Raw genomic sequence first — 72089 nt, 5'->3', positions numbered from 1 at the left:
TCAACTTATGAAAACCTTAACTACTGAAGGAAAAGAAAGACATCATCTTTTCAAACAGATCATAGAGCACACACTGATGCACTTTTCCTAAATCGACATGCAAACTGTCAAAATGCACATGCACAATGCAAGTATTTCTTTTCTTCTTCCTTAATGTTGATGTATTACAAAAAGAAAGCTGTTGTATAATTTCGAATTCAATTTCAAGTGAAAGAAAACAAGTTTTTGTCCAATAATCAAAAGAACACCTTAAGATTCACTCGTTTCAACACAAGAAATACTGAAATTCGAACCATATAACGAAAGCAAATGCTCAAGCAGCTATGAACAGCAATAAACTAACTCTTAGAATCACAACGACACTTTCTCACAGGTCTAGATTCAAGAGGTCATAGCAAGACTAGTTCACTTTCGCTATGGGAAACTGTGAATGACAGCAAGAAATACCATAAGAACAATCACGGTTTCTTCATACAACTGAGGCGGAATGAAGGCAAAGAGAAGTGGTTTCAGCTGGGTATACAGGTTGACAACTGGCAGCAAAAACAATACTGAAAACTGGGCAACAGACAGTGGAGAATCCAAGTTGCACAAGGCAAAACTGGATCAGCGCAGGTGCTGCACTGTCAATTTGAGATGCAGCGCAGGTAGCCCCTTCGGGACCTGCGTTGCAGTGCAGGTAGCCTTTGTGGCAGCTGCACTGATGAGACAAGTCACGTCTCTCTCAGATTCCGGGTCACAGTTTGCTAAAAAATGAGCGGTTTTTGGCCAAATCAGAGGCTGTCAGTCAAGTATACACTAGAGGATGATTAAAGGAAGATGAACACTATCACAAAGAGCTAAAAAGAGTCCTTGTGGATCAGCTCTTCAAATCATAAACATGCCCAGCACTGGGCTAGAGTAGCTGCCCTCTACTTTGCATTCGAAGGACTCGAATGCAGTTCGATTCGGTACTCCCTTTGTTTAAGAAATGAATAGCAATAAACACAAGCTACCAACAAGACACGATCCCCAGTGGAGTCGCCAGTCTGTTGTGGGGGAAAGTATCCAACTCGGAATGACCCTAACCCACTCTAAGGGTGACAGTTCCTTAGCAACAGCTGAAAGCAAAGCTATCTAAAGTTTCTTCTTTATGACATGCAAGAGATCCACTTACCGATGTCTTGCGCAAATGGTCGATCCAATCTCCTTTGATTGCCGCTTGCTCCCAGCTCCAAGTCTTTTCACGGGCCCAGCTACACGAGATCCTGCAAACAAGACAAAGAAAGGAAACTACAAGAAGCATGCATTCATAATCGATTCAAGGATTAGCATAAATCAAAGACGCAAGTAAGACAATACACCATTGAAACACATGCGAATAGAAGAACCTCAAAAGCTTTATTAATATATGGAAGTAAGGTTCAGGCGGTGATACAACCATGAGAGGTCCAATCCAGCATCACCTTCCCGACGGAGAGAAATCTCTTCTTCACCTCCCTCAAGCAATCACCCAATGCTCACAACTGTAAACCAACAGCAATTCTTTGCACTAAATTCCGGCCTTCTAGATCCCATGGGATGAGATCCTTATATAGAGTTTTGGAGTGAAGATAAGTCAGCTTGATGTGTGACTTGTTGTCCTCTTCAACTCCAGTTGTTCTTCAGTTCTTCACTCGGAGTTTCTGTCTTCCACTTGGAGTTTTAGAAGCTCTTAACTCATCATTAGGCGAATCTTATCATCAAGTGTCTTTTTAGAAGCTTCCTGGGCACTGGCACTTTGAGAAAAAGATTCCTCCACATGTCCAAGTACGCCCAACGCAGGTAGCCTTTGTTCTACTTGCTATGCAAAGCAGGTAGCCTTTGTTGTACCTGCTATGCAGCGCAGATGCCTAGTGGAGCAGCTGCAATGATCCAAAACTGACCTGTTTTTGAGTGTTTTTCAGTGGAGAACTGACTTGCAGTGCTGTGGTTTGCTGACCTTGTTCCTCTAAGGGTAAGAACAACTTGTTTAGGGACTTTGGATCCCTTAGATTATTGACATTTCATGCTCTATGCTGTAAGGCACAAAAATGTCTATAACAGCAGGGGGGGCTTCTTAGTTTTGGTACAAAGAAAGGGGAGCACAACCAATCACTTCTTTCCACTTAGAATTGCCATCGTCATGCCATAATCATCCTTAGAATTGTCATCATCATAGTCCTTCTCATAATTGTCATCATTATTGTTGTCGTTATCATTTCCGCCATTATTTTTGGAGTTTTGATGTTTTTAAATCAATAATAAGTAAATAATTTTGTTGTTGTATGTTAAATATGTTAAATAATTTTGTTTTTGTATGTTAATCATTCTTTGCCATCGTCATGCCATAATCATCCTTAGAATTGTCATCATCATAGTCCTTCTCATAATTGTCATCATTATTGTTGTCGTTATCATTTCCGCCATTATTTTTGGAGTTTTGATGTTTTTAAATCAATAATAAGTAAATAATTTTGTTGTTGTATGTTAAATATGTTTTAGGTTTTCCTTTTAGTAAACGGAAATTCAAATTTTTTCATGAAATACATTCTTCTATATATAGAAAGGGTTTACATTCATCAACATTTAAGTTTAAATTATTTGCATTTAATATTAATAATTTTTATTTGAATTTATTTTAGAATGTTTTTTTTTTTTTTTTTTTTTTGAGGGGTGGTAGGAGCGGGAGGGGTTATTCTTTGCCTTCATGAAAAAATAGAGAGACAATATACTTGGATCTTGGATAACACAACAAATAGCCAAGTTGAATATCTTGCCTTTTGGAAAATATTAGAATTAGCAATAGCACGGAAAATCCCCAAAATCATGGCATTTGGTGACTCAGTGATTGTAATTTGTCAGGTGTGGGAAGAAAGGAGATTTAAAAATAATCCTCTCACCCATATTGGAAAGGATTGTTATATAGACCCAACAATTTGAAAAAAGTGAATTCTTTCATGTACTTAGGAAATTGAATTCTCAAGGCAATGCATTGGTTAACAAAGGGACTAAGTTGGCTCAGAGGTCCTTAGAACATGATAATAAGCTAATAATAAATTTCTCATTTCCATGAAACGAATCTATCATCCATATGGTATAAAAAGAATACTTAAAGGCATTCAAACCCAAACATTTGTAAAAATCCATGAGGAGAAAGATTTGCATGTGAAAATACCCACTCATAAGAGTCAAACCCACATAAAAACGATGATGATGAAGGAATGACGGTTTCCATCAAATCTATAGCCTCATAGTTCAACAAATTAGTACCCCTCTCCAAATCATTTTAAAAACTACACATGATTGATGCCCCGTGTGCACCGACGTGTTCTCAAATCTTATCAAATCATAATGGTAAGTGGAATACAAGGGTGGTGAGAGAAATGGTACTGATACCACATTCAATTCAATTCATAATGGAATTAATCCATCATCCCCTTCATATCAAATTTTGAAAATTTTGAATAAAATTAATACCATCGTAATTACCACCACCACCACTGTTGGAAACAATGTTAATACTGAGAGGGGGGATGAATCAATATTAAAGCTAATTTAAATTTTTATGAAATTTTTCTTTAACTCATTCAAACTTGGAATCCACTAAATGAGAGAAACCATTAATAAACCATAACAACAGCCATATGAATCAACACAAGCATACACATCATGAGTAGCACATATATTAAACATAGGTTTAACATCGAAACCCTTTCGGGAGAAAACCCACCAAAACTTTCTTTTGTTATTGATGTAAAAATGAGAGCACCAACTCTATTACATCAATCTGTTTGTGAGACAAAATGCACCAACTCCCTTTGATTATTTTCTAGCACCCACTAGAAGGAAGCACTAACCCTCTCCTTTTGTAGACACCTGATCAACCTACCAGAAGCACCATGTGAAGCACCAACTTCATGAATTTGTTGCAAGCACCAACTTGCAACTCGGATTTCTGCAAGCACCAACTTGTAGGAGGCACCAACCCCCAAGCTTTATTCAAACACCCACTAGAGATGGAAGCACCAACTTCATGGCTCCGACCCACACTTAACAAGGAGCTAGCTTTCTCTGTAGATGGTAACTACTCTTTCTGATATTAGCTATGTTCTCCTCAACAGCCTTTCCTCTACTCATGCCATGCTACACTCTCTCCTCTGCTCACTCTGTAGCAACACATTGTACTCATTCCTCTACTCTCAAGAGCATACTCTCAGATATCGGCCTTCTTCTTCTACTCTGGCACTTTTGGCCTCTTTCCTCTGCATAGGCACTCTCAGCCTCTTCTCTGTAGCACAGGTTTGCTCAGACTCACAAATCAACACCGACCCACTCAGCCTCTTCTCTGCAACACAAGCTCACTCAGACTCACAAATCGACACCGACCCACTCAACCTCTTGTCTTTGCAACATACGCACACACAACCTCTTTCTACATTCGAGACACACTCAGACTCTCCTTAGCAGCGCACTCACACCCAGAGCTATCCACATAGCTCTCTCAACAATATTGCATTCCCCCACAATTTCTCAACTACAATCCTAGGTTTGTTTCACTGAAACGCAATGATCTATGTTGTCTCAGTCAACCATCACTCTACCATTCACACTACCTGAGTGTACTCCTACTCTCAACACTCCTCTTGGTTGTTACGCCTAATACATAGGCATTGCAGCTTCATTAACCATTGAGAATGCGCTTCATTATCTCACACATTGTTTCTACATTAAACATGAGGATGGGCGTCTGAGTGTTCCCATGTTGAGACATAAATCCTCAGTCAACCTACACACTCCAATAAGGATCTTGTTCTTTCTATGAATAAATCTCATGTCCCTGAGGCTTTGATCTTCATTCAATTCCTCATAGAATGCAAGAAAGATCAAGGATGGCTTGTCTTAGCTCATGGAAGACTCCATTATTTCATCATGAGAAATCGTGGCCCTATATGTTCTTCGAGCTAGGAGTTTCTACAGTTTCCATTATTCCAACGACCAACTCTTTTGTGTGCATGGTAATCTTGACTACCGACTCATTCATCCTTCGGAAACCACTATGTTGCAATCTCGGAGATCCACATATCGTAACTTTATTAGCGACTATGTTTTAGGATATTACGAGATCCAGAGATTCTGAGCTTGACCTTTAGCCCCATTTTCTTTGCCTCTTATTGTTTTTCCACCATATGATCAAGTGATGTGACCAATGTGATGAACCCCATAAATGGGTAATTATATGGGCTCATTTTTCCTCCTAACATAGTTTAATCAACCATTCTCTTAGCTTATTGCATGTTTTTTTATTATATTTATGCTTATGGAGTGAGTTGGGTTGGTTATGTTGCCATGGAGTCTAATATGTGTTTAATGCAGATTTTTGTTGAATTTTGAAGACAAAGTCAAAGATTTAATGGACAATTGGTAGCAATAATTCGAAGTGGACAAAGGAGAGGATTTATAGGAGGGTATCCCCCTCATTTATGACTCCCCACTTTGAATTCTCCTTCATGCAGCTCGGAGCACAAATAGCCAAATCAATGCACTAGGAGGCAGCCGAGCAAGTGGAGGATAACTTATGTTTATCTTGAGTTTTGGGAGCCAAGCCTCCCTGATTTTAAAGAAGTTGTTGGGATCTTCAGTTGTATAAGTATAAAGGCCTAGGGCCTCATTAGGAAGTTAGTCAAATTTTGGACTTTTTGTTGCAGCATTGCTCTGCTCAACTTCAATCTTACTTTTGTTGACAATTTCATGTAATCCTATTATTATTTTGATAATAAAGATGAGATCCTTTTTGAGCTAGCATTGAGTTACCTCAAAGGATTGAAGCTCTTGGGTTAGGGCCCAATCCAAGCAGCCAAGCTCCTCTTGTTTGTATTTATATGCTTTGTTTCATTTTATGGATTAGTTGTTGTTAGATAAATTTCTTTCTTGGTTAAGAATAGGTTTCTTTTGGTAATTTAGAAGGTTGTTTCCATTTGATTTTTCTATAGCAGGTTGAACAGTGATAGAAATAAGATACAAAAAGGCCATCAACAGAGCCTTGGCCTCATTTCCTCCCTTTGGGACCACGAACTGAGGCCAAGACCCTCTTGCTGCCACAAAAAAACACGGATTTGCCTTCTCCATAGGATTTCTAGTGTTGCAGTTTGTTAGAAGGTTAATGCTTTGCTTTAGATCTCTTTCAACATGCTCATTTCTATCTTGCAATAAGTTTTCTTCCATGTTTTCTCTCATTATAGAATTTTTTAGCATTTCTTTCCATAGCTCATAATCTAGATTAGCCTGATGAAAAATTCTGTTTTTTTATGTACCTAGTTTCCTTGCTTGCTTGATCTCCTTGTTTGATTTTCAAGTCCTTTTTCAACAAATCTCTCCTCACAGCAATTCAAACTACCAGCCATCACATTCTCTCCCTGATCTATTCCCTACAAGTTGCCCAAAGTTCACCTCAAATTTTCCTTAGTTTTCTGCATTTTTCCATAGGATTTCTTCCTCTCTCCCGACTATCGTTTCCTCTCCTAGAAATCCTTGGTGACCCCTAGGTGCCTTAACACATAATCCCAGCCTTCATCTACCCTTTCCACCCACTCTCACACCTTCAAAACCTTCAAAAATGCTCTCGGCATCCTCCTGTAGACCTCCTGTAGACCTCCTGTAGATCCCCTGCAGCCTCCTGTAAATTTTCCTGTAGGCTTCTTTTTGAAGTCTGATTGCAGGAAAAGCCTCCAAAAGGCCACCTGAGACCTCCTAGGACCCATCCACACCATCCTCCATCTTCTCAAGTCCCAAAACCTCCCTCCATCGCCACCTAACCACTGTCACATTCACAATCAAATAAATTACATGCACGACAATTTCACATAAAAATACATAAAAACCCAAAAAGATGTTTTTTTGCTCATTTACTTCTAGAAATAGCTTGAGTAGATGTTGTTTACTTACTAAGTAGGTAAAGGCATTCATTTCATGGTTTTTCATCTCTCTTTCTACAAAAGTAGGATTAGTTGGTTAAGAAGGGTTTGCTAGGTTTACTTTACATTTCAGTCTTCTTTTCCTTTCTGCAAGTAGAGTAGCCTCTGTAGAGTAATTTTTCCTTTCTTTCATCACATATAGAGCTTCTTCTGGAATCCATAGAAGTTGTCTTGAGCTCCTAGTGATCTTGCGCCAGCTGACCAAGTGACAGCCTATAGTAAGAATTAGTACTTGTGCATACAGCACCGTCGCTTCCAAGTTTGTTACGAACTACTGGGTTGATAAAAGTAAAGTAGGAAGCCGAGGAGTTGCAGCATTATTGCTACAATACTAGTGCTCACCACTTTTTTGGCGTCGTTGCTGGGGAAGCGTCAGAGTATTTTGTGATTACTGCTTTCTTCTATTTTCTATAGCAACATTCTGCTAAGTAGTTTATTTCAGCAAAAGTAGAGCAGTTGTTTCTTTCAGTTTCTACATTTCCCTGCTTTCATTTTCAATTCTGCAAATTTCATTTCAGCAAGATTAGAATAGTTGTTTCTTTCAGTTTCTGCATTTCCCCGCTTTCATTTTCAATTCTACAAATTTCATTTCAGCAAAAATAGAATATTTGTTTCTTTCAGTTTCTGCATTTCCTTGCTTTCCTTTTCAATTCTGTGATTTCCATTTCAGCAAAAGTAGATTAGTCATTTCCTTGCTTTTAATTCTGCATTTCATTTGCTTTCCTTTACAGTTCTAAAATTTCATTTCAGCAAGTTCATTTCAATTAGTTGAATTTGTTTGTTCAATAATTTTTAGTTTTGCAGGTACAAGCAGGAAAAAAAAAACAAAAACCAACCAAAAAGATTTCCTTTCATGCCTCGTAGGAATAGAGATAATTCGGGAAAATTCTTGCCCAACACCGCCACTACATCATATAGCCAACCCTCTCTCTTCTTCGGTGGCAGTGATCAAGAAGAACATTTAGGTGAACAACAAAGATATTTGAAGAACCTATAGGGGAAGAAGAAGAAGAAAACATCCCTCCTGAGACAATGGCTGAGAACAGAAATGTTAGGGGGAATGGAGAAAGAATAGAGGGTACCTTTCCCATCCAGGAGACCAATGGGGACACCAAAATGAAGAATATAAGTCCCTCATCCCTACCTCACTTACATGGTTTGACCACAGAAGATCTTGACACCTTCTTGTTTGAGTTTGTTGTCATCTGTCGAACCTGTGACTATGTAGAAGATGAGAAAAAGTTGAAACTATTCCCTTCTACTCTTAAGGATGCAGCATTGCACTGGTTCATGGGGTTACCTAGCAATAGCATCACAACTTGGGCTCAGATGCAATAGGCCTTTAATAACAAATATCGAGACTACTGTAGGTCAAAAGATACCAAGGAATAAATCTTCTGAATGACCATGGGAAGTGATGAATCCTTGGAAGATTATGAAGAGATGTTCCAGCTTAGTTATAAAAGGGCCAGGTGCACACTTGACCCTGAATCTATGAAGTTGGTCCTACTTAGGGGAATTCCGAAAGACCTTCTAGACACCCTCCATTTACTAGCTGGGGGAGACATCTACCAACTACCTTATGAGGACATAAAGACTATCTTTAGAAACCATTCTAGAGCAGCCAGAAAGAGAGGTAGGGGGAGTCAACCCATAGCCAGTACCTCCTCATCCAATTCATCCATCAAAGGTGAACTTGGAAACATGCTGGAAGACTTCAAGAGTGAGATGTTGTAGACTCTTGCCATGCAAATGGATACCTTGCATATCAAAAGGAAACAAGAGGAAGCAGAGAGGGCTTTGGCCATTTTTTGTCCTAGGTGCACCAGGAGGCATCCTAGGAATGAATGCCCATTGAACTCTATAGAGGTTTGTTCAGTCTGTGAAGAAGATCATTCTACAGACAAGTGCCCTTCCTTGCCCGGACTTAAAGTTGTATACCAAGGGGCCAAAGGAGCCACTGAACCACTCTATTTCATGAACCAAAGGAGACCACATGGACCTAGACCATACCAGCAAGGGATGCAAGGGACATCTCAGGCATACTACAACCCCAACCAAGTCACTTCCATACCTTCTTGGGGCCCTCCTACTCATCCTTCCTAGTCCACGCCTCCTCCTTGGTCCTTTCCATCTCAATACCATGCCCAACCAGCTGCTCATTCATTTCAAACCAATAGTCAGCCACAACCTCGGTGGAATGCATCTCCTTAGGGGTAGAGGCCCCAGTACAACTCTCCTCCCACTCTTTCACCTCCACCACCTGCTCAACCACAACCATTGCCTTCTACTCACCAAGGCAACCCCAAATGCCTGCCCAGCCAAACCCAAACCTGAACAAAAGACAAGCTCAACAAGTATATAGTGGGGAATCATCATGCCCAACATATGCTGTGGAGATTTAGGAGATTAACCTGAGATTTGGGAAGGTTCTCCCAGATAGCCAGCCTCCACCTAGGGAGGTTGAGGAAGATAAAGAGGAAAGTGAACCTAAATCAATTCCACCCTTTCCTGAGAAACTATCCAGGACAACACAACCCACCCCAGAAGAGACTGAACTTATGGGAGAATTGAAATAGTTATATGTGAAGATACCACTTCTCCAAGCCATAAAAGATGTGTTTATATACAATAGGATGATCAAAGAGAAGTGCTTTAGCCATCCAGGCAGGTGCAAGAGAGATGCCCCAACCATCAATGTCATAGGACAACTGTCCGACCTGATGTTGGGGCAGGTAATCTATCTGAAATATCTGGACCATGGAAGCCCAGTAGTTGATGTCCACATCAATGGCACCATGATCCCACATACATTGATTGATCTGGGAGCTGCCATTAATGTGATGAAAAAGGACACCATGCTCAAACTTAACCTCTAGGCCTCCCTGAGGAAGACCACGACAGTACTGTAGTTAGCAGACCGCTCCACCGTGACCCCTAAAGGGATTGTGGAAGATGTGATGGTCTCCATTGATTCTTAGGAGTACCCTGCTGATTTCTTAGTTCTCCAGCCGAAGGCAAAGCTCACTAGGTATCCTCTCATCTTGGGAAGACCCTGGTTGGCTACTGTCGATGCCTATATCAGTTGTCGGGCTGGGAACATGACCATCAAGAATGGGCATATGTCCAAATAGTTAGTCCTATACCCTCCTACCCAACCCTTGCTAGAACATGATCTACCTCTCTGGTTGGAGGAGGAGGATGAGGATGAAGTCTATTCTGCACCACTTTGTGCATTAGAAACCGCCATGGGGGGCGGACAACAAGATGAGGATGATATCATTGAAAATTTAATTCAGAATCCACCCCCCAGTACCTTTCCATTAGAGGACATGGTGAAAGAAACCAAAAACGATCCATTAATTGATCTCTGTGTGGCCAACCCGACCTCTTTCCATGTTAAGAATATAGAGTTCAGCCCAAAAAGAACCTTGAAAATCAATCCATCCCTATCCACTTCCCAGGAGAAGGCGATGTGCAGCTTATTGAGAAAAAATTTAGATGCCTTTGCCTGGAGTTATAAGGAGATGAAGGGAGTGCACCCTTCAGTATGTACTCATCATATATACATTAAGGAAGATTTCAAACCAGTCAGGCAGCCTCAAAGGAGGATGAATCCAGCCCTTAAAGACATTGTTAAGGAAGAATTGCAAAAATTACTTGATGCAGGATTCATCTACCCCATCTCTGATAGTGAATGGGTCTCTCCTTTGGTGCTAGTGCCAAAGAAAAATGGTAAGTGGAGAATTTGTGTCGATTATCGGGAATTGAACAAAGCCACTAAAAAGGATTGTTTTCCTTTGCCTTTCATAGATCAAGTGTTAGATGGTCTTGGGGGGGGGGGGGAAGTTTTTCTCCTTCCTAGATGGGTTTAGCGGGTACAATCAGATTCAAATCAGCCCGAAAGACCAAGATAAGACCACTTTCACTTGTCCTTGGGGTACCTTTGCATATCGGGTCCTTCCTTTTGGTTTGTGCAATGCTCCAGCCACTTTCCAGAGAGCAGTATTGAGTATATTTTCTGAACTGGTTCATGATGCAGTGGAAATATATATGGATGATTTTACTCCTTATGATTCTGACTTTCAGGAAGCTTTATCTAACCTAGGAAAAGTTTTAGACAAGTGTATTGAGATGAACATATCCCTCAGTCCGGAAAAATGTGAGTTTTTTATGACTGAAGGGATCGTGCTAGGTCATGCAATATCTCAACAAGGATTACAGGTGGACCCCAACAAAATTGCCATCATCCAAAGGGTCCCAACTCCTGAAAAGGTGAGAGATGTTAGAATTTTCCTAGGTTTAGCTGGGTATTACCAAAGATTCATTAAAATTTCAGTAAGCTAGCCTCTCCGTTGTTTGGTCTTCTAGGAAAAGATGTTGAGTTCATATGGTCCAAAAACTGTCAAGAAGCCCTAGATACCTTGAAAAGCAAACTTGTGACTGCCCCAATTTTGAGAGGCCCAAACTAGGCCCTACCTTTCCACTTTCACGCAGATGCCTCGAACAAAGCAATAGGAGCAGCCTTAGGAAAAGTTGATGAAAAGTTACCTTATGCCATATACTTTATAAGCAAAAATTTGTCAAAGGTAGAGTTAAACTACATAGTAATCGAGAAGGAACTCCTAGCTGTAGTGCATTCCTTAGACAAATTCAGACATTATATCACAGGCTATCAAACCTTCATGCACACTGATCATGTTGCAATTAGATATTTAATGAAAAAACCAAATGTAAATGCTCACATTATTAAGTGGTTGCTTTTACTGCAGTAGTTTGATTTGACCATTGTTGATAAGCATGGTAAAGAAAATGTTGTTGTTGACTTTTTATCTAGAGTAAATTTGCCTGCAGATGAAGAAGGAATGGTGGATGATCAAATTCCAAATGAACACCTGTTTGCTATCTCAATACTCTTTCCATGGCTTGCTGATATAGCAAACTACTTGGTTTCAGCACAGTTTCCACCACACCTGTCCTCAAAGGAGAAGAGCGAGATCGTGAGGAAAAGTGCCCCTTTCACTTGGATTGGGGGCAATCTCTTCAAACTTGGCCCAGATCAAATCTTGAGAAGATGTGTCAGGGAGGAGGAAGTTTTTGACATTCTCCTGACCTATCATGATGAGCCTTGTGGAGGCAATTTTGCAGCAAAGAGGACTGCCTTCAAAATATTTCAAGTAGGCTACTATTGGCCCACTCTTCATCAAGATGTGAGGAGATACACCAGCCAATGTGATTGGTGTCAAAGGATGGAGAAACCTACTCCAAAGGATGAGATGCCCATGCAACCTCAAGTGACCTTCGAGCCATTTGAGAAGTGGGGCATGGACTTTGTGGGTCTTATCAACCCTCCTTCAAAATAGAAGCAATACATCATTGTGTGCACTTTTTATCTGACAAAGTGGGAAGAAACAAAAGCAATCAAAGCAACAATAGAGGAAAAAGTAGCTGAGTTTTTGATAGAAAACATATTCTATAAGTTTGGGTATCCAAGAGAACTGGTCACAGATCAGGGTAGTCAGTTCACTTCCAAATTGATTGAAGACCTTCTCACACATCATAAAATCAAGCACAGGATTTCCACCCCTTACCATCCACAAGCCAATGGGCAGGTGGAAGTCACTAACAGATCTTTGGAAGGAATTCTGACCAAGGTAGTGAGCAGCAACAGAAAATATTGGGCAAATAGATTAGTTGAGGCCACCTGAGCCTACAACACAACATGGAAGACCACCACAGGGTTCACACCCTATGAACTAGTCTATGGGAAGAAGACTTTGTTGTCAATAGAATTTGAATACAATACACTAAGGATGGCAGGTCAGCTAAACCTAGACCTCATCCATGTACAGAAGGAAAGACTACTCTAGCTCAATGGATTAGATGAACAAAAATTGCAGGCCCTTTTCCACACAGAGGTAGTTCAACTTCAGAGAAAAATATGGCATGACAAAAATATCAAGGAGAAGCAGTTCCAACAGGGAGACTGGGCACTGCTCTAAGATTCAAGGTATAAAGACTTCAAGGGCAAGCTGAGGACAAAATGGTTGGGACCCTACACTGTGGAAAAATGCAATGACAATGGTTCAGTTCTAATCAGAACCATTGATTAGGAAGCCATCCCCATGCTTGTCAATGGACATAGGTTGAAAATTTACAACAAGCCCCTCTCCAAGTGAGAGTTCATTGAAGATCTGAATAAAACAGTGATGGTAGTGGGGCATGTCTCAGCCTCCACACACTAAAGAAAAAATAATAATAATAATAATAAGGACTCAAGTGAAAACCTCCATGAGGCACTTGAGTCCCATCATTGGGTTGAAAACCTCTTCTGAGGCGGCCCAGTGATGCAAAAAAAAAGAGAGAAAAGAAAAAGAGAATAATATCCCTGGGTGAAAACCTCCCTTAGAGGCGCCCAAGGTAGGCAATTAGGGTGAAAACCTCCTTGAGGCACCCTAGTTGTCTTTCAAATAAAATAAAAAAACAGAGAAAAGAAGAAAAAGAAAATTGAATTTTAATGTGCATTGCAAGTTGCAGGAGGACCACAGGGAGCAAGGGAAGATGCCACAAAGCCTATTTCATCTCTTCCACACTCTTCAAAATCGTTTTTGACCTTTCTTTCACCCCACTGTGTTCTTTTTTTCGGGAACTGTGTGTTCAACAGGAGGCCCTGTGTTTTATACAGGAGGCTCCTATAGAAATCACAAAGAGCCAGAAATGGTTATAGTAAGAAGTGTGAGGGGCTGGGAAGTTTCATGAAGAGCATGTAGAGCCTCCTATAGCTATCCACCCTCCTTGCCATCCATCCCAACCTTGCACCACCTCATCATCATCATTTTTTCCCTTCCTGTCGAAAAAACACAGAAACCAATTTTTAGAAAAAAAAAACAAAAAATAAAGGGAGCAGCACCTCAAATCTCACCTGCAGCTTACCAAGTACCTCTCCATCTCCATTAGCATATTTGGCATCATCCTCACCACTCCTAGAACAAAAATCAGTTAAAATTTTAAAGGGAGAAGCAGCTACAGGATCTCCTATAGGAATTCCTGTAGCAGTTGATCCCATTAAAATCAAGCCACAGCAGCAAAAGAAGTGCGACCATGGGATTGAAGGAGACGTATGAAGTTGGAACCAGCCAGAGGATACCTTCACAAAACAACTAGCCACACATCATAAATCAGAAAGCATGCAGCAAACGAAATACAGGTATGCAGCAAAAGAAATACAAGCATGCAGCAGCAAAAGGAGACAAAATGCCTCATAGCACATACATTCGACTCACAGGTAAGTGACTAACCCACTCCTCTGTTTCATTGGTGTAATTTAAAAATATGCATAAGAGAATGAGATGGTTAGGGTTGAATGAGAAAAGGTGGCTAGTTAACTAGCCACCCTCATCCAGTTGATTGCGCTCATCCGGAGTTGCCACCACACGTGCATGTAGTCAAACTCAGAGAAAAATCCCAAGGACAGGTAGTGGAGGGTTTGCAAACTCCAATGCAATGATGGGAGGTGATTGTGGGAAGAAAACATGATGACAAGGCAAGTGGGGACCAATGGTCCAAATATGGCAACATACATTTTTTTCCAGCTCACCCCCTCACCGGAAATATCTAAAAGAAGAAATAAGTACTCCTCCTTGAAACTCCTTCACCACCTTTTCTTTCATTTCATCCTCGTCCACTTAGCTGCAACAAGCTCTTTGTCACCCCCATAGCCTCAAAACCATTGTTCTCCATCGGTTTCATCCATCCCCCTACTATCAGCATTCTACAGGAGCACCTACAAGCAGTTCTACAGGAGGGGCAGTAAGTTGTTTTTAAGGAGAAAACACGAGGTTTTTTCTCAATTTTTGGCTTGAGGAGGTAGGTTCTGTGCATACCCACCTTGATTATCAATATGTGCAAGGAATGATATAATTTTAAGGAGGAATTGAGTCCATAGAAGAAGAGGAATTACATAAAAAAATTCTGCCTATTTTCTTAAAAAAAAAAAAAAACACAGTTTTTCTCTGTTTTCCTGTTTTCTACAAAATTCTTGTCTCCATCATTTGGTGTTCAAAAGGGGTATAAGAAAAATGACAGGGGGATTCATGAGGAAGGAGCCCACAAATTCAACCAGGCTCCATGAACATCCCCAGGTAGTAGCCATATTCACCAGAGCAAATTGGATGCCATTTTTTGAGAAATTCTGAGGGTTTGATGAAGAAGTTGCTCAGGAATTTTCCCTTTCTTTAGTCCCTCACTCAAGGACCCATGCCATTGTTACTTTTAGAGGTCTCTCCATGGAAATCACCCCAGAATTTATCAATAGGGTTACCACCCTTCCTCTTGGATTACCTTGGAGCAAAGATGAAAAGCCAATTGGACAGTCTGCCAAGAAAAACTTCTTCCAAAACAATGAACATCCTATAGAAGACAAAAATGGCATTAGAAGGACAAGCATACCCTACCCTTGGGATGAGGTCAGTTACCAAATCATCAAATATATTTCCTGTGAAGGGAGGTATAGCATAGTCTATGGCTACCATTTTAGACTTCTCCATGAGCTGAGATATGGCATGGACACTCCAACACCCTAGAAACTCAGCATCCCCTATTTTCTCCTACAACCCCTCATAGACTCTAGCATTAAGTTGAAGGCAGGAGGTCCAGATCAGCTGGCTCACCATGGGTTAATTAAAATGTTAGTGGAAGAAGCCCTCCATACCTTCACAATCCCCATAGCATGGGAGATTTTCTGAAACATGATAGCAGAAGATGACATAAAGGCCCTCACATATGATATCAGTCCTTCTGACAGTGGGGAGGAGAAGCAGAAAGGGGGAAAAGGGGAAGAAACTAAGGAACAAAAAGGGGAGAAGGAAGAAACCAAAACAGAGGAGGAAGAAACCAAAACATAACAGGAGGAAACAAAACCAACAGAGACAGAGAAAAAGACAGAAGGAGGAGAAAAAGGGGAAAAAACGACAAAGTTTTCCCTTGAGACCCTAGAAACAGAGGCAACAGCTACTCTCACTGCCCTCAGCACCCCAATTAAACCAAAACAAAAGAGGAAGAGGCAGACTTCAATGTATTTCAGGGCTAGAAATAGCACAAGGATCAAACAAGGGAAACCCCGGCCTTCTTCTAAAGTGCCCATTGTTATTGAAGATTCACCCTCTGCCCAAGGGAAGGAATCCCCTTCCAAGGTAGTTATCACTTATGAAAGGGGGACTCCTAGATCTCCCACATGGAAGGAAAAAGTAGAACTACAGGACTCAAAAACAGTCCTACAGGAGGCACAGACTATTCTATAGGAGACCCTGTCAAGACTACAGGAGACAGAAAAACTTGAAAAAATACTAGAAGGATAGTCACACGAGAAGGAGGAAGCAACCAAGGCTCAAGAACCTGACCCCCAGCCTAGTTTGGGCTCTTACTATAATCTTCTTGAGGGGGGAATAATCATTCCACAGAAATTTGCAATCCCACTTTTCATTGAGTTGGAGAAAGAAAGAATAAGAAGCCATAGGTGGATGCAAATCGCCAAATCCAAGGGAGTTGAGTATATTGGCCATATGGAGAATCAACTCAGAGAAATGGGCAGAGAACTAAGTGTTGTCAGACATAGAGAAGCAATCACAAGAACTCACCTTCAAACAGAAAATGAATTGCTAAAAAGACAGCTGCAAGAAAAAGAGACACAATTAGCATGCATGGCCAGCTGGTCCACGAAGACACTACAATTCAGAACACCAGCAAAATCATATGGATTATACCTCAAGGACCAATGGCTATTGTTTCAGATAAAGACTTTGGCACATAGAGGCACAATGCCTTTCCAAGATTACAGACAATTTCTGGACCTATGTAACCAAATTTCATCAAAAGACAAGGAAAAAATAGCAGAATTCTATTTGACATGGCCCTCACAAACATGAATGTGTGGGACCCCAATGCTAGGCTAGGGGACCTGCAACTAATGGCCATGGCATCATGGATGAATCATGAGGAGTTAAGGGTAGCAGAAATAAGAAAGTTGATGATAAAGGAATGAGCCCTTAATGATCAGATCTGAGCCATCAGACCCCATGGCTCTCATTAGCACACACCTGTTGCTTGCAAATAATCCCCAAATTGCCCCTAAGTATATCAATGATCAGGCTCAAGCCATTGCACATTTTGAGGATATTGAAAGATTACTTGGGGATGATTGTATTCATGCTTGTATGAGGAGATGGAGCACACTACCACACAGTTTGCAGATCAGGGAGTATCACTCCCCAACAAGGATGAAAGAAGCATTAAGGAGAGTGCCAATGTACAAGCGCTCCATGCAGAGCTTGAAGGTCAATTGGATTGGCCTCAAATTGAGTCCCCCACTGCTGCTAGGCATGCTACAAGGCAGAAAAGAGGAAGAAGAGCAACAACAGTGGGAAGAGGTAGACACACAGGCAGGATTCCATGACAAAGAAGAGGAGATCACATCAGAAGCATGGGATGTTAGGGAGGCCACCAAGGTCATCAAAGATGAGGAGATGGACTAAGTGCTCAGAGGATGAGCAACACCTTCAGTAGGGGGGTGATGATAAGCACCATAAATGGGTAATTATATGGGCTCATTTTGCCTCCTAACATAGTTTAATCAACCATTCTCTTAACTTATTGCATGTTTTTTTATTATATTTATGCTTATGGAGTGAGTTGGGTTGGTTATGTTTCCATGGAATCTAATATGTGCTTAATTCAGATTTTTGTTGAATTTTGAAGGCAAAGTCAAAGATTTAATGGATAATTGGCAGCAATAATTCGAAGTGGACAAAGGAGAGGATTTATAGGAGGGTATCCGCCTCATTTATGACTCCCCACTTCGAATTCTCCTTCATGCATCTCGGAGCACAAACAGCCAAATCAATGCACTAGGAGGCAGCCGAGCAAGTGGAGGATAACTTATGTTTATCTCGAGTTTTGGAAGCCAAGCCTCCTTGATTTTAAGGAAATTGTTGGGAGCTTTAGTGGTATAAGTAGAAAGTCTTAGGGCCCCATTAGGAAGTTAGTCAAATTTTGGACTTTTTGTTGCAGCATTGCTCTGCTCAACTTCGAGCTTACTTTTGTTGACAGTTTCATGTAATCCTATTATTATTTTGACAATAAAGATGAGATCCTTTTTGAGCTAGCACTGAGTTACCTCATATGGCTGAAGCTCTTGGGTTAGGGCCCAATCCAAGCAGCCAAGCTCCTCTTGTTTGTATTTAAATGTTTTGTTTCAGTTTATGGATTAGTTGTTGTTAGGTAAATTTCTTTCTTGGTTAAGAATAGGTTGTTTTTGGTAATTTAGAAGGTTGTTTCCATTTGAGTTTTCTATAGCAGGTTTAACAGTGATAGAAAGAAGATACAAAAAGGCCATCAATAGAGCCTTGGCCTCCTTTCCTCCCTTTGGGACCATGAACTGAGGCCAAGACCCTCTTGCTGCCACAAAAAAACAAAGATTTACCTTCTCCATAGGATTTCTAGTGTTGCAGTTTGTTAGAAGGTTAATGATTTGCTTTATATCTCTTTCACCATGCTCATTTCTATCTTGCAATATGTTTCCTTCCACGATTTCTCTCATTATAGCATTTTTTAGCATTTCTTTCCATAGCTCATAATCTAGATTAGCTTGATGAAAATTTCTGTTTTTTTATGTACTTAGTTTCCTTGCTTGCTTGATCTCCTTGTTTGATTTTCAGGTCCTTTTTTAGAAAATCTCTTCTCACAGCAAGTCAGCCTACCAGCCATCACATTCTCTCCCTAATCTATGCCCTATAGGTCGCCCAGAGTTCACCTCAAATCTGCCTTAGTTTTCTGCATTTTTCCATAGGATTTCTTCCTCTCTCCCGACCATCTTTTCCTCTCCTAGAAATCCTTGGTGACCCCTAGGCACCTTAACACATCATCCCAGCCTTCAACTACCCTTTCCACCCACTCTGACACCTTCAAAACCTTCAAAACTGCTCTTGGCATCCTCCTGTAGACCCCCTGCAGCCTCCTGTAGATTTTCCTGTAGGCTTCTTTTTAAAGTCTGATTGCAAGAAAAGCCTCCAAAAGGACACCTGAGACCTCCTAGGACCCATCCACACCATCCTACATCTTATCAAGTCCCAAAACCGCCCTCCATCACCACCTAACCACTGTCACATTCACAATCAAATAAATTACATGCATGACAATTTCACATAAAAATCCAAAAAGATGTTTTTTTGCTCATTTACTTCTAGAAATAGCTTGAGTAGATGTAGTTTACTTCCTGAGTAGGTAATGGCATTCATTTCATGGTTTTTCATCTCTCTTTCTGCAAAAGTAGAATTAGTTGGTTAAGTAGGGTTTGCTAGGTTTACTTTACATTTACGTCTTCTTTTCCTTTTTGCAAGTAGAGTAGCCTCTGTAGAGTAAGCTTTCCTTTATTTCATCACATATAGAGCTTCTTATAGAATCCATAGAAGTTGGCTTGAGCTCCTAGTGGTCTTGTGCCAGCTAACCAAGTGACAGCCTACAGTAAGAACTAGTACTTGTGCATACAGCACCGTCCCTTCCAAGTTTGTTACGAACTACCAAGTTGATAAAAGTAAAGTAGGAAGCCTAGGAGTTGCAGCATTATTGCTGCAATATTGGTGCTCACTACAATGGCATAGAACTTAGGTGCTAAGCCCTTCAGGATCCTATCAGGGGCCTATCTACGCCCTTGGTTCTTTGGGTTCCACGAACAAACGCCAACAACATCGAAAGCTCCCTGGTATCAAAATTTTCTCAAAATGCAATTATAAAGGAGTTACAAAATCTCCAACCTCTAAAATATAATTCCATGATGACATCATGTTCTTGTCATCAAACCCACGTGGCGTCTCCATAACACTTAGGTGTTAATTCCTTTAGGATCATGTCAAGGGCATATCTCCTTATTTTTTTTCTCTACACCCTTGGTTATTTGGGCTCCATGACCGAACACCAACAACATCGAAAGCTCCCTAGTATCGAAACTTTCTCAAAATGAAATTATAGAGGAGTTACGAAATATATGACCTCTAAAATATACTTCCAAGGTGACATCATACTCTTGTCATCAACCCCACGTGGCATCTCCTTACTAGTGACACGTGTCACCAGGATTTTCCCCATTAGGCCACTCAATAAGGTTGAATCTGAGTGTCACGTGTCCTCTGTACAACCATTTCATGTTGATGCCATCTACCACCGTCATCTCCTAAGGGCCAATCAACTATTGCCATGTGTGATGCAGGAAAGTGTTCCCTCTACAGACAGAGGCAACCCCTCTAGCCCTAGAGTGGGTCTAGTCACAAACAAGGACAAATCAACAATAGCTTTCCTTAAATAGTCATAGTTGGAGGCCTACCTCAATCAGTGGTCGATGGAGTTCCGTTGCGCTGCTCCAGCTTCCACTTCCTTCTCCTAATGAGTAATCAACCTTAAACGATGCAAAGGAAATACAACAAAGCACGTAACCGGAACAACAATGATCTATTTACTCACAAACTAAAGAATTCATGAGCTATCAAGTACATCACATACAAGACATAGGAAAACATCATTGATTGCATTAATTATGAAATAAGAGTAAGCTTACAACCAAAGTCTTGACGTCACAAGCCTTCTCCAGAGGGATCCAGCTAGCATGTTCTCCAAGCATTCACTCTTTGAAGATGGATCTCCCAACACACAAGTCTCTCTCACTCACAAGTTTTACACAAGATTAAGGGCACTTCACAACCTTCCTCAAGCTATCAACAATCCCACACTTGTCACACTCACACCAGCTATCTAACAAGCTCACAAGTACTAACAGCTCTATCAGCAACCACTCCAAAGACTAAGAATTCCCAAACTAGCAGCACATAGCAATGGTGTGAGTTTAAATAGGAGAAGGAGTCTCCATGAAAGGTGGGAGGATGAGCTTATCTCCAAGGAAGGTAGCACAAATGACGGAACAGACATGCCAGAGAAAGGAGGGCGGCATAAACTAGGCCAACAACCAGGTCTGGAGTCATCTGGAAGGCCGACTGTTGGAACAAATTTGCCCAATTTGGATCATCACGGGAACATAACTGGTCTGCTGCGCTGACATCGCCATTGCATAACAGAGATAGTCAAGTCATCACGGAAAACTACAAGCAACAGTTGTGCTGGCATATGAAATTCGACCATCACGGGAATCAGGTGTACTTCCGTGATGGCAGCGCTTCCAGGCTGTTTTGGAGCGCCCTTCAGCGCATTTATTTAGCCAACAGAAGCGATGAGGGAGAAGCCTTTAGAAAAGTGGGTCATTTGGCAACATCAGAGAGCATTTGTCTAACATGAGCATGAATGACTCTGGACACATGACACAGTAGGAAGACTGGAGTGAAGACAGTGACAAATTACTGTGTAACAGATGCCCCCTAAAGCATGAAACCCGAGAGAGAGGGAGGGGTGAAATGCTTTACGAAACTGATTGAACTGGAACACCATCTGGAAGAACCTGCACGCAAGTACAACTGATATCTCTGATAATGAAGTACATGTAGTCTAGGCATGGGTGCAGCCATCCAAAAGACATACGAAATAGGTCTGTGGTATGGACACAGCCATCCAGCTAATAAGACCATGATGATGATAAAGGTATGGTCGCAGCCATCCATCAATGAGTCATGTAATCATAAAACCAATCCACGCAGCCCAAACATGTGTAATCTGAGTTCGAGGTCTTCAACCCATCCGATCATAGTACAAATTCTAACATGCGAATAGATGTGCTGAGGTCGAGCATGATAGAAAATCGCTTGATTACCGGTCAATGATGAAAACCATTAACAAGCGCGAGAGAAACCACCAATAATGCCAATGGCTCTCAAGGTACTGTCTAGCACAATCCACGAAGTGTGAAAAAGGAGCTGAAGTCGAACACTCGTGGAATCACCCAATCGACGACCAATGATGAAAGTTGACCGTTAGGTGCGAAGAACTTGCCATTGAGGCATGCAAGCTCTAAGGTACCAAAGGGGATCTCTAGATCAATCTCCTGGATAATGAGCTGATGTCGACAGGAGACGACCCGTCGCAGGAGGGCCATAATGTTTCCCCCATCAACGACACGAGATAAGGAACAAGAGGCAGATGGTGAAATAGAGTATCAAAGGAGAAGACGAAGGTGTAAACTGTAGAAGGATTATACTCTTGAACATGTCGGCGACACGACTCCGGACGGGGGGGTGGCAGCATTCAGGCATCAAAGGATCAGACGTTCGATGGAGATGGCATGAATCAGATGGAATGAGGCTAGAATGATGACCCAAACATGCGGAAGGCCAAATGATGATGTATGGATGTCCCAACCTAACAAGAAGCAAAAGTGTCAATGTTCAAGAGTGACTAGCTGCCATAGACAATCAATGATAAACCTGTTGTTGAGTCCAACCTAGTAATAATTTAATGAGCCCTAGGAAGGAGAAGCTCGAATCTCGTCATGGTGACGAGTCCAATGTTGTCAAGGTTTAACGAGTCCGACATAGGTAAAACTCAGAGTCTTTTTCATGTTTAGAGAGTTTGAAAAAGACACGGAAAAGAAAACTCCAGAGGGGGTCCTTTTTCGTAGAGTTGTGTCTCTCAAACCCGAAAAAGTATAAAACGATACTCGAAAGAACCGCCCGACCATTATGATGGAGGAGTACTTTTCGTAACTAGTGACTTCGACCCGAAAAAGTAGAAAAGCGGTCGGAAGCACGTCGTTTCCCAACCAATAACGAGCCTGAAACGACAAAAGCTCGGCAATCTTTTTGTGTTTAAACAGTCGGAAAATAGCTTAAAGGCGATCGCCTCTCGTTTCTTTTAACGAGCCAAGAGGAAAACTCAGCTATATTTTCGTCTTTAAACGGTTGGAAAAGAGCTGAAAGTAGACCTCCATTTTTATTTTCTTATCGAGTCAAAAAGGGAAAAATATTCGGCAATCTTTTCATCTTTTACGAGTCAGAAAAGAGCTTAAAGGAGACTCGTCCTAGAGGAACAAGTGGTATACAGGGTAGCAACTAGTTCCGATAATGGTGGAACTGCTGAAAACATGTAATGGTTAAGAGGCTTGGCTAATAAAACCACTCATCACTGCGATTCCTCAGGAAAGGAAAGCAACCAAGTGAAAGCATATGATCGGCAAAAGAGATGGTGGCAATGGAATGAAACAACCAAGGCTCATCTAGCAGAATTTAGCGGATAAACGGCAATCACGAGATGTAAATCAGGTATGGGCTCATTTTTACACAAGCTTGAACCATGGAGAACTCTACTTGGATTTGGTTTCATGTTTACACAAGCTTGAAATGAAAAACTATGCTTGTTATAAGTTCGCATGCCCCCAGCATAATGACGCAAATCGAGGTACATGCCCCCAAAGCTTCATTGCATTCAATGAGGTGGATGGAATGAAGGTTCACTTTCGAGATCTTGGAAAGACTCGACTTGGATTTTACGAGATCTTAATCAAAGACTCGATTTGGAAAGGGAGTTGTTTCATTTTTTAATGAGGTTGACACAGTAAAAGAAATATAGTCATAACCCTTGTTTCATTTTTTAAAGAGGTTGACACAAGATCAAAACTATCCTCGAGCACCTTGTTTCATTTTTTAACGAGGTCGACACAAGAAAAGAACTATCCTCGGTACTCCTTGTTTCATTTGTTAACAAGCTTGACACAAGATCGAGAACTATGCTCGTAACCCTGTTCATGGGCCATCCAAGAACGTGGCTCCCAAGAGGTCTTCACGAGATGGAAGAAACGCACTCTGGGAGGAACCCATGGTAGGATGGACCAATGATAGATTAGGTTCCAATGCCCCAGTACATCTTGTACTAGACCAGCTGCATGGTCATCAGCAGAGGTAGAAATGGAACGGGTAGCCAAATAATTAACCTGTGGCAAGGAAGGTACTGCTGGCGAGAAAGAGCCAATAAGGGGTGATGGCTGCACAGGAGGCACCAGGGGATGAACGAATGATAATTGATCGATGGTCACCATTCTTCCATTGCGCGGGAAACAAGCCACACGGAAAAGTGAAGAGACGAGGGCCCCCATGGCATAAACATAGTCACGGCCAAGGAGAAGACTAAAATTCACACCTTGGACAACCATGATGTCTATATAGACGGTTTTGCCCCCCAAAGTAATAGGAAACTTTGGGAGGATCCTTAACGGCTGACTGGTTCCTCCATCAAACGCTAACAGATTTTGTGCAATCGGCACAAGCTGTGGGGAACCCAAAGCTTGCCAAGTAGTGGAAGGAATAAGACTGACAGATGCACCCTTGTCCAAGACAGTGCCAAGTACTACCTTATCATAGGCATGTACTGTAATCTGGAAAGGCACATGGGATGGAAGGCAGAATGTAGTTAAATGACTCCAGTCGAAGGAAACGACTGAACTACTTGGTGGGGGAATCGTATGGTTTCCCCCCTTCTCTACAGGAACCGAAGAAGGACTCTCGTGATTAGCAGGGATAGGAGGGTCATTCACGGACTTAGGAGAATCTGATGAGATGAGAAGAACATGAGCATGACACTCTTCCAAAACAGAGTGATCAACAGGTGGTGAACCTAAGTTGACACTCTCTCCGACCAATGGTTGGTCTGGAACAGGCTGAGCACAGCCAGGCTCGGAAGGAGAACGGAAAAGAGAAGAATCTAAGTCAATCTCTTTGTCAATGGAGGGAGGGTCTGAAGAAATCCGCTGATAACCAACGGGAAGTTGGGGTGAAGAAGCTGTAAGAATTTCCAAAATGGCGGAAGCTTTATCCATGAGCGGACAAAAGTGAAGGGGATGGATGCCTTCACATAGCCTACAGGGGAATCGAATCTTCCCGTCCTTCTTACTATTGCCAGTTGCTAGGATGGCATTGCCTTGAGCTTCAGAGGACGATGAGGGATGAACCAGATTGTGAGACCATACTTCTAGGATCCTCGGAATACCAGGACAATCACGAAGAAGATGGTCACCCTTGCACAATTTACAAGGAAACTTAACCTTCCGCGGAGGAGCAGAAGGTGGTTCGACCTGAGATGTACTCGGAGTAGTAACTGCACAAGTGGCCTTGCATTTATCAAACTTCTTCTTCTTCTTTGTCTTCTTCTTCTTCTTCTTAGTCTCCTGGTTACTAGATGTGAAAATTTCACCAAGCGAAGGAGGAGAGGAGGAGGAAGAAACAGGGGAAGAAGGCGTAGGCTCAACCTTGGAATCATCGTGTCGTGGTTCAGACAAAGGAGATGGTGGAGTAGGAGTCATGATGCTCAGGACCACCGAGGTTGAAAACAACCATACGGGAAAACCGATGGTTAACCCAGGCAAAGACAATGTTGCCATATACAAAGCACCGACATTTCCAAAAGGAGGAAACGGACCAGGGTTCCCATCTGGGGGAAGACCTTGGCTGGTAGAATCTGGGAAACAAAAGTGACTAGGTTTAACGACGCCGAAGCACGTCTCTAGCCTAGACCTCTAAATGGTGTGCGTTATGCTCCAATGCGTTGTTAGATTTATTCAGTTCATTTTAAAGTTGATCTTGAATTATGTTTCAGTTTCCAGGCCCTACCGTATGTATACCAAAAACCTAGGATGTAGCTAGAATGAGTAAAGCATCTTTCATTTCGATGAACACCTACTTACAGAAAGGTAGAGAGCTCATTCCCAAACCAAGACAAGCGGATGCAAACACTAATAAACACAATGCATCAATACACTAATCTCACGATCCATCGATACTACTAATGAAATATTTAAAATTTGCTTTCCAATTTCTCAAACATGTAATGCAAATGTACTTTCACTTTCGTATGCTAAATGAATTCAAGCTTTTAAATTTTTATTTTTTTTGTGAATTCAAAGATACAAACAAGCAAGTGTGAACTGATCGATCCAAACAATTGTGATCTATGCTTGGTAGTGACGAAATCGAATCAACATAAAAGATTGGTTCAATAATCGACACTAAAAATCAACCAGCAAGAAAAAAAGCAGTGAAAAAACCTCAAGCAAATCATTAAGAGGGTTGTGGATGAACCTTGAACAAACAAGTAACCCAAGCAAACGGTTTCTCGATGAAACTTCTAAAGGGCTAGGTCACATGGTCTAAAAAACACAAGACTCACTCAAATGAAATCAAAGAGACAGTACCCTAACCAAAATCATTTAAAACAAGCTAATGAAAGACAAGAAACAACAGGGGATAAGCAAGATTGATGAATTCAGGAGGTAAAGTTATAAAAACAACTTTTCAAGAATCATCGCAAGTTGTACACTGACAAATAGAGATGTCATCGCTAGTTTAGATACCATCACCAGTGATGGACAGACAACTAGAGATGTCATCGCAAATTTTACACAGACAACCTGAGATGATCACGGAAAAACACCTATTTTCCGCGATGGTACGATTTCAAGAGTCGTCGCGGGAATTAAGCTAGCAACCCAAGATCATCGCGGGTAAAAAGCTACAAAGTGGCGATGACATCGCGACTGTTAGGCTTTTTTCCACGATGATGTAAAAAACAATGACAAATGAACAAAAACTCCGGAACCAAAACCAGTCAACCCTTCAATCAAATAGAGGTATTTCCCAGATCAACCCAGGAAACCCAGAAGACTGATAATTAATCCCAAAACTTCAAGAGAGGCCAAAATAAAAATCAAAACAAGAGCAAACAAGAGAAGAACAAAGGCCACATTCCTAGTGGAGTCGCCAATTTGTGATGCAGGAAAGTGTTCCCTCTACGGACAGAGGCAACCCCTCTAGCCCTAGAGTGGGTCTAGTCACAAACAAGGACAAATCAACAATAGCTTTCCTCAAACAGTCATAGTTGGAGGCCTACCTCAACCGGTGGTCGATGGAGTTCCATTGCGCTACTCCAACTTCCGCTTCCTTCTCCTAATGAATAATAAACCTGAAACAATGCAAAGGAAATACAACAAAGCACGTAACCGGAACAACAATGATCTATTTACTCACAAATTCAAGAAGTCATGAGCTATCAAATACATCACATACAAGACATAGGAAAACATCATTGATTGCATTAATTATGAAATAAGAGTAAGCTTACAACCAAAGTCTTGACGTCACAAGCCTTCTCAGAGGGATCCAGCCAGCATGTTCTCCAAGCATTCACTCTTTGAAGATGGATCTCCCAACACACAAGTCTCTCTCACTCACAAGTTTTACACAAGATTAAGGGCACTTCACAACCTTCCTCAAGCTATCAACAATCCCACACTTGTCACACTCACACCAGCTATCTAACAAGCTCACAAGTACTAACAGCTCTATCAGCAACCACTCCAAAAACTAAGAATTCCCAAACTAGCAGCACGTAGCAATGGTGATAGTTTAAATAGGAGAAGGAGTCTCCATGAAAGGTGGGAGGATGAGCTTATCTCCAAGGAAGGTAGCACAAATGATGGAACAGCCATGCCAGAGAAAGGAGGGCGACATAAACTAGGCCAACAACCAGGTCTGGAGTCATCTGGAAGGCTGACTGTTGGAACAAATTCGCCCAATCTGGATCATCGCGGGAACATAACTGGTCTGTCGCACTGACATCGCCATTGCATAATGGAGATAGTCAGGTCATCGCGGGAAACTACAAGCGACAGTTGCACTGGCATATGAAATTCGACCATCGCGGGAATCAGGTGTACTTTCGCAATGGCAGCGCTTCCAGGATGTTTTGGAGCACCCTTCAGTGCATTTATTTAGCCAACAGATGCGATGAGGAAGAAGCCTTTATAAAAGTGGGTCATTTGGCAACATCAGAGAGCATTTGTCTAAGATGATCATGAATGACTCTGGACACATGGCACAGTAGGAAGACTGGAGTGAAGACAGTGACAAATTACTATGTAACAGATGCCCCCTAAAGCATGAAGCCCGAGAGAGAGGGAGGGTTGAAATGCTTTACGAAACTGACTGAACTGGAACACCATCTGGAAGAACCTACATGCAAGTACAACTGATATCTCTGATAATGAAGTACATGTAGTTTAGGCATGGGTGGAGCCATCCAAAAGACATATGAATTAGGTATGTGGTATGGACACAGCCATCGAGCTAATAAGACCATGATGATGATAAAGGTATGGTCCCAGCCATCCATGAAGACTCAAGTATGGTCGCAGGCATCCATCAATGAGTCATGTAATCATAAAACCAATCCACGCAGCCCGAACATGTGTAATCTGAGTTTGAGGTCTTCAACCCATCCGATCATAGTACAAATTCTAACATGCGAATAGATGTGCTGAGGTCAAGCATGATAAAGAATCACTTGATTACTGGTCAATGATGAAAACCGTTAACAAGCGCGAGAGAAACCACCAATAATGCCAATGGCTCTCAAGGTACTATCTAGCACAATCCACGAAGTGTGAAAAAGGAGTTGAAGTCGAACACTCGTCGAATCACCCAATTGACGACCAATGATGAAAGTCGACCGTCAGGTGCGAAGAACTTGCCATTGAGGCATGCAAGCTCTAAGGTACCAAAGGGGATCTCTAGATCAATCTCCTAGATAATGAGATGATGTTGACAGGAGACGACCCGTCGCAGGAGGGCCATAATGTTTCCCCCATCAATGACATGAGATAAGGAACAAGAGGCAGATGGCGAAACAGAGTATCAGAGGAGAAGACGAAGGTGTAAACTGCAGAAGGATTATACTCTTGAACATGTCGGCGACACGACTCCGGAGGGGGGGATGGCAGCATTCAGGCATCAAAGGATCAGAGGCTCGAAGGAGATGGCATGAATCAGATGGAATGAGGCTAGAATGATGACCCAAACCTGCGGAAGGCCAAATGACGATGTATGGATGTCCCAACCTGACAAGAAGCAAAAGTGTCGATGTTCAAGAGTGACTAGCTGCCATAGAAAATCAATGATAAACCTGTTGTTGAGTCCAACCTAGTAATAATTTAATGAGCGTTAGGAAGGAGAAGCTCAAGTCTCGTCATGGTGACAAGTCCAATGTCGTCAAGGTTTAACGAGTTCGACATAGGTAAAACTTGGAGTCTTTTTCATGTTTAGAGAGTTTGAAAAAGACACGGAAAAGAAAACTCCAGGGGGGTCCTTTTTCGTAGAGTTGTGTCTCTCGAGCCCGAAAGAGTATAAAACCATACTCGAAAGAATCGCCCGACCATTACAATCGAGGAGTACTTTTCGTAACTAGTGACTTCGACCCGAAAAAGTAGAAAAGCGGTCAGAATCACGTCTTTTCGCAACCAATAACGAGCCTTAAACGACAAAACCCTGGCAATCTTTCTATGTTTAAACGGTCGGAAAAGAGCTTAAAGGCGACCACCTCTCGTTTCTTTTAATGAGCCAAGAGTAAAACTCAGCTATCCTTTCGTCTTTAAACGGTCGGAAAAGAGCTGAAAGTAGACCTCCATTTTTATTTTCTTTAACGAGTCAAAAAGGGAAAAATATTTGGCAATCTTTTCATCTTTTACGAGTCAGAAAAGAGCTTAAAGGAGACTCGTCCTAGAGGAACGAGTGGTATACTGGGTAGCAACTAGTTCCGGTAATGGTGGAACTGCTCAAAACATGTAATGGTTAAGAGGCTTGGCTAATAAAACCACTCATTGTTGCAGTTCCTCAGGAAAGGAAAACAACCAAGTGAAAGCATATGATCGGCCAAAGAGATGGTGGCAATGGAATGAAACAACCAAGGCTCATCTAGTAGAAATTAGCGGATAAATGGCAATCACGAGATGTAAATCAAGTATGGGCTCATTTTTATACAAGCTTGAACCATGGAGAGCTCTACTTGGATTTGGTTTCATGTTTACACAAGCTTGAAATGAAAAACTATGCTTGTTATAAGTTCGTATGCCCCCAACATAATGACGCAAATCGAGGTACATGCCCCCCAAGCTTCATTGCATTCAACGAGGTGGATGGAATGAAGGTTCACTTTCGAGATCTTGGAAAGACTCGACTTGGATTTTACGAGATCTTAATCAAAGACTCGATTTGGAAAGGGATTTGTTTCATTTTTTAATGAGGTTGACACAGTAAAAGAACTATCCTCATAACCCTTGTTTCATTTTTTAACGAGGTCGACACAAGATCAAAACTATCCTCGGGCACCTTGTTTCATTTTTTAATGAGGTCGACACAAGAAAATAACTATCCTCGGTACTCCTTGTTTCATTTGTTAAGGAGCTTGACACAAGATCGGGAACTATGCTCGTAACCATGTTCATGGGCCATCCAAGAACGTGGCTCCCAAGAGGTCTTCACGGGATGGAAGAAACGCACTCTGGGAGGAACCCATGGCAGGATGGACCAATGACAGATCAGGTTCCAATGCCCCCAGTACATCTTGTACTAGACCAGCTGCATGGTCATCAGCAGAGGCAGAAATGGAACGGGTAGCCACATAACTAACCTGTGGCAAGAAAGGTACTACTGGCGAGCAAGAGCCAATAAGGGGTGATGGCTGCGCAGGAGGCACTGAGGGACGAATGAATGATAATTGATCGATGGTCACCATTCTTCCATCGTGTGGAAAACAAGCCACACGGAAAAGTGAAGAGACGAGGGCCCCCATGGCATAAACATAGTCACGGCCAAGGAGAGGACTAAAATTCACACCTTGGACAACCATGATGTCTATATAGACGGTTTTGCCCCCCAAAGTAACAGGAAAATTTCGGAGGATCCCTAACAGCTGACTAGTTCCTCCGTCAAACGCTAACAGATTTTGTGCAATCGGGACAAGTTGTGGGGAACCCAAAGCTTGCCAAGTAATGGAAGGCATAAGACTGACATATGCACCCTCGTCCAAGACAGTGCCAAGTACTGCCTTATCATAGGCATGTACTGTAATCTGGAAAGGCACATGGGATGGAAGGCACAATGTAGTCAAATGACTCCGGTTGAAGGAAACGACTAAACTACTTGGTGGGGGAATTGTATGATTGCCCCCCTGCTCTACAGGAACCCAAGAAGGACTCTCGTGATCAGTAGGGATAGGAGGGTCATTCGCAGAATCAGGAGAATCTAACGAGACGAGAAGAACATGAGCATGACACTCTTCCGAAACAGAGTGATCAACAGGTGGTGAACCTAAGTTGACACTCTCTCCGACCAATGGTTGGTCTCGAACAGGCTGAGCACAGCCAGGCTCGGAAGAAGGAGGATGGACAAGAGAAGAATCTAAGTCAATCTCTTTGTCAATGGAAGGAGGGTCTGAAGAAAGATGCTGACAACCAACGGGAAGTTGGGGTGAATAAGCTGTAAGAATTTCCAAAACGGCAGAAGCTTTATCCATGAGCGACAAAGGTGAAGGGGATGGATGCCTTCACATAGCCTACAGGGGAATCGAATCTTCCTGCCCTTCTTACTATTGCTAGTTGCTAGGATAGCATCACCTTGAGCTTCAGAGGACGATGAAGGATGAACCGGATTGTGAGACCACACTTCTAGGATCCATGGAATACCAGGGCAATCACAAAGAATATGGTCACCCTTGCACAATTTACAAGGAAACTTAACCTTCCGCGGAGGAGCAGAAGGTGGTTCGACCTGAGATGTACTCGGAGCAGTAACTGCACAGGTGGCCTTGCATTTATCGGACTTCTTCTTCTTCTTCGTCTTCTTCTTCTTCTTCTTAATCTCCTGGTTACTAGATGTGAAAATTTCACCAGGTGAAGGAGGAGAGGAGGAGGAAGAAACAGGGGAAGAAGGCATAGGCTCAACCTTGGATTCATCGTGTCATGGTTCAGACGAAGGAGACGGTGGAGTAGGAGTCATGATGCTCGGGACCACTGAGGTTGAAAACAACCCTACGGGCAAACTGATGGTTAACCCAGCAAAGACAATGTTGCCATATACGGAGCACCGACATTTCCAAAAGGAGGAAACGGACCAGGGTTCCCATCTGGGGGAAGACCTTGGCTAGTAGACTCGGGGATTGTTACCATCAGGAATGAGCTTGAAAACACTCAAGCTGTAATGAAGAACTCTAACTGTTACCAGGAATATTTCGTGGGCAAATAAATTTTATGACACAGGAACAAAACTAGACCTTTTCATGTTTCAAGAGTCGAGAAAAGGAGGAAAAGGTGACTCTATCTCTTTCGAGGTTTAATGAGCCTGAAATGACAAGTCCTCAGATGGACCTTTTCTTTTAGGGAGTCTAAAAAGGAACGAAAGTGACTACTCTGGAGAACTAGGAAAAAGGTTTACCAAACAAATCCGTAAAACTGCATATACACCTTGGCAGTCATATGAAAACCAAGGACTTTCCGTACGGCAGTCAATCTTCCCGAATGTTGCGTTCAGTGTGTTACGGCTTGTAAGGTGGCAGACACTGCTTCCTATGGATAAAGGATGATAACCTAGTGGGGTCTCCCAGCATATACTCGACGGTACATGGGAGCACAATTCCGTGCTAGACCACTATTGAGTCACAGAAGGAGGAATCACCCAACCTTGAGTGGAAACAAAAGTGACTAGGTTTAACGATGTCGGAGCACGTCTCTAGCCTAGACCTCTAAATGGTGTGCGTTATGCTCCAATGCGTTGTTAGATTTATTCAGTTCATTTTAAAGTTGATCTTGAATTATGCTTCAGTTTCCAGGCCCTACTGTATGTATACCAAAAACCTAGGATGCAGCTAGAATAATTAAAGCATCTTTCATTTCGATGAACACCTACTTACAGAAAGGTAGAGAGTTCATTCCCAAACCAATACAAGTGGATGCAAACACTAATAAACACAATGCATCAATACACTAATCTCACGATGCATCGATACTAGTAAGGAAATATTTAAAATTTGCTTTCCAATTTCTCAAACATGTAATGCAAATGTACTTTCACTTTCGTATGCTAAATGAATGCAAACTTTTAATTTTTCATTTTTTTTTGTGAACTCAAAGAGACAAAAAAGCAAGTGTGAATTGATCGATCCAAACAATTGTGATCTATCCTTGGTAGTGAAGAAATCGAATCAACATAAAAAATTGGTTCAATAATCGACACTAAAAATCAACCAGCAAGAAAACAAGCAGTGAAAAAGCCTCAAGCAAATCAATAAGAAGGTTGTGGATGAACCTTGAACAGACAAGTAACCCAAGAAAATGTTTTCTCGACGAAACTTCTAAAGGGCTAGGTCACATGGTTTAAAAAACACAAGACTCACTCAAATGAAATCAAAGAGACAATACCTTAACCAAAAGCATTTAAAAAAAGCTAATGAGAGACAAGAAACAACAAGGGATAAGCATGATTGATGAATTCATGAGGTAAAGTTATAAAAACAACTTTTCAAGAATCATCGCAAATTGTACACTGACAACTAGAGATGTCATTGCTAGTTTAGATACCATCGCCAGTGATGGATAGACAACTAGATCTGTCATCGCAAATTTTACACAGACAACCCGAGATGATCGCGGAAAAACACCTATTTTCCGCGATGATGCGATTTCAAGAGTCGTCGCGGGAATTAAGCGAGCAACCCAAGATCATCGCGGGTAAAAAGCTACAAAGTGGCGATGACATCGCGACTGTTAAGCTTTTTTCTGCGATGATGTGTAAAACAATTACAAATGAACAAAAACTCCGGAACCAAAACCAGTCAACCCTTTAATCAAATAGACGTATTTCCCAGATCAACCCAGGAAACTCAGAAGACTGATAATTAATCCCCAAACTTCAAGAGAGGCCAAAATAAAAATCAAGACAAGAGCAAACAAGAGAAGAACAAAGGCCACATTCCCCAGTGGAGTCGCCAATTTGTGATGCAAGAAAGTGTTCCCTCTACGGACAGAGGCAACCCCTCTAGCCCTAGAGTGGGTCTAGTCACAAACAAGGACAAATCAACAATAGCTTTCCTTAAACAGTCATAGTTGGAGGCCTACCTCAACCGGTGGTCGATGGAGTTCCATTGCACTGCTCTAGTTTCCACTTCCTTCTCCTAATGAGTAATCAACTTGAAAAAATGCAAAGGAAATACAACAAAGAATGTAACCGGAACAACAATGATCTATTTACTCACAAATTCAAGAAGTCATGAGATATCAAGTACATCACATACAAGACATAGGGAAACATCATGGATTGCATTAATTATGAAATAAGAGTAAGATTACAACCAAAGTCTTGACGTCACAAGCCTTCTCAGAGGGATCCAGCCAGCATGTTCTCCAAGCATTCACTCTTTGAAGATGGATCTCCCAACACACAAGTCTCTCTCACTCACAAGTTTTACACAAGATTAAGGGCACTTCACAACCTTCCTCAAGCTATCAACAATCCCACACTTGTCACACTCACACCAGCTATCTAACAAGCTCACAAGTACTAACAGCTCTATCAGCAACCACTCCAAAGACTAAGAATTCCCAAACTAGCAGCACATAGCAATGGTGAGAGTTTAAATAGGAGAAGGAGTCTCCATGAAAGGTGGGACGATGAGCTTATCTCCAAGGAAGGTAGCACAAATGATGGAAAAACCATGCCAAAGAAAGAAGGGCAACATAAACTAGGCCAACAACCAGGTTTGGAGTCATCTGGAAGGCCGACTGTTGGAACAAATTTTCCCAATCTGGATCATCACGGGAACATCACTGGTCTATAGCGCTGACATCGCCATTGCATAACGGAGATAGTCAGGTCATCACAGGAAACTACAAGCAACCGTTGTGTTGGCATATGAAATTCGACCATCACAGGAATCAGGGGTACTTCCGCGATGGCAGCGCTTCCACGCTGTTTTGGAGCACCCTTCAGCGCGTTTATTTAGCCAACAGATGCGATGACGCAGAAGCCTTTAGAAACATGGGTCATTTGGCAACATCAGAGAGCATTTGTCTAACATGAGCATGAATGACTCTGGACACATGACACAGTAGGAAGACTAGAGTGAAGACAGTGACAAATTACTGTGTAACACCATGTGTCTTTTCTAAGGATAGAGAAAGGATCCCTCAATCCTTTGTTTTTCAAACAATTTCCTTTGTAAAGGCCATCTCCCCACAGCCCTCGGCACTTTTAAACGAATTCATTTATAATAAGTTATGAGGTTTCGAGGTTATAAAATTTGGGGTTCCAATATTTCGACGTCCCAAGATTCTGACCCTCTGAGGTCCTGAGACTCTAACCCTCTGAAGTTCCTATGTTCTGAAATTCGAGGTTCTAATATTCATCTTTCTTCCAATATTATACCTTCCCTAGTTCTGAGGATCTGAGGTTCCGAAATTTAGGGTTTCAATATTCTGACCTTCCAACGTCCCAATATTCTGACCCTCCAAGGTCTCAACACTCTGACCCTCCAAAGTTTCAAGACTTTGACCCTCTGAAGTTCTGAAGTTTTGAAATTTGAGGTTCCAATATTTGGCATGCTTCCCTAGTTTTAAGGTTCCGAAATTCGACCTGCTCCTAAGGATTTCATGATTCCTACTTCAGCTATCAATAACTTTTGATCCCAAGATACATTTATGGACTTCCATATACCATTGGAAATATTTTTCAAATCACTTTCCATTGGAGAAGGTCCAATGCAGTCCTTGAGCTCATTTTCTACCTGAAATATGGTTGCAAACTCTCCGCCATTCTTTGCACATTGACTCTTCTTCTTGTTCCTAGAATCCTAGAATCCTTGGCCAACACGGTCATATTTTTATGGATTTTCCAATATGCTTGCTACTATGATGATTCTCTACTAGAGACGACAACAACCATGAGACTACCCCAGAACAAACATGCTCACATCAATGCTAGTCTGGTTGACATAAATTCCAACATACTTGCTAGTTGTCAGGTAATACCAACTTCCCAACACATCTCCTAGCATGGGTGTTGACATCAATGCCAACACACTTACAGCTACTAGCCATCCATACAATGCCAACTATCCAACAATCTTCCCCTTTGGCATTGATGGCAACACCTCTTCACTTCTCCACGTTGATGGCCAATCCTCATATTGCTTCCACACATCTCCTTGCATGAGCCACCAATTGGGTTCTTTCCTCTGCTTGGGCCATCACAACTTGTTCTCCAATAATATTCTCTGTCATTTTGACATCAGTGGAAAAGGGCTACATGCTTCTTCTTCTTCCTTATGTAATCATTGATTTTCAATGACTGAGGGTCGGGTTGTTGATGTGCATTCTACTATGTTGACTTCTCTTCAAGGGTTAATAGCTTCTACTACTCTATAAATTGGACCTGTGTGATATGATCCCCCTGAACATATACTTCCTCCATGCCAATAAACCTCCAGTTTTGGACACCTTATGGTTTCAAACTGAATACTTTTTCTGCCAATGCATATTTTGTACCAATTAAAATTTCTCATGGTACTATTGTTGAATGCAGATACCACCCATAAGTGATGCATTGAGCTTTCTCTTCACTGATTCTATCGCTTCATCCTCTATTCTCACTTCTCTTGAGCATCTACATTAACCAACTTTGCTCCTCTTGAGATCAGGCTACTCCAAATATGGATTTCTTCTTAAATAATACCAATTGCACCAAAAAGGATGATACAAATTGGATATTATACCAAGAAAACTCTAATACTTCCTTTCAGAAAGAAATGCCCATTTTCACAAAAGGTTGCTCCATACAAACCCAGACCACCAATTGACATAGTGATACCAATTGAAAGCTAAGGGAGAGTCAAATCTTGTACCTATTGTGTTTCATGAACACAAGACTGCTAGGCAAAATCAAATTCACAACTTAAATGAAATAAGGGTATTTCACCCAAGATGTAAACCTTTCATTTCCTATGTAATATTTATTTCTAAGGTTGACATTTGTTGCCTGCTACTACTTAATAAAACAACTCCCCCATAGTAAATTCTCTCTAATCTCCTGCATCCACTCCTTTGTATCTGTGTGAGGAAAGATCCTATGGAACTGACTTAACTGTGGACCTTTTGTCATTCCACACTTTTATTGCATCTCATCCTCTTCTTCCCAAAACATAAGATGTTGTTGTATACTCCCCCTAAAACCTTGTTGGCTACACTCCTCCTCTCTCTTTCAATGCTGATAAATTTGAAATAAACAAATACATTACTGTAATCAACAAGGGAACTCAACCATACCTTCAACAATCAGATGCATCTTTATGTCTATTCTTTCTAGCTTCCTGCATCTGACTTATTCGACCTCCTTGAGGAAGTTCTCTTCCTTTACTAAAGAGAAATAGAGGATCTACTCCCCTTGAGTAGATCATCTTCCTTATTTCTTCCAAACCTTCAATGGTCGAGTCTTGACAGGAGCATTACTTTTCAGATTCTTATTTTCCCATGTTTGGGTTTTCTCTTGGTTGCACATGGCTAGAGGAAAATTCTCCTTCAATTCCTCTTTCTTAACCCAAGTCTTCTTTATCCCTTTTTTCCTTATAGAGGGGTCTACTTCAAGAGTAAGAGGATCATTTTTCCCTGTTTTCTGCTAATTTCTTCCTCCTCTTTTAATCTTGCTCTTTTGATACTGAGCACTCAAGACAAACTTGTATTCCTCTTCTCCACTATTTCTTCTTGCCCTTAAATCCTGAGCTGCTACATTTTCATGTATGTGCTTAGATTCATTCTTTTTCTCCCCATATCTGCAATGTGTTGCCTCATGCCTAAAGTTGCCACAATCATAGCATTTGATTTGGCTTAAGAATGGGGCAAAGGAGTTATTATTCTTGACATCACTATTTTCAAGCCTTATATCACTGTCAACATGCCTTCTCCTAACCTCTTTATGCATTCTTAGGTTTCTACTACCCAATGCATCTCATTTTCTTCCATGCCATCTTCAGTCTATGGCCTTATGCCCAAAATTATTGCAATAGAAACAATAACCATGAAAGGGCTTATGATAATTAATAATACTTTCTCTTTGAAGGTGTTGTCCTTGAGAGGGAAAGGATATTTGTTGGTTCTTCGTGTGCCTTCCATGGAAGATTGTGCTACTGCCTTGCATTGTTCCTTGTTGTTTCTTGGCTCTCTTCTAATACTCTCCTTTTTTGTTCTTCTTAACATATTGTTGTCATATTTTTTTCTCCTACTGTTGACACTTCCCTTTCTGCTCTCGAAGTTCAACAACTTCTTTTCCTTTGTTGTTGTTACATCCTTGAACTTCCTTCACTTGGGAAGATGACCCTTCAGCCTTCATAATCTTGGAGCTTGGCTTTTCTTTGAAACCCAAACCCGCTTTGATGAGAGGGGATCCCTTCTTAACAAGTATCTCATTCAAATCATTTTTACTCTCCTCAAGCTTATGATATTAAGACAACTCTTCACTTTCCCTTTCTAGGTCATGTCTCAATGAGACTACTTCATTTTGTAGTCTCTCATAGTAAGCTTCTGCATCATTTAGCTGAATGGATAACCTCCCATTCAATCTACTAGCCTCTTCTTATTGAGAATTTACATCAACTATTTTTTTGCTCAACTTCTCATTCTGAAGCTCATACTCGTGCAACTACTCCTTTTGCTTGAGATTTTCTTCTAAAAGCTCCTTGATCTCTTTTAAAGAAAATATCAACTTCTCCCTCAAACATATCCTTTCATCTAGATCATTTTCTTCGCTATCAGAGGTGTTGGATGAGCCACCACAGAGCTCTAAATCCATCTTTGTGTCCATAGAATATTCCATAGGTCTGAGGAGTATTCCATCTTCATCACACCTAGTGATATCCCTATTCTCTTTACGGGATATACTCTCTTCTTCTTGTGAAGATCCCTTGTTTTCTATTGCTACTAAAGTAGGTCTATATTCATTGATACTACTAGATGCATGGCTATCTCTATCCTCAAGTGATTCAAATGAAAATCTATATAACGAGTGACCTATTTATTTACATTTATCGCAAAGCAATAGCTTACCTTCTGAGTCGCATGGCCTCTCATCCAGTTCTTATTTTTCACCATCCTTGGAGTGAAGATCAGCGGTTTGTTCACAAGAAGAAATATCTTAAACCTTTTGAGCATCTTTCCTTTTAGATACCTTCTCCTTTTTCTTTCTTTTCTTCTTATCACTAGCAGCTACATTTTTTGTATCATTACTTGAGCAACAAGGTTCTTTGGCCTTCTCTTAAACCACATTGCAATCTTCTCCACACATAAATTACAATCTATTTATAATTTCCTTTGTTGTCTCATAGTGCCTTAATTCCTTAGCATCTTGTTTAGATAACCCTTTCATGATGATTTCCTTGGATTCTTCATTCTACTCATTCTTTTCTCCATTCAATATGGATCACCATACATCAACATCCAATGCCATTAAATATGCTTCCATTGTAACCTTCTAGAGTACATACTTTGATCCATTTAGAAACGGAACTCCTTCTGATGTAAGCCAAGTTTGATTAGTCATTTTTCCCTTTTATCTACCTTTGAGCGGTTAACTTGTTCCTAAAGGAACTTAGCTCTGATACCAATAGTTGGAAACCATGTTAATACTGAGAGGGGGGGTGAACCAATATTAAGGCTAATTTAAACTTTTATGCAAATTTTATTTTACTCATTCATACTTTGTTGAGGGAATACGTCCCCTAGGGCTTTGGGTCAGAACCCTAGCAGAGCAGGAGTAATCTACAACAAGAAACAAGCATTCAACTCAGGCAACATGCTTAAACAAACTAACTATGCGAGGATGAACATACCCAGATGTCCTTCATTTGGGTAGTTCTAGCCAGGGTTCAAACCCTCTGCAACTCCTGATGATCTTCGAACCTGCAAATCAACCAATTCGAATACACATAGCAGCATATAGATAAAGCATTGTAGTGAAATCAACTTTATATCATATAAGTAGATGGTTAGTTATACATTGAAATAGTCATTCATATATAAACCATAACAATAACATCAGAAGCATGAAAAAAGTCGATATCAGGAACAAGACAGCGTTTCTTTTTGTTGTAGAAAACTATAATAAAACATGGAAAGAGTTCACCTGAGTCTTCCTCTTCCGGCTCTAAGTGGAACCGTTCTCCAAGTTTGTCTAGTCCCAGTCTTCAACAGCCTCCTTCCATAACCAATACCATGATATCTCCAAGCATGTGAGAGAATATCAACACTCAAGGAAACAAGGGTTTCCTGAACTTGGGGAAGTGCTTGAAGCACAGGGATTCTTCAAACTTGATCAGGGGATAATCTCAGTATAGTAATTCTATCATTTCTCTCCTCCCTAAGGCCTTCCGATTGAAGTCTTTTTATACTTATCCCAAATTAGTTTTTTAGTTGGGAAACAGTTGGGAACAGTTGGGCCACAGGCACTAGTAGGTAATCAATACGTAAAACTCGTGATCTCTGCCCATAGTTAAGGAAATTTAATTTTATTAAGTGTTTTAACACATATATGCGGGTTGGGTATAGACTCACTCACGTGTACATGCTTTTAACATAAGGAAAAGTAGCATACAGGGAGTAAAACGCTATTTTAAAAATATTTGGACCAAGTCTGGAAGGAGGGGTTGCCCTAGGCCATAAAGCAAGCATCACAAATACAAAGGGTGACATTTGGAGCTATAACAAATGCACCCTAATATATGAGGTCAGAAGGGGTACATGATGGCCGAAATGTGTTAAGTATATGGAAAGGAAACCTGTCAAAAACTAAGAAGGACTTCACCATATTTTAGCCTGCCAAGCCAACAAAAGACGATCAGAAAGAAACAACTATCTGAGGTGGGCATACCCATGCTCAGAGAAAGTAAAGCATGTCCACATATCAAGTACAAGCGAATCCACTATGTATACAAGTATAAGGAACTGAAAGTACATAATGGATCATTTGATCATGATCGAACAAGTACATGTCTAAATATCACATATAAGAAGATGATCAATGAAGTTGAAAGATGAAGTTGATCACTGATGTCAAAAATTGATCCCAATAGTACCAAATGAACATGATGGAATAAGATGATACTACATCGCAACTCAGATGCCAGCATATAGGTTGTCGCTGTGAATGGTGTCAACTAGGAGCAACTGACAAGTGAACCAAAGAATGTTGATGCAACCCGAGGTCTTCACCGACTGTCGTGGTACATTTCTACACAATGGGAATAAATGATCTGAAGCCGACCATGTGAGAAATCGTTTGATTACCAGTCATTGATGTATACCATTAACAAACACGAGACTACTCATCGATAATGATAATGAGAGTCAAGGTACCTAGTACAATCTAACAAGTGCGAATAAATGAGCTAAGGTCGAACACCTAGAAGAATCTATCAATCAAGAAACAATGATTGTTTCCCATTGTCGATAGCGAAGGATCTGCCACTGATGACTACAAACCCCAATGTACTACTAAATGGACTCTAGACCTTTGCCCCAGAGCAATGAGTCGTAGTCGATAGGGAAAGATCTGCTAGAAGGAAGGCATTAAGGTATCCTTCATCAATCTAGTGCGAGTGTAACCCATAGGCCAATAATGTGGAAGGAATCGGATGAAAAAATTTGTAGTAACCCGACCGAAGCACGTTTCTGGCATACACAAAATGTAGCTAGCACACGATAGAAACCCTTTGAACCAACCAATAATGAAAGCTGACACAGAGGCGAGGAATCCACCAATAGGGTCAAAAGGAAACCAAGGCACTTCATGAATCCTAATGTGTGATAATGAAAGCTAATGTCGAACACAAGGGAAACCACTCAGTCAAAGACTCATGATACTAATCGATGCTGAGCACAAGGTGACCTATCAATAATGAAAATAGGGCCAGGGTGCAACTATAGGCCTACCCTCAGAGTAATATGTCGTCATCGATAAGGACAAGACCCGCCAGCAAGAAGTCAATGGAGACCCTCTCAAATCGGCATGAGTAAAGGACCAATATAACTGATGTGATGATAAACAAGACACTAACAACTAGGGATTGCCAACTTTAAAATAGGTCAAGAGACACCCCAGAGAGGCCGACTCGGGCTTACTTCCCTTGAACAAAAGCACGACTCAATGATGACTATGTGGCAGCATATGATAACTCTGTATAAGTTTTTTGTGTAGGAGGCACGGACGAACTCTCCATATGATTGGATGAGATAACCAAACGAAGGAGAACTAACTCAATAACAAGGTTAAGGCGTACCTAAGTCAAACTAAATCCCGCCCAAATGGAGGAGATACTTTCTTTTGAGTGCTTTGTTCAAGGGCAACATGACTGACTCTAGCTGCCAACAATATATGGAAATGTTGTCCCGTTCCCGCTCTTTTTGGAATATATAATTTTTTTGTCTTTTTCTTTAAGCTGGAAAAACAATAAAAGAATGTTATATTATAGTGGAAAGAACGAGTGTCAGTGAAATAGATGATCTAGTTCATGGGATGGGAACAATCCTATGCTCAATGCAGGGAGGCGAAACTAGTCAAGGACACTCAAAGGGATGTTCCTTCCACGGGTCTGAGGGTGTGTCAAGTTGCAGAAGCTAAGGGATTGCAAGTTTGAGTTTGCAAAAGACATGGTCAAAAAGTGGCTTAAACATGAGTCCAAGTGAAGCTGGCTCAAGGCCAAAAGGTGCAAATGGTCAAAATGCAATGCAGTAGTACAACTCAACACAAAGGAGCCTCTAGGGTATAAGGCCAGAACGAAGCGAAGAAGCAAAGAGGAATGAGTCTTCAATGCACAAGTCATGGCGGGACTAGAGAGGACTCCTGAGCCTACTCAATAAAACAGCATGGGAAACCAATATTAGTGAGGTGCTAACTACGATGCCCATGTAAAGGATGGCTCTACCATCGTGTCATGATTTAAAAATTGGCGATTGAACATGGTTTACTAACCATAACACGATGGGATCAACTCTATGGCAAGTGTATCGACAAATGGAGGCTAGTATGCAAAATGCAACGGAAAAATGGTTTCCCTAACCTATATGCCAGTGAGTAAACGATACCTGCCATGATGGGTCAGCAGTCATGGAACCGATGTGAAATTTCCGAAAAAGCATCCAAAATTCCCTGAAAAAACAACCTATTCCCGACAATCCAAGCTCACAAGTTAAAAGATTCATGAGACGAAAAAAATCAAGTTTTGAAAATATTTTGACATTTTCAAAGCTTATAAAATGATTTTTTGACTCAACATTTGTACCATTTGTGTTGAGAGCAAAAGCTGTGGAGAAAAAAGAGCAAACTTGCCCCCAAAGAATTGAACCATTCAAATTGGATAAAAATCATCAAGAACCCCTAATTCTAGCTTGCATTACTTTATGATTGTTTTTAGAAATTTTTATTGAGATTTTACCGTAGGAATTTATGTTAAAAATTTCAATGCGGCATATACACGGGTTAGATATTATAAACCTGTGTACATGCAGGCCCTACACGTGACTGTGTATGACAGGGACCCACGTATACGCGGTTTGAAATTTAAACACAAAAAACTAATGGTTAGAAATCAATTTTGTTTCAAGATGACAATCACCTAGAGAGAGAGGGAGCATACTACCATTGATAATGAATTTATGAATGATCAGCAGGCCTTAGATGCATTAAGGGGATGCGGTTTATTGAAATTTTTCAAAATGCCAAATATGAAGGCCAACACCCGCTTGCTTGAAATGTTAATCCACTATTGGAGTATCAAAGATGATGCTTTTATGATTGATCAAATGCCTTTGAGGATAGAGGTAGAAGATATTTACTTTATCACTAGTCTCTCCTAGAGAGGAGAAGTTGTACATTCGACTTACCGGACACGAGGCAGTTTCTCAGTGGAAGACTACATACATATATACTGTCTGGGGCATCCTAAGAAAATTGGAAGCCAGATTCCAATAAAACATGTAGAGAGTTTGTCCCTGAGGATCTTACTATTCACCATAGCCAGGATAAACGGATCAGCCTCATTGCACCAAGCGTCACAACTATCCATGAGCTTGGCTGTGGAGTGTCTCACTACTGTTTTTGATTGGTGTACACCTCTTCTTACCAATAGGAAGAGCCAATTGTCCTCCATTCAGAAAGGATAGACCAAAAATTTTGGATATGGGACCATTTTGTGCTCCTTCTTCTTCGAGAAGGTTCTAGGGCTATGTCCCAGAGTATCAGTTTCTCTCAGTAGCCCCTGAGATCCTCAGATGGGTAGGTGGGCTGACCTGATGAAACACCTTGGAGACGAGGATGTGCCGAGGACTGCTTTCAATGTTGAGTTCTTCTCTTGGTGGGAACAACAAATCATCATTGTGGACGACTATCCCTATGCTGGCATGGATTTCAAAGGAGATCCAGATTTGGTGCTACCACCAAACATAGCATGGCGAGAGATAGGTAACCATTTTTTAAGTTTTATCAATTTTAAGAATTTTTTTTTATGTTTTTCAAATATGAAAATGAACTTAAAGATATTTTTTATGGGATAAAATACTGATATAATGATCATGTTCCAGATGTGGTTCTGGTATGACCAAATGGATTTCCACAGCACATGCGTCGCGGAAGAGGTGCCGAAGAGGCGGTTGCAGAGACAGAGAGGGTCTTATACACAGTGTTATCACTCAGGTTGTCCCTTTTGACTCCTAAAGGGATACGGCCGAGGTAACCACAAACCAGCCTGCCTGAATGGCACTACTGCCCAGAAACATATCCAGGCTTTTGAAGACTATCTTAATACATTTGAAGTGGAAGATGAAGATGTCAGTCTTAGACTATTTGCCCTTTCTTTGCAAAGCGAAGCTAGGACTTGGTTTAAAGCGTTGCCTGAGGCGAGCATCTCTAAGTTTCAGCAGTGTGCTAAGCTTTTCCTTGATAGATGGATGATCAGAGGTAATCTCTTCTTGCTGATCGAAGAATATAATCATTTAGAAAGGCATCCGGATGAATCTGTTCAGCAGTTTTCAGACAGATTCAATCAAGTTTATCAAGCCATGCCTCTAAATATAAGACCTCCCCTTGATCTAGCTCTATTGCAATATCCTAGAGCATTTGACACAGAAATGGAATTCTGTCTGAGAGAAAGATGCCCGTCCACCTTGAAACAGATGCAGGACATAGCTGTGGACGTGGAAGCAAATCTAAGAAGAAGGGAGGAACAGCGCAAAGCAGAGCAAGAAGAAAGATTTCATAGTGTGCTACAAAAGACAGAGGAAATGATGCAGCTGATCACAATGAAAGTAGAAAGTTCAGAGCGCCAGAACAGATCTGTTTCACAACAGGAAAGTAGTGACATTCATGAACAAACCTGCCACAAAACAGATGACATATTCATCCAGCCATACATGATGGAGCAGACTCCTGATATACTGTGTGAATATAATAGCTCCTCTTCTTTCAACTGTCTGCCCAAGGATGATCTGTATGATGAGGATTATGAGCCTAATGACCAAATCAGCCTTGCAGAGGAATCAGATCCTATTTTGATAGGAAGTAGTGTTCAGGTTCAACAACCTGAACCTAATGATCAGCGTGCCTGTCTTAGCTATGAAGAAAAGGATGAAAACGCCGAGTGTGCCGATTTCAGTGAAGGGACTTTACCCTTTTGTTCTGAAAATTTCCAATTTATCAGGGATAACTATCATGCTATATATGATCAAGCGTCACCACCTGTTGCTATTGACCGTCTGGAGATTAATCAAGATACTGTTCCAAAGGTATCGCCTCTAGTTCTGCAGCCCCAAAGAGCCATTGAATATCAGATTGAGGAGGACCCAGAAGCAGAAGCATATGACCAGATGATCCAAGTGGATCCCCTGCCTCTTTGTTCTCAGCCATCTGAATTATTCAAAGAAGAAGAAGACCAGCAGCCCGCACAGATCAGTCAGGCCCTATTCGAGCCAGATTGTAATAAATTGCAAACACCTCTACAAGTTCCGAATGACCTATCCGCTGGCAGGAAGAATAATGAAAGAGATCAGTGCACGATGCCATCAACAGGCTGCGAGGCTCAGTATCGAGTTGTCAATAATCTCCCAACTCCAAGGCATGGTAGTGATCCTGAACCTTTGTACAGTTCTTTAATTCAGCCAAAAAATTGTATATATATGTTGCAGGACAGTTTTGTACAGTATTTAAACACCGCAAAGGAGGTCAGTAGCTTCCTGATCTTCTCAAAGATTGACAAAGCCATAACAAATTGCAAAATCTCAGTTGATGTCACTAGCAAGCATAAGCAGCAAAGCCCACTCATGTTATTATTACTTAAGTGGCTGCATTGGTTATTTCACTTCACCTAACAGCAAAGTAAGTGCTGGTTAGGGTAGGTAGGTAGGTAGGATCAATAAGGCAGCCAGCCAAGAGAAATTTGCAGAACACAGTAACAATTGAATACAAGGCAGTCTGACCTGTTGTTCTTGAATTTTCACAAGGAAAAGCCATCCCCAAGTGGAGCCACTGTTAGCCTCCTGCTGCAGCAGGTTAATCATCTTTCATGATCGACAGTTTTACATGCCAAATATGTCGTGCTATGCATGCTGCAATGCTCCATATTTGCTATAGATGGCCAAAAAGTATCCATGAAAGTAGGCTGGTCTAAAGGCCACTGCTGTATTCTAGTTTTGATAAAGCAATCCATTTTTGCTTTGAGGCAGTTTTTTCAGTTGGAGGCACTCAGGCTGGAGCTCACTAACATTTTTTTCTCATCACCCTTATTATGTAACTCCCTATTAGTTTTTTCCCTCCCCCTATGTAAATACCCCTCCCTGGCATTATAGCCATAATTCTACTAAGTCCGGGAAATCTCAGTCCATCTGGGACTGTTTTTAGCCCATCCGTGTCATTGAGGAACTAGTTTGACATCTGGTCAGCTAGTAGCCTCTCCCTTAACCCCAAAAACCCCCCAAAAAAAAACCCATGATTTCACCTTCCCCTTGTAAAATTTCACCCCACCGCTGTAAAAACCCACATTCCGCCCCTAACCCAAAGTTCCAGCGCATAAACATTAACCCGCGCCTTCATATAACCCCGCAAACCCGTTTTCCTAAGGCTTAAACCCGCCGCGCATATTAAGTTTGGAATATTCCTGCGAATATTCCCGCCCGTTAACCCCATATCCCATCGCGTCCGCCGCCAGCCATCCGATCCACAGCCCCGCAGATCTACGGCTGGCGGGCATCCTCATCTCCGACGCGCCCGGCCTTTAACGTCCGGGAGTTCGGCGGTTTTGCCGCCGTACTCCCGCCACGCGTCAGGCGCCGGGCTGTGGCGGAGCCCCTCCCTCCGAAACCGCCATCCCCCATAAGCGGTGCGCCACATACCGCTTACCGCCCGGTGACGTCACCAGCCCACGTCACCCCCCTGTACAGTCACCCGTCGAGTCATCCGCCTGCGTGGCCTCCTACCACGTCACTGCCACGTGTTGCGCCACCGTACCTGCCACGTCATCATCCGTACGAGATGACATCATGCTGACGTCATCCCGCCACGTCGCCATGCTGACGTCACCTGCCGTACAATGCTGATGTCATGCTGACATCATCAGCCCATTTTTTGACGCAGAGGCGCAAAAGTCGCACTTCGGAGCCCCGGAATCGAATTTTGAGGCAGTTTTTGATGAGCGATTTGCGCCTCGCTCATCGCAGGATTTTTTGGGCCAGAACAGAGAATCTTCAGGGAATCTTTAAAGAATCTTCGCCCCATGCAGCCCCAGGAAGCCCGAAAAGGCACAGAAATGATCAGTTTTCTTCACAGAGCATGCCGAAAGGATCAGAAAATAATTTCAAAGGTGCAGAGGCCGAACATCGGCCATTAATTCGTGATTAGACCCGCAGTACATCAGATCAGCGGTCCAGATTTTGTCAAAGAGTATCAGAGAAGGAGAAGACGCCAAAGAGTATCAGCTAAAAGATATTTTAGTAGCTCGAAGCAGCTAAGAATTAATGAGCCCATCAAGAAGTCAAATCAGGCGGCTAAAGCCCATTCCTACACTCAAATCATAGCTTAAAGTTAAATGCAGGCAGGCTTCGAGGAACAGGAACCCATGCATATTTATTTCAGAAGACACTACATCAAGCCACCAAGGACCATATCATTCACTTATTTCTGATACGACGACCCTCAGCGCCGCTCAAGAGATTTTTTGCATTTAATTCCAGATAGAGTTAGGTCAATAAATGATGTTTTATGACCTGATTAGGTCAAGTTGTAATAAAAGCAGTAGATAGAAAGTTTTGCCCTATATATACCACCCTCTGTATAGTTTTAAGGGTTGGTCAATTGAGAATTTCATTAGAGACTCGCATTGTACACCTGAGTTTTTCCATAATCAAAGATTGTTGAAAGCTCGGAGAAAGAACTGTCTGTTGTTGATGAATGTTTTGAAAAGCTGAAGATGGAATTCCTGCGCTGCGGCCTGAAGCAATAAGTGCCTCTTATCTCTGTTTATGTGTTTACCATTATCTAAATAGCAGGAAGAAAGAATAGCCTAGAATAAGTTTAAACACTCTCTATGCTCAATTTCTGCTATTTCTCTGTGTTTTTCGTCTAAATGAATTGGTTATGAGTATGAATTCCTCCCGGCTCGTATTTACCCCAATTCACCTGTGTTGGCCAATTACCTAGGGATTCTTAACTGCCCCTAGGTAGCGCCTTGTTATTTCTCTGTTAAGTCGATTGAGAGATTCTTAACTGCCTCTCATCACTTGGCATCTCTTCCATCCATAAAACCTGAAGGTTGCTTCGACCTCAGTTATCTGGCTCCAACTTCCCTCACTGTGATTAAAGAAATATAACAGCATTTCTCCTCCTTGACTCCACGCCCAATGGTTCGAGAAACTTAGACTATACACTGCCTCTCCACCTGAAGAATCAATTTTCCCACCAAAACAAAACAAAGGAACCCCTGAACCCAAGACCTAGCCTAAAATCACCCCCTTCAAACAAAGTTAAATCTAAAAGAGAGAGCCCTCTCTGATTGCAGGTGGGCTAGAACCTGCAGTCCAAAGTTTGTTTGTGGTTACCTCGGCCGTATCCCTTTCTTAACCTTCAGGGACAACCTGAGTGATAACACACAGTCCAATGAAACTTGGTGAGATTGACTCACCAGGTACCGATGGAGGCCGTAGAAGACCTACCTGAGGAGATGCAGCACCGCGTGGTAGGAGTGCCATGAGACTGGGTTCGCCTTTTTTGGCGTGTGGCCAAAGCAGTAGTCACCTACTTAGCCGCTCATCCTAAGCCGGGTCATTAGATAGGCTGGACATGATTATGGGCATTTAGTCCCAATTTTGTATATTATTTTTGAAACACTTTATGTACACACGGGCGATTTTATGATATATATATACAGTTCCAAATTTTTTATGTTTGTTTTTATCTTGATGAATGAATGATATGCCAATCTAATGCTTGATTAGCGATAGAATTCGCTAATGAATTGTCAAATCGTGGAATGTGCAAATAAGTAATAAAAACAAATGATCTTTGCAACACCCTCACTCTCAAAAATTGGCGATATAAATAAGGATCCCGAACCCGATAAATGTTATTCAATTGTGACACTACTAGCTGTGAGTCAAGATACACTACCAATGAATCAATTCCATAAGAAATAGCCTTGGATAGTAAATTAATGACGGTAGTATATTCGGCAATATTATTTGACGTAGAACCAATACATACTCCCCTTGACACCATCAACTGACCAGATGGACAATAAATCACCCAAGCTGCGGAAGTGAGATTCCGAGTTTGCCGACTAGCACCATCGGCGAATCCAAAATATACCAAGTCATCCATCAACACTTGCCAAAGAAGATCAAAAAAGTTTCAATATCAAAAAAACTCCCGATAAGATATGTACAAAAATACAAAATATACGAAGAAGCCATTGCTCGGCCGTAACCTAAGAAAAATCCCTCTTAAGGTAGAGCCCATCAGGGGGCTCTACCAGCTTGTTCCTAGAGATGTTTATAGGTACATTCATTGAGCCAATCAATATATTACCTTCGGCAAATAACTGTGTTGGACCCAAAGGAACTGTACAAACATCACTAGTAGGTAGAATGGAGGACCTAGATTCGACTTCATGCAAAGGAGGATGAAAATATGAACGATGATGTAAATCTTCCAATGGTCAATATACCATCGTCATTGCTTCGAATATTGCTTCGTCAGATGGAAAACCTGTATCTAAGCAATCCAAAGCAGAAGTGGAGTCGAGGGTCCAAGTAGGGGCCACATCACCATCTAACTCTTTTCCCGAAGAAGGAGTGGGATGGTCGTCTATAGAGTTATCGATAGATTCATATCTAAGCTCTGCTGCAGACATAGGGAATGCCATTCCACCGACTTGTCCTTCATCTAATGTGGTTGTAGGTGAAGGCAAGGTCCAAGGGTCTAAAAAATAACGAGTCCACAAGAACTCTTCCCGTGAAGACTCTTTGGAGGACGAAATGGCATTGATTCTAGCTATAGGAGTGGGAAGATCAAATGTACCCATCAATGAGGAATACATCCCAACTCCTAGATTATCGATAGGTTGACGGGGTTTATCCACCAATGGAACAGTAGAATCTGAAGTTGCACGAGGGTCAACTGGAGAATAATCCAATTGATCAACCTTAACAATTTTCCCCTCATGAGGAAAACAAAGGACTCAAAACAGAGTCAAAACTACGACATCCATTTCATAAATCCAATTCCGTCCTAAGAGGAGATTGTAATCTAGGTTGGCATCAATGATTTCTACTTTGATATTAACGACCTTTCCTCCAACACATATAGGAAAGGCCGGGATAATCCCGTGTGGCCTATGAGAATGCCCGTCAAATGTTGTCAAGAGAGTGGGTGAAGGAATAGCTGCAGGTGATCCAATTGCCTTCCAACATGACATAGACATTACGCATGTGGAAGCTCCCTCATCTATAACTGTTCAAAAAATATTAGTTTTCCGGTAAGTAGACTTTATCTAGAAAGCCATATGGTGAGGAAGTCTCTTTTTGACATTGTGCATATCAAAAGTGAGAACTAAAGAATTATTTGGATCTACTGCCCCCATTGCCGAAAGCAAAGTACTTCTTTGAGCTAGACACGACTGGAGTACCTCTAAAGTAGACATCGCGCAAGGACTCTGAGCCAAATCTTCTACAATGGAGTAGTTCTGGGCTGCCCTATCATTAGGGTTGATAGTCACACGTTTGGCGGAACCTTTCAGTATCCGAGGTATAGACTTGATAGAGGGTCGCTCAATATGAAGTGGGTTCATAGTTCCAAGAATAGATGTATCCTTGGATGTTTCAGCTTCACCATAATCATGTGACCATGTAGCCACATTGATGTGAGAACCCATCATGAAAACATTTGAGGAATTGTCCCCCTCCTGGTTTGTTTCCAGGAAAACTAGTGTCCATTCAGAGCTGCTAGTCCCACTAAGACGGGTAGCTATCTTAGAAACAAACAATTCAAAGTAACTTGTGTTTTCCTTTATGAGAGATAGATGAGAGAGAAGCAGAGAGTACCAACCTCAGTCTTTCGCTTGGCTCCTTGCTTGTTTCCTCTCTCCCTTGATAAAGCTTTGCCACTCCTTTCTCACTTGTCCGGCTTCAAAGAACACCTGTAGAGTCAAAGCAGCAATATACCATCAAAGCAGGGAGATCTATAACCATAAACAATGTAGAATCAGATGTACATTAACCATACAAATGTATACACAAATATAAGAATCAAAAATATACAAGTATATGGAGGAAAACTCAAATAGCTTTATTGATAGAAGTAGTAGAAGAGAGGATTACAACCCAGTTGTCTGATCCAGCATCATCCTCCCAGCATGAAAGCCCTCTTCACCTCATAAAAATCAAGATCACCCAACAAAACAATGTCTCAAAGAGAAACCAACAGCACTTCCTTACAAATTACAAAATTCCAGCCTCTGGATCTCTAGGATGAGGGATCCATATATAGATATTTGCAGGGGGGTGAGTCAGCTTCTGGGATTTTGATTAGTGTCATTTCACTGATAGTTCTTGGTTCCACTTGGAAATTTCATGATCTCTTACTCATCCCTGGGCAAATTCAGAGAGGCAAGTGTCATATGAGCAGTTTCTAGAAGATTCTCTGAGTTTCCAACTAGCAAACTGCCTCTACCATTTGTCTGCTCTCACTCATTGCACCCTACAGAAGGGCTTTTCAGTATGCATCACACCCTTTGTGTGCAGCAGGTAAGATGCATCGCACCCTCAGCATGGATCAGTTTGTATGGTCCAGTTTTGACCAGTTCTGAGTAGCTTTTCAGGGAGAACTTCTAGGAAATGATGTAACCAGTTGACCTTGATCCTTTTGGGTATGAAAGAACAATTTTAGGGGTTTGAGAGCCCTTGTTTTATTGACATATGTGATTGGGGTTGTAGTGCCCAAATATGTCTATAACATGGTTTCCCCCTGTAGAGGTACCAGGGTTTGAATTCGCGCCAGCAAGCAACTGTTGCCCTTGGGGGAAAGGGTTATTTAAGACATCTTGGGAGCTAGAAGACCCTCGCTGCACTAGCAAGAATTGATCATCTTGAATTTTTGGGCAGAGATGAGTCAAATGGTCTCCACTACATAACTTGCATGGAAACTTAACTTTCTTCTTAGACTCTTTTCCACCCTCACCAGCATTATTGCCAGGTTTGTTCACATTACTCTTCCCATCCTAATTCTTGTTTTACCTTGTCCCTTCTTCTTCCCATCAGAATTTTGATTTCCTTTGGGGTTAGAAGCCTGAACGGTGTTTACAGAAGAAGGTTGAGAAGGTGTAAGAGTAGACGGTGCAGCCTGATTGGAAGAAGCAGTTTGTAAAGACAGTTGTTGCAATTGGCTCAAAAGGTTCACCACATTTGCATCAATCGATCCAACAATACCATCAGCATGCGGGCCTGGCTTCAGTTTGGCTATATCAACTGTGGATCTAGGAGCGTTAGGTAAGATTTTATGAAGAATCCCAGACTGAGAATATATCAGTTCTAACTGCTGGGCGTGAAAGATAGCCTGCTCTTTGGAATAAACTTCGGACATGGAAACATCCTTGGAGATCTTGGGTTATAATGATTTTAAAAACCATTTGAGACGCAATTTAGGTGGAATTTCGGCTTTAATGAGCCTCTTTCTCCATCTCCATTCCTGGATATGATCCGAAATGTGAGTGGCCATGTCCTGATGAAAATTGGCCAAATTTTCAATTCCACCTTCGTAACGGACAGGCAACTGAAAATGATTTAAGAAAATGCTATCCAAATCGACGAAAGATGTAAAAGTGCCCCCTGGAAACTCTATATACCACTTAGCCACATTCCCAGTTAAAGTGCGCTGAAATAGTCTCAACCTAATCGAATCATCAATTAGGGAGTTAGATGAGCACCATAAATGGAACATGGTTACATGGTCGCTCAGGTCTTCACCACTCTTCCGTTCGAATTTTGGAATATCCGATGGAAGTTTGGTTGGGACCAGAGGCCAAGCCGGATTGTATTTGATTGGATCATTTGTCAACTTATTCAAGTCTGGTAGATTAAGCATGACCAGAAAAGGAAGTCTTCAAGGACCTTGGGGATTCCACCCAGATTGGGCCGGATTCCCAAAAGTCTGAAAAGAATGACCTGGATTTTGAAAGGCACCAGGTTGCCCGAAGTAATCGGTAAAACCTACTGAACCAAAAGGTGAACCTTGTGGTCCAGCAAAATTCGGAGTTTGACCAACTCAATCTGAAAAACCTCCGTAACCGGCAAAGTTTCCCCCTAACGAATTATTGTAAGGAGCTGACAGCCCCTGGTAAGGGTTCCAAGCATTAGCTAAGGGTGGAAAACTTTGAAATGAATTGACTGAGGAGTACGACACATTCCCTTGTTGGCCGAAAAACATATTCCCAATGCCGATCCCACTAACTGCAGGGTTAGTCCAACTTTGAAAAGGATTGTCGCCTTGTCCCGTGAAAGGAAAAGGCATAGACCCTACCGTCAAATTGGAATGTGGTATATGACCACTTCCAAAAGGGAAACCCTAAAAATAAGTCGATCCACTCATCATGGATGTGGAGGCGGTTGATGGTACATTCAATGGAGCTGAAGGAATACCTTGAGAGGGCATTCCAAAAGGGAAGAATCTAAAACTAGATGCATGAGCTTGGGAACTTCCACTCGTCGACAGAATGGAAGTAGACCCAAACAAGGATGTGCTGACAGTAGACCCAAATAAATATGTAGAAGGGATGGAAATAGTTCCTCCCGCTTGTATTGATATAGTAGTCTGCATACTTATAGAACTCGTGGTGGATGCCATGCTTCCAGCAATGGTCATCGAAAGGATGTATGCGTGTGGACCTAGGCTTGAAGGCCTGTGTGTCGGAGTTTCGACGTATAACAATACATCTGGATGATCAAAAGGGAGAGGAGAATTCGGAGCCACAATTGACTCTGAGAGCTCTTCTACCTCAATATTATCTTCCGATTGGAAGAGTACTTGATAAATAACTGGTGTGTTCCTCTCTAAATATATGGTAGTACCAGGTTTACCTTGTACACTGATGCCCCCAAGTGGAGGATTAATCTTCGATGCGCCAGCTGCCACTGGTTGAAAAACATTGGCAGAATCACTCCTATGCCTTCTAAGAGAAGGCTCTGGACTTGCAGGTGAAAGCCCATGAAGTCTACGGGACCATCTAAGTGATCTGTCAGCCACTTTGAATTATTTTAATAAGATCTTCTTAAAGACTCAAGAAAATTGAAAGCTAGGCCGACTAGGAGCACAGAACACACATTAAAAATATCCCTAAAGAATTCAGCAGTCAAACAACTTCCAAGTATTTCCACTCCAGGTGATTAGGACCGAAAACCAAAATAGAAGAAAGTGAATATAAAGGGCCTTCCGAAAATAGACTAAAGTAATTACGCCTCAGGTCTACTAGCGAAGGTATTACAGGTAGTTACGCTGACCTCCAAACAACAGCCTTTGTTGGTGCAAACCCCCAAGCTTCGCAAGGGTGCCCTCCAAAAGTATTGTTGAACATGATGCAATGTCAACCTCAGGTGCCACAGGATTCCCCTCCACAGCCACCTGTGCAGATCCCTAGGATTGGCAACTAAAGACACCAACTCATATCAAAAGCCGGGCGAAACAGTCATGAGGTAAGATCCGACAAGTAATAGAGGGGGTATCCCTCATCCTTATCTTTACAAACCCTCGTGCTTAACTCCCAGTCACGGAGCTTTCCCAGTCTCCCTAACACTATTGGATTTCACTCTTTATTCAGACTTCTATGTTTTATAATTTAGAGTGGCCTTGGAGAGTTTACTCTCCTCTCACCTAATCCAAGGCCCTAAATAAACCTAAAACTTGTTGGTGTATACTGATTGACAATATAAAAAGTTATAGTTTATTTTATTAAGCGCTTGATTTTAAGTGGTTGTTCTTTTTAAGTCAAAGGGACAATACGGAAGTGAAACTAATGGTGTTCTTATGACGGAAAAATTAATTAAAAACTAACTTATATGCAATGCACTTGTTTGTTCTTCGATGAAAAGAAACTTCTACTTGGGTTCTAAGAAACTTCTATAAAGCAAAAAAAAATTCTTTTTCTTTTCTTGTAGCAGACTTCACAATCACAAAAACTAAAAAGACTATTGATGCTCTAATGATGCAAAACTACCCTAATGCAAGGTGTACATGATAATGCAAAATTCTAGATTACTCTAAAAATAAATGAAAGCAATTTGTTTATAAGCCAACTTAAGTGTTTGAAAGGAATATGAATCTTGAACACAAAATATTTCCCAAAACAAGAAGGACTAATCAAAAAGATCCCAAATCACTCTCAAAAACCAAAAGAAACCAAACTCAAATTCGGCAAAAGAAAGCAAAAACAATGTTTTTGAAGGACTTTTATTTTTCAAAAAACAATAAAAACAACTTTTCAAAAGCACTCAAAATGCCACCAAAGACTCAAAGACTGAAAGCAAATCACAAGGAAACTTTGCAAGTTATCAATTCAACATGAATGAAAACTTGAACAAAATAGGTGTTTCAACTTGCACTAAACGATCCAAAAGCAGCAAAAAGAGCTTTGAGAAACTGATCAAGAAATCAGGAAAGACAAACTTTCAAATTCATCAACAAGAAACTTTCGAAAAGCAAGAAAAAGTGAATGGCCACAAAAATGATGAGAAGCAAAGCAAGCAAACCATAAAAATGAAGTTTGACACAAAGATTGTAAACAATCTCCTGTTCCAGAAGACTAGAACAATCAAGAACCTCTATAAGAAGCCTTGCGTGTTCAAACACAAATCATAAAACTCACTGTAAAGCAAACTGAGGCCAAAACTTTTCAAAGTAGAAGAGAATTTGTAACAGTAAGCTCACTGAAAAATTAAATTCTAAAAACAAAAACTGACCACTCAGAAACCACATAGACCAAGAAACAAATATTTCCAAGTAGAAAGATTTGAAAAAATCGTGCAAAAAATTGTATACACGACTATGTCTCTACATAGTTGCGTGTACACGTGCTTCTGTCAAAAGAAACTCGCGTATACACGGTTTCAGTTCACAGAAACAAGCATGTGTATGCTTCTCTAAACAGACAAAGGTGCATAGATGAAGTTTTACAAGAAAAATAAAAAATAAAGCCTGATGAAAAAGATCAGACTTGAAATTTGAGTTCCTACAGGAGCAGGGAATATAGCCACAGCAAGCAAACTAAGAACTGAGCCCTGATTGGCATTGAATAACCCAAACTAGGAATAACAAGATTTTTATCCCCAGCGGAGTCGCCAATTCTATTGAGGGAATAAGTCCCCTAGGGCTTTGGGTCAGAACCCTAGTAGAGCAGGAGTAATCTACAGCAAGAAACAAGCATTCAACTCAGGAAACGTGCTTAAAAAACTAACTATGTGAGGATGAACATACCCGGATGTCCTTTGTTTGGGTAGTTCCAGCCAGGGTTCAAACCCTCTGCAACTCCTGATGATCTTCGAACCTACAAATCAACCAATTCAAATACACATAGCAGCATATAGATAAATCATTGTAGTGAAATCAACTTTATATCATATAAGTAGATGGTTAGTTATACATTGAAATAGTCATTCATATATAAACCATAACAATAACATCAGATGCATAAACAAAGTCGATATCAGGAACAAGACAGCGTTTCTTTTTATTGTAGAAAACTATAATAAAACATGGAAAGAGTTCACCTGAGTCTTCCTCTTCCGGCTCCAAGCGGAACCGTCCTCTAGGTCCATCCAGTCCCAGTCTTCAACAACCTCCTTCCATAACCAATACCATGATATCTCCAAGCATGTGAGAGAATATCAACACTCAAGGAAATAAGGGTTTCCTGAACTTGGGGAAGTGCTTGAAGCACATGGATTCTTCAGACTTGATCAGGAGATAATCTCAGTATAGTAATTCTATCATTTCTCTCCTTCCTAAGGCCTTCCCATTGAAGTCTTTTTATACTTCTCCCAAATTAGTTTTTTATTTGGGAAACAGTTGGGCCACGGGCACTAGTAGGTAATCAACAGGTAAAACCCATGATCTCTACCCATATTTAAGGAAATTTAATTTTTTTAAGTGTTTTAACACATATACATGGGTTGGGTATAGACTAACCCGCGTGTACACGCTTTTAACACAAGGCAAAGTAGCGTACAGGGAGTAAAAGACTATTTTTAAAATATTTGGACCAAGTCTGGAAGGAGGGGTTGCCCTAGGCCATAAAGCAAGAATCACAAATACAAAGGGTGATATTTGGAGCTATAACATACTTGGAATCTACTCAATTAGAGAAACCATTAAAAAACCATAACATCATCCATATGAATCAACACTAGCATACACATCATGAGCAACACAGACATGACACAAAGGTTTAACTTGGAAACCCTTCTAGGAGGAAAAACACCAAAGCTTGTTTTTTTTATTGATGTAAAAATAAGAGCACCAACTCTATTACATCAATCTGTTTGTGAGCCACCGCTCATAGGAATCACTAACTCCCTTTTATTGTTTGATAGCACCCACTAGCAGGAAGCACCAACTCTCTCCTTTTGCAGACACCTAATCAGCCTACCAGAAGCACCATGTGAAGCACCAACTTCACATATTTGCTGCAAGCACCAACTTGCAACTCCCTGGATTTCTGCGAGCACCAATTTGCAGAAGGCACCAAACCCCAAGCTTTCTTTAGACACCCACTAGAGATGGAAGAACTAACTTCCTATATGTAGGCTCCAACCTGTTAGGACTCTAGGAAACTCTCATAGGTTGCAGCTCGAAGATGCCTAGTAACATATAATCTTCAATATTGTTCTCAGAACTATTGGAATGGATGATGGTTTGGATCAAGTCAGATAACCATTTCAGCTCTATTCTCACTCAAGACATGGATGAACACTCTCACCAATACAAGGCTTTAGACCACTAATGCTCAATAATTTATAAATTCAATGGATAAATGGAGAATACTGACTGTACCAACAGATTGCATACATAAACACATATGAATGGCCAGCTACAGGAAGTAAATGAGACTTGCAAATCTAATTTATCAATGTAGAGATAAGATGATAGTTATATGGCATTAGACACAGCAGAAAACCTAAATAACCTATTCAAGTGCAAGCATAGAACAAAAAAGAGAATGGACATTGAACATATAATAGCAAAAGAAAATTATATTGCTAGAATGAAGATGAGAAGCTTGAAGGAACAGAGGAGGAACAATCTCCAAAAGTTGAACCCTTGTTACATCTAGTTTTCAGCCTTTTATAGGCCTTTTACAATGCTCCTGAGCTCTCAAAGGCTCGGAGTCTTAATCTGTCTGATATGTCTTGTTAACTGATTGATTCTTTGAAGAGGCAAGCATGGCTTGGAGGTTTTTTCCTTCTGACAGAGGAATAACCACCTTCAGGTAGTTTGATGTGCTGTCTGGGGACTCTCTCATGTCGGAGATGCCCCATGATGTTTGTTTTGAGGAGCTATGATGTGGCCTTTGACATTTTTGTTTGTTTTGGAAAGTTGTGTGTGTTGTGTTGCGATGTGCTGCTCCTCGGTCTCTTTGTCAGTTTGAGGATGAACTGCGCATGCTGTGGCCCTTTCAAAGGTTTAACAATGCATGCTTTCTGTTAAAACAGAACAGTGCTACCATATTGTGAACTTCTACCTTAAACGATGACGGTTTCTGTTTTAAACAGAAAATACAGCAACACTGAGAAATCTTGCCCCTCTATGTCCTTTTCGGACTTCAAAAGTCCTTAGATATGGCTTATTCTCCTCTCGGGTCTACCCTTGCAGTGATAGCACATCTCCACCATTGATCTGGGAGTCCTAGATCCAATGGTGGTGATCCATTTCGGGCGCCTCTTTTGTACTAGAGTTAACCGCCCGATGAGGACGGTTTTCTCTCTCCTTGTCCTGGACACGTGGTGCCCACTGTATGGCATTGGCCGAAGTTTGGCCTAAACCACTTATCGCCTTTGGCTCCCCCAAAATCCTGCCGGTTTTGTCATTTTATTTGTGTTTCAAAAATGCACCAAAACATTGAAAATCATTAAAAAATGGACTTTGGCGGACTTCAAAAATTATATTTTTCACTTCCCGGACCCTTTCGGGTCTGGGCTTCATCGCAATTGGTGCTGCCCTATTTCCCTTTGTATTTCATTATATAACGAAATACATTAAAATGCATTTAAAACAGGCTTACTGCGAACCTAAAATTTTATCGAATATGCTGTATATAACCATCAGGTCCGGTTATCGGGTCGCCCATGTGTATATGCCTGCTCCCTTTGTATAGTCGATGTGATATAGTGATGCGATCAATCGCAATCGCATGTCGCTGATGCCCGAGGCCTTTTACTTTAATCATCGATGCCTCACTGATGCGACCCGCCGATCCAATCATCGAAGATTACTGATCGGTGGGTCTTGCGCCCATATTTAAATCATCCTCTCTAATCGGCCGATTGCGATTAGCCGCTTAGATTTGGGTCGTTGATCAGCCAAATCTAACGATTGGTATTCTCTCATTGTTTAAAGCCTGTGATACTTGATTTTCATTGTTTTCTTTGGTTTTTTACCTCCTGATAGTGTATTTCCGCCCTTCCAAGGGCTCTCCTCTTACGCTGATTTTGACCTTTGGATGATTTTGAGCAAACGCTGAAGATTTCAAGAGCATTTTTGGATCCCTTTGGATGACTTTTAAGAAATTTTGGAGAATCTAAGAGCATATATGGATCCAATTTTGTGCCTTTTGTCAGCGAGGCTAACATTGGCTCCTTCTGGGGATGAAATCCTCCCTGTGAGGTTTCAAGGATCACAGATCAATGCCTTTCTTGTAAAACAAAAATCAAATCTTCCTTCTAGTGTTCCATTGGGCATGGAATCTATTTTGTAATGAAATAAAAACTGAAAAAACATATTTACAATGAAAAGGCTTTAAAGCCTTAAATGAAATAAAGTTTCAAGAACCGCCCATTTACTGGGTTACCAAAAGTATCTCCTCCTTCCATACTGTGCAGAATGAATGTATTATTCTGCTGAATTTGAGCGATGACAAACGGACCTGTCCATAAGGAGTCAAACTTTCCACTATTACCTTTCTTTTCCTTAAATGCATCCCATTTAAGTACCCAATCACCAACTTGGAAAATGTCCACTTTTGCCTTCCTGTCAAAGGCTTCTTTCATTTTCTTTTGATGATCCTTTGACTTCTCAACCAGCTTCTCTCTGATCTGCTGTAGTTCAACCAAGTTATTCATTCTTCTTACCATGTCATTCTCTTCATCTTGTTCTTCTTGCAAGAACTTAACCACAGGGAGAATCAGCTGGATAGGGAAAAAAACATCAACACCATAAACCAGTTTAAATGGAGAATTCCCTATGGACTTTTTGATGGTAACTCTGTCAGCCCATAGTGCAAACTTCAACTTGGAATCCCAACTCTTTTTGTTGTCCTGTAACAGTTTTTTGATTACCCTTACCAAACTCTTGTTAGATGATTCTTCCAGGCCATTGCCTTGAGGATAATATGAGGTAGAATGCACCACTTGAATGCCCATGGATTCAGTCATGTCCACCAATTCTTTTGCCTTGAAAGTTGTTGCATTATCAGTGACTAGTATGGTTGGGCAACCAAATCTAGTGAAAATATTCTCATTCAAGAACTTTATGAGAACTTGATGATTGGCATTCTTAGTGGGTATAGCCTCAATCCACTTGGTGAAATAATCAGTGGATATTAAGATCCATTTGTGTTGGCCACTGGAATGTGGGTTGATCTCACCTATAAAGTCCAAGCCCCACTACTAGAAGGTACCATTGACATGTACTGGCTTCAAGGGCAGAGATTTTAGCTATTGTCTTCCTGCAAACCTTTGACACTTGTCACAAGATTTCACAAAAGAAAACACATCAGAGAAAAGAGTAGGCCAATAATACCCAGCCCTCAGGATTTTGTGGGCTGTGGTTTTCCAATAATGATGCCCTCCGCAGATGCTAGAATGGAACTGGTGTATGACTTCCACATCTTGTTCTTTATCTAGACATCTTAAGAGGATTCCCGATGGGTCTTTCCAATAAAGAAGATTTTTATTTATGCAGAATTTGGCTGATCTGAGTTTAATGGCCCTGGCTTGACTTGAGCTAAGCCCTGGAGGGACTTCTAGCTTTTGCAAAAATTGAACTATGCTGGAATACCATTCACAGGTGGCTAGATTTTCAGCCAGAGACTGATTCTGCTTTTGTTCTTCTGCTGCTCCCTCTGTCTGCTCATCATCTGAATTTAGACCTATGGAATTTATGTCTAACAAGCTATAATTTTCTTCATCCATAAGTTTAGCCAAGCCCTGGGCCTTGACAAGCTTTGTGGACTTCACCTCTATGTTAAACTCTATGAATTTTGCAATCCATTTAGCTCTCTTTCCATCAATATCTAGCTGAGTTAAGACATCCTTTACTGAGGCTAAAGGTACATATGCAACCACATTGGAATGAAAAATATAAATTATGAATGCCTTTAAAGATTTTATGAGAGCATAAGCTTGTTTTTCAATAAGGTCATACCTTAGTTCAGCATCCCTTAAAGTTTTGCTAAAGAAGGCCACAGGGTGTTCTATGCCTTCATCATTTTTCTGCAACAGAACTGCTGCAAGTGTATCATAAGAGGCAAAAGAGAAGATACAAAACTCCTTAGTGTAATATGGGCTAATTAGAGTGGGAGTTTCCATGATAGCTTGCTTGATGGCTTCAAAATAGCTTCTTGAAGTAAATGTCCACTTTATTTATGAACCTTTCTTCAGCATGGAAGTGATGTGATTTACTAACTCTACAAAGTTTGGAATGAACCTCCTTACAAAGTTAATCTTACCCAGGAAGAATTGAATGTCCCTTTTTGACCTTGGGATGGACAATGTCTGAATGGCTTGAACCCTTGTTGGATCAATCTTCACACCTTCCGCAAAAACAATATGTCCCAGAAGTTTTCCTTCTTCTAGAGAAAACTATGACTTCTTTGGGTTCACTGAAATTCCAAACTGTCTACACTTTAGGAAGACCTTCTTCAAATGTTGTAAATGGTCTTTGTGGCTGCTGGAGAAGACTGTTATGTCGTCAAGGTAAATAAGGACAAACTTGTCCTTCTCTCCCACAAATACTATGTCCATGGCTCTCTGAAAAGTAGCCCCAGCATTCATCAATCTGAAAGGCATCTTGGAGTACATGAAAGTGCCCCAAGGAGTAGTGAAGGTGGTCTTTTCTTGATCTTCTGGATGTACAACAACCTGTTTGTAACCTGAAAGTCCATCTAAGAAAGACATGACTCTGGCCCTTGAAACTATTTGCAACAAGTGTTCCATCTTAGGCAGGGGGTAGTTATCTTTTTTAGAGCACTTGTTCAAATTTCTGAAGTCAACACAAAGCCTTATTTCTCCATTTTTCTTTCTCATTACCACAAGGTTAGTTATCCATTTTGAATACCTTAGGGGAACTATGATTTTGGCATCCAACAGCTTCTTGATCACTTTCTCAATCAAAGGCAATAAGAGAGGGCTCATAGGTCTTAATTTCTACTTAAAAGGGGTAGTGTTCTTTTCCAGTGGAATCTTGTGCTGAATGATGTTTGTATCATAGGTTTTAAGATCATTGTATTCCCAAGAAAAAAATATCAGCAAATTGCTTCATGAGGGTGCAATACTTGAAATTCTGGGCAGAATACAAATGAGTGGACAGATTGATGTATTTTGGATGCGCTGGGCTCCCTATATTATGTTTACAAACAGAACACTCATTTTCTATTTTGGCAGGCTCATAAGGCACATCGTTATGGTCGAACAATTTCTCTAGAGGCACAAATCCTTTTGGTATATGATTACTAGGCAGCTAGACGATGCTTCCTCGGTCGACCTTGTTTTTTAGCTTGGACTGGCCACATTCTTCCATGGTTTCATTTTCTTGGTCGATGTGTGTTTCAGCAAATTCCTCAATGACTTGTAAAACCCTATTAATTTCCTCATCATATTCAAAAACTCTCCAATATTTGACATTGTCAGGCAGAGACGATCTATATTTTACCTAAACTTCATATGTCAATTTAGGAGGCAAAGGAGGAATAAACGTGCTAGCATACATAGCAAGGGAGTCAGCAAGCTGGTTCTTCATTCTCGGAATATAAGAAATGCTGAAATTATTAAAAGTGTTGGCATTATGATACAAGTGTTGTCCTTGATGGAAACTCACTCAGAGGTATGATACAGGTGATAGCAACTCAATCAGAGGACAGATCTTAGTACAGCAGGTCAAGAGAGATATATACGCAAGTTAACCTTGATGAAATCACGTATACACGCGGGTGAGAAGAACAAAAGGCGCGTATGCGTACACACGCAGGTTCACAGAAGGAAAGGCGCGTACATGTTGGAAAACTAAGTATTGGTCCGTGGTATTTGGTCCATGGTATTTCAGTATTGATCCGTGGTATTTGGTCCGAAGTGCTGACCCCTAGTATTGGGTCCAAGGTATTGGTTCTACATGGTTTTGGACCATGGTATTGAGAGAAGCCTAAACCTATATAAGGAGAAGATCATTAGGCCAAGGGAGGTGGAAGTAATGAGTGTCTGATGAAGTTTGGAGATCCAATATGCTGGTTATGGGTTTGTGATGCTTGGCTCAATCTGAATCAAGTTGGAAATGGTAGCGAAGGTATAAGTAATTATCTTTAGATCTGTACGCTGGTTCTCTCTGGTGAAAGCGCGTATACACGCGGTTTTGATATAGTCAAGTAGCGTATGCATTATGAGATTTGATGTTTCAGGTTGTTGTTTGGTTCTAGTGGTTGTTGCAGAGTTCTGGGCTCTGGTCTATGTTCTAGTAACTGTGTTTTGATGACAGGGTTTCAGTGATTCAGTATTGGGTGATTTAGAGATTGATGATGTAGGTATAAGTTGATGATTGTATTGCAGTAGTGATTGTTTTGTATTTATGGATCCAGTCTGAAAATTTATGAAACGTGGTCCCTGGAAGAAAAGAGAAGGTTGTAGTCTTCTGTAGGCCAGCACCTATGTACTAGTACTTCAGCTAGTACAAGAGCTAAGGGGGTTGTAGCTCCCTTCCAGGAGAGTCTGGAGAACGAGAGAAGGTTGTAGCCTTCTGTAGGTAGAAGCCTGCGTACTGGTATAAGACTACACCAGTACTATTGTAAAAAGAAGTTTCTTATTAAAGGAAGATAGAGATGAATTGCAGCAGGTGGTTTTCACCCACATTGGGTTTCCACCTTATATCATGGTGTTCATGTGTGCTCCTTATGTGTGATGATCTGTTATGTTTTACTGCACCTGTTTACTATTAATATGGTTAATAATGTTCTGATGCACTCATTGAAGATCAACTAATTGAATCATAAGTTTACAGGATATACGCTAGTTGCATTAAACACAGTTGCGTATATACGTAGGTGTCCTTAACTGAAGTAGCATATATGAATCTGAGTATGGAAATGAAAAAGTTATATTGATTTGATAATATTGATTCACCCCCCCCCCCCCTCACAGTATTATTTCCAACAAAAAGAATCCTTGAGCCTCCATACCTCATCTCTATATGCTTTCAGCCTTGGATGCTTTGCTTGGAATGCTTTATTGACCTACTAAATGATGAGGTCTGCATCTCCAAACACTTTCGGGCCTTTGATACCCATTTATTTAGCAGCGCTTAAGCCCAAAATCAAAGCTGCCTATTATGCAATGTTATTTGTGACCTGAAAGGTTAATTTGAAAGATAAATGAATGTATTCCTGTGTGGGGGGCACAAGGACTACACCTGCCCCAGTAGCTTCCTTAGAGCAAGCTCCATCAAAGAACATGTCCCAAATATGTGGGCCTTCTTCCTCAGTGATTTGGCAAACTAGTTTTTTAAGCTGCGTGGAGGCCAACTGGGATTCTTCAATATGAAGAATACATGCTCCAAAATCAGTGTCAACAACATAGATGGGATGATTAGTAGGGTTCTTCTCATCGTTGATGATATAAGCCAACTGTGCCTCTCTGTATAATCTCTTGCTCTCACCTCCAAAAACTAGGACAGTAGCATAAGACAAATCATTTTGTAATGATCCACCTAATCTCTTGATCCAACCTTTGGAAAGTAACATGCCAAACTTGGGGGGTACATATGCTACCACAATATCCATCATCATGCTTTTCATAGGCAACTGAGACAAAGTGATGGCTAGGTCCTTGATTAACCCCGGGCATTTCACTTTTTTAGAGTCAAAAGAAAACAGGTCATGATAAGGCTTGGTGATGTCCAGACCCAACTCATCCATGACAGCCTTGGGCATTAGATTATGGCTGGCTCTAGTGTCCATAAGGCAGTTGTGAAGGATTTTTTCATGAATCGTCAGAGAGACATAGAATGATGGGGAGTTGTCTTCACAATTTTCAATCATTGGGCTGAGAATAATAGCTGGCTTGTCATCTTGCAGATCTACATAGTCAATGGAGGCTTGGATGGCTTTAGGCTCAAGGGCCTCGAGGATGGATCTTTTGAAGGACTCATTCTTCACTAGTTCAATAAGAGGCATAGGTATTCTTAGCTTATGAAATTCTAATTGAAAACTGAAAGGAGAAGGAGACTTGTCAAGGCCTCTTACCTCATGAGCTGGAGCTTTGAGGATGATGGGATCAACTGCCGATTGCTTTTGCTTATTAGCTTGTTGTATTGCAGGGACAACAACTCTTTGAACAGGAGTCTTCTTGACATTATTCATCTTTGACCTTAGACTATATCTGTGCTGATCTTTAGTTTGCAAAATAGCTTCCCCATCCCATTCTTGGCTGATCTGGTCATTGAATAATGACTTTTCATAGGCAGCTGAGGTAAAAAAGGAAGCATTGCCTTTGTCTTCCAGACAATGGATCTCATCATCTTCTTCAAACTGCTCTTCTTCCATGACTGTATTTTGAAAAGGAGCCTTCACCCTTTGGTCTTCATTGGCATCTTTGTTTCTTTGCAAAATCTGCAACTGCTCATTAGTTCTTCTATATGGATTTGGATTTGGATTTCTAGGAGCAAAGGTATTAGGCACTCTTCCTTTCCATGGGTGCTACTCAACCTTTAATTTGGAGATTTCAAAGGCTAATGCCTCTATCATTTTGGTCATTTTATCTATCTTAGGATCAGAGGATGATGAAGACTCGCCCCTCTGTCATCTTCTATCAACATTTCCCTTGAGGTTCTCTACAGCCATGATGTTTGATTCCACTTCCAAGGTTGCATCCTACATGTCATCTAAAGTAGCACATCGCCTCTCCCTCAATAGTAGGCAGAAGTTAGAATCAAAAGCACTGGCATAAGTGAGTTTACCAAAAGTAGTAGTGGGTTTTACTTCAGCTGGTATCTTGTTATACATACAGTTAAACCTCTTATTAAAATCAGACAGCAACTCACCATTTTCCCTCTTTAAGTTCCCAAACTCAGTGTGGTAGTAGAGGAGATCCTTCTTATCCCCCCAATGCTTTAGAAATGCATCATCTAAAGCCTCAATATCTGTTATAGATCTTGGGTTTAGTTCTCTAAACCATTTTCTAGCCTCTCCATCTAGGCTTTGGACAAAGACTCTCATCCACACATCATCTTCACTAATGTCTAGATTATCAGCATAGCTATAGAATGACTCAAGATGTTCTTCAGCAATAACACCTTCAGTCCCAGTGAACTTAGGCCTATATTTCTGATATTCTCCAGTAGGCATGGCATTCAAAGGAGTGGGCAGTATTAGAGGTCCATACCTAGCAGCTATGATTCTTTCCATTTTGGTAGGTGCTTGTGGACCTGCCATAGTTGTGGTGGCTAAAAGAGTACTGGCAATCTGAATGATAGAGGGTTGAGGAGTGATTGATAAGACTAAAGGAGTATGATGGATAGGAGGTGAGGTTTCCTTTGGGCTTAAAGCAAAAGGAGAACCTAAAGAATAAGGAGCTTTATGAATCTCTGAGAGTTTTTCTTCACTGCTAGTATTAGATGCTATACTCTCAACATGTATTTGTTCTATTACAGGTCATTCTTGAAGAGATATAGGAGATTGTTTAGGTTTACCTGAACCTAATGCTCCTTTCTGCAATACCTTTCTCTCTTTGATGATTTTTTCAGGGTCAGGTACTGGGTCAGCTTGTAGCTTCTAAGGATTTCTCTAAGTATGCCTCACAAACTAAGCCAGAACTATGAAGTGGAGTCGCCAAGAGGTTCGGCCTCCAGTAGAGTCGCCAGATAGATGATTACAACCAAAAAAGTGCCTAGACTTTGTCTATCATCAAAGTTGGATCTATGTTGTTTCCCAGGGAAGCTGAGCTTCAGTTTCCTCTCCCCGGCAACGGTGCCAATTATGTTAGGACTCCAGGAAACTCTCCTGGGTTGCAGCTCAAAGATGCCTGGTAACATATAATCTTCAATATTGTTCTCAAAACTATTGGAATGGATGATGGTTTGGATCAAGTCAGATAACCATTTCAGCTCTATTCTCACTCAAGACATGCATGAACACTCTCACCAATACAAGGCTTTAGACCACTAATGCTCAATAATTTATAAATTCAATGGATAGATGGAGAATATTGACTATACCAGCAGATTGCATACATAAACACATATGAATAGCCAGTTAAAGGAAGTAAATGAGACTTGCAAATCTAATTTATCAATGCAAAGATAAGATGACAGTTATCTGGCATTAGACACAGCAGAAAACCTAAATAACCTATTCAAGTGAAAGCATAGAACAGCAAAGAGAATGGACATTGAACATATAATAGCAAAAGAAACTTATATTACTAGAATGAAGATGAGAAGCTTGAAGGAACAAAGGAGGAACAATCTCCAGAAGTTGAACCCTTGTTACATCTAGTTTTCAGCCTTTTATAGGCCTTTTACAATGCTCCTAAGCTCTCAAAGGCTCGGAGTCTTAATCTGTTTGATATGTCTTGTTGACTGATTGATTATCTGAAGAGGCAAGCATGGCTCGGAGGTTTTTTCCTTCTGACACAGAATAACCACCTTTAGGTAGTTTGATGCACTATCTGTGGGATCTCTCATGCTAGAGATGCCCCATGATGTTTGTTTTGAGGAGCTGCGTTGTGGCCTTTGATATTTTTGTTTTTTTTGGACAACTGTGTGTGCTGTGTTGCATTGTGCTGCTCCTCGGCCTCTTTGTCGGTTTGGGGATGAACTGCGCATGCTATGGCCCTTTCAAAGGTTTAACAATGCATGATTTCTGTTAAAACAGAACAGCGCTGCCATATTGTGGACTTTTGCCTTAAACAATGACTGTTTCTATTTTAAACAGAAAACACAGCAACACTGAGAAATCCCACCCCTCTATGTCCTTTTCGGACTTCAAAAGTCCTCAGATATGGCTTATTCTCCTCTCAGGTCCACCCTTGCAGTGATAGCACATCTCCACCGTTGATCTGGGAGTCCTAGATCCAACGGTGGTGATCCATTTCTGGTGCCTCTTTTGTACTAGAGTTAACCACCCGATGAGGGAAATTTTCTCTCTCCTCATCCTGGACAAGTGGAGACCGTTGTATGGCATCGGGTGATTTTTGGCCTAAACCACTTATCGCCTTTGGCTCCCTCGAAATCTTGTCGGTTTTGTCATTTTCTTTGTGTTTCAAAAATGCACCAAAACATTGAAATCATTAAAAAATGGACTTTGACGGACTTCAAAAATTATATTTTTCACTTCCTGGACTCTTTCGAGTCTGGGCTTCATCGCAATCAACGCTGCCCTGTTTTCCTTTGTATTTCGTTATATAACGAAATACATTAAAATGCATTTAAAACAGGCTTACTGCGGACCTGAAATTTTATCGAATATGTTGTATATAACCATCGGGTCCGGTTATCGGGTTGCCCATGTGTATATGCCTACTCCCTTTGTATAGCCGATGTGATATAGCAATGCGATCAATCGCAATCGCATGTCGTTGATGCCCAGGGCCTTTTACTTTAATCGTCGATGCCTCGCCGATGCGACCCGCCGATCCGATCATCGGAGATCGCTGATCGGCGAGTCTTGCGCCCATACTTAAATCATCCTCTTTGCTCGGCTGATTGCGATTAGCCACTTAGATCTGGGCTATTGATTGGCCAGATCTAACGGCTGGTATTCTTTCACTATTTAAAGCCTATGATACTTGATTTCCATTGTTTTCTTTGTTTTTTTACCTCCCGATAGTGTATTTCCACCCTTCCAAGGGCTCTCCTCTTGCGCTGATTTTGACCTTTGGATGATTTTGAGCAAATGTTGAAGATTTCAAGAGCATTTTTGGATCCCTTGGGATGATTCTTAAGAAAATTTGGAGACTTTAAGAGCATATATGGATCCAATTTTGGGCCTTTTTTCAGCGAGGCTAACACAAACCACACTCAATTAGGAACTAATGTTCTTTGTATATGGCATCTACTCTACCTGATATTATCTATATTCAACTCAGTAACCTGTCCTCTACTCATGCCATGCTGCACTCTGTACTCTGCTCACTATGTAGCAACACATTGTACTCATTCCTCTACTATGAACAACATAATATCAGCTCTCGGCCTTCTTCTTCTGCTCTAGCACTTTCAATATCTTTCCTATTCAGATGAACTCTTAGCCTCTTCTCTACATCACTGGTTCACTCAGCCTCACACAACAGCATCGACCCACTCAACCTCTTTTCTCTGCATCATAGGCACACACAACCTCTTTCTCCAGCCCAGGCACACTTGGCCTCTCCTCAAAAGTACACTCAAACCTAGAGCTTTGCACACAACTCTCTCAATAACATTTCATTCCCCCACAGTTGCTCAACTGTAATCCTAGTCTTTGTTTCACTAAAACATAGTGATCGATGTTGTCTTTATCAACCATTCACACTACCTAAGTGTACCCCTTCACTTGGCACTCCTTCCTATTGTTGCATCTAATACATAGACATTGCAGCTTCATTAACCACTAAGAATGGGCTACATTCTCTCACCCATTGTTTCTACATTAAAATGAGAATCGGCACCTAAGTGTTCCCATGCTGAGACATAAATCCTTAATCAAATTACACACTCCAACAAGGCTCTTGTTCTGTTTGTGAATAAATCTCTTTTCCCTAAGGTTTTGATCTTCATTCAATTCCTCATAGTATGCAACCAAGATTAGGGATGGCTTGTCTCAACTCATGACAGACTCCATTATTTCATCATGTGCAATCGTGGTCCTATCTGTTCTTCAAGCCAGGAGTTTCTGCAGTTGCCATTATTCCGAGGTTCTGAAATTCAGGGTTCCAATATTCCGACCTTCTAACGTCTTGATATTCTGACCCTCCAACGTCCAGAGACTCTGACCCTCTGAAGTTCCTAAGTTCCGAAATTTGGGGTTCTGATATTCATCCTTCTTCCAATATTCTACTTTCCCTGGTTCCGAAGATCCAAAATTCTGAAATTTGGGGTTCCGATATTCTGACCTTCTGATGTCCCGAGATTCCGACCCACCGAGTTCCTGAGACTCCGACCCTCCGAAGTTTCGAGACTCCAACCCTTTGAAGTTCCAAAGTTCTCAAAATCAAGATTCTGATATTTGGCCTGCTTCCTTGGTTCCGAGGTTTCGAAATTCAGCCTCCTCCTAAGGAGTTCAAGACCCTTACTTCGACTATCAATAACTTTTGATCCCAAGATCCATTTATGGACTTCCAAATACCATTGGAAATCCTTTTCAAAGCACTTTCCAGTTTAGAAGGTTTGATGAAATCCTGGAGCCCATTTTCTACCTGAAACATGGCTGCAAAATCTTTGTCATTCTTTGCACCTTGACTCTTCTTCTTTTTCCTATAATACTTGACTCCCAGGCCATCAAAATAATTTTTTTTATGGATTTTCCAATAGACATTCTATTGTGGTGATTCTCTACCAGAGACTGCAGCAACTATGGGACTCCCCCAGAACAAACATGCTCACCTCAATGCTAGTTTTGTTGACATCAATGCCAACATACTTGCTATTTGTCAGGAAATACCAACTTCCCAACACGTCTCCCAGCATGGATGTTGACATCAATGCAAACACACTTACTACCACTAACCATCTAGATAATGCCAATTGTCCAACAACCACCATCATCATCAAGGGGGAATTAATAACTAGATCACACAATCATTTGCGCCACCAAGGACCACACCTCATTGGCACCAATTTAAGCCATTTTTTTTTATATAATATCCTGCAAACCATATCAATCAAGTTTATTAGGATTCAAATCGAGGTGGGTAGCATTAAAACCGTTAGTTGCAACCACTTAGGTTTCCCTTAATAGACTATTAAATAAGATTATTATTAGTATTATGAGTTATTAGTGATGATGATGATGATGATTAAGTTTGGTCTATCAAACCTTAAGAAAGGTAAAGATATATTTCTTTAGAATTTTATTATGTTCAAAAATCATTAAGAAAATCATTCCAAGATTATCATAGTTTTGATGACTTAAGAGGTTAGGAATGCCAATATTGTAACACATATTTTGAAATTGGGTTCTAATTTAGGTGTACTCAATTGTCTTAGTGTCACAAAGATGATAGATTCTTACATCCCATTATGTTTTGGGAATTAGTATTAAAAATTAAATATTTTGAATTGGAGTAAAAAAATCTAAAATTTG

The sequence above is a fragment of the Pinus tabuliformis genome, chromosome 5_1 (genome assembly GCF_031772625.1).
Source record: "Pinus tabuliformis cultivar Carrire ecotype Pingquan chromosome 5_1, CPIR1, whole genome shotgun sequence".
Classification (NCBI taxonomy): Eukaryota; Viridiplantae; Streptophyta; class Pinopsida; order Pinales; family Pinaceae; genus Pinus; species Pinus tabuliformis.
This window is presented reverse-complemented; position numbering follows the sequence as displayed.